The sequence below is a fragment of the Talpa europaea genome, assembly GCF_964194135.1.
Source record: "Talpa europaea genome assembly, chromosome: 1".
NCBI lineage: Eukaryota > Metazoa > Chordata > Mammalia > Eulipotyphla > Talpidae > Talpa > Talpa europaea.
Window position 1 is genome coordinate 121,116,413 of NC_140073.1, and position 72,089 is coordinate 121,188,501.

Here is a 72,089-nt window from a genome sequence, read left to right on the forward strand (position 1 = left end):
AAATCTAATGTGTAACAGAATTGACTGCATTTTTACAGGAGATTGAGGAGGGAAAGTAGTGTTTTCTCTTAGTTTCTACTTACCATGCATATATCTAAACTTGGAGAGTCAAAGAAAAGCAGAGGAAACTTACACAGCTTCTGTTCAGGAGGATGTGGGAGGAACATTTTAACAAGAGACTTCTTCATGAGAACCAGTGTCTCCAGAGAAAGAACTATTGCCCCACAAACTCTGATGATTAATACAATATTTAGTGATGCAGCATATTTATTGTTATATTAGTGCCAGGAAATAGAGAACTTTAAATGATCTCTAGAACAACAGTGTATCTAGTTTTACAAATGTAACCATGGAAAAAGCTTATAATTACTGGAGGAGTCCTACAGCAATTCCACTTAGCAAGTCGGAGATAAAGATTGTTAGTTACTTTCAGGAGTGGCCTATGCTTTACAGGGTATAATAATGGATGGGTAGAATTGTTAGATTAACACTAGTAAAGCTGTGTTTTTGTTTTTTTTTTTGGTTATTGCTAAGTATGAAGTTGTGACTGATTAAAACAGCAGGTAAATATGAGGCTTACTATGCATAATAAAAGCATGAAATAGATCTATGGAAAAAGAGAAAAAGAAAAGAAAGACACTTAACATGCACCTTTTGGTCTAATTTTCTTCCTACTGAGCTATGGGTGCATTGGTTTTGGGCATAGTTCCATAACATATATCTGAAGAGCTGTAAATCTAGACCTCAGAATCAACATAGAAGACAGGAAGGAAGGAAAGTCAGGAAGGAAAATATATACTTTTCATTTGGGGTTAGAGTAGTTTAGAGTAGAATTACATAGGAAAACATATAATTTATTATCCAAACCAAATATCTAGGTTTATCTGGGTTAGATATTCAAGGTTCTTCCCTAGTGTCTGTAGAGCCTGAGGCAAGAGTACAAACTAAAATCTGTATATGCCAAGCCCAAGTATTTGACATAGTTCAAGTATAAATAGAAGCCACAAAGCTAATAAATAACCTTCCATCTTTGCAAATAAATATTTTAAACACCCAAGAAAATTACTTTCAAAATTTGATTACTCAGAATTCTCATAATTCTTGGGGTTGTGTGCAGGATCATGCAGGTAGAGGGAGAGCAGGACCCTAATCCCCAGAAGGCCCTTTTCCACATGTCCCCAGCTTCTCTTTGTGCCAGGATGACTTCTCATGTGCATGTCAGTATCTTCTTCAGCCTGCATGTCTGAGTTCCCACCGCTTCTCAGTGTGCAGTCAGTGTATACAATAACCGCTTCTTAAGAATAGGGGAGGGGTATCAAAGATGCATGACATTTTATCATGGGACTCCTGGATATGAGCATAAACCATTTGTGCTGGTAACACTGGAACTCCAGGTTCACAGGATTTGGTTAGAAGGTGAGCATTAATTTCTAGGTGAACAGGTTTCCTTGACTCAGATAAATCACCAACTAGAAAAGAGGTCAAGCTAGAACAAGACCAGAGTTGAGGTCTAGATCGTGCAGGGATAAGAACATAGCCCCTTTCTCATATACTGACGCCAGTGTTACAAATGCTAAGTTGAAACTGATCCCAAGACACAAGACATGAGCCTATACTCTTGAGCAAACTGGGATGTATTGTTATCCTAAATTTGTGGAGCACTCATTGGGGTGTAAACTGCCATCTGAAAAGTGTTTTTGGTGTGTAGACCCAATTCAGGCAGATTTCTCAAAAAAGAGCTTTTTGTATATTCTTTATAAGAATAAGAGTTTCTATACAAACTTATATATGAATAGGATACAGTTAAAAAAAATAGAGCTGTGTGAGCTTCCTGAAGGACAGAGAATCATATTTTTCTCAAATAATGCCCTTTTTAAAACCTCCCTGTTTGATACCAATATCAGAACCTTTGTTTTTTCAGCAGTTTGGATTTGCCTGAAAACCTATTCTTAACCTTCCTTGTACTTTCAAAGGTTCTTAATCATGACTTTAGGTTTCTCTTTTGTCTATTTTAAAGAAATGGTGATTTTTTGTGTGTGTTCCAATTAGAAAATTTATTAATGTGTAAGTCCTGTGCTTATAGATACCAGATGCTTTGGAACCCACTCTAATCAGGACTTTGTCTTAACAACTCCATGGAAACTGCTTTGTCAATGACCCTCATGTGGCCAAAAACATTGGTGAAATTCTAAGTTTCACTTTGGCAGAAGTCTCAGCAATATGTGACAAGCCTGTATTTTTTGAAACAGTTTCTTTAATTGGTTTCTGGGATAACATTCTCATTTGGTGCCTGCGCTACCACACTGGATATTACGTCTTTGCCTCCTTTTGACTAGCCTTCCATATCCATTCTACTTCATATTAGGGAAAGAACCCCAGGGTTTCAGGTCTGGGAGTTTTTCTTTTAGGTTTACTTTTGTTTTCTGAGTAAATTCATCCAATTTCAACATTTCTAGCGCTTTCAATGTTTTGACAATTCCCATGCTGATACTGCAAGCCCATATCTTTCTCTTGTTTTTCATATTCATGGCTGAGCAGCCTGGGATACCTGATAGAATTCCATGGCCAACACCGAACTCTTGATTTCCCCAACCAACATTACCCCTTTTCATTGCTTCTCTTTTAGTAAATATGAATGGGACTCCATTTTCCTCAGTGCTCAAGGAAAACAAAACAACAAAAAATCAAATAAAAAATAAAAAAAAATTGAAACCATTCTTTTCATCTATATCCAATCAGTGAGCATATCCTGTTGACTCCAGTTCCCTATATATCCAGAATCCTATGATTTCTTTTGGCCTCTGTTACTAGCATGGTATTTTAAGCCATCGACATAATCTCTTGCCCAGAAAATTGCAGTAGCTTCCTAATCAGTCTCTGATTCTACCCTGCTTCCAACCTCACCAGTTTATTTTCCACTTATCAGTAAGAAAGAACATTTAAAAATACATGTCAGATGTCCAGTTGTTTCATTCCTCTTTCTCAAACCCTGTGGTTCTTCTAATTAATAAAAGTAAAAATCAACACCAGGGCTTTCAAGGTCCAAGATGGTAGGATTACTAACGACTCTTTGGTCTCCTTCCACCCTCTCTCTGCCTCCATTACATCATCTTCTTGAGATTCCTCAAAGTCTTAAACACAATCCTGCTATAGAACTTGTACTTTCATAGCACTTACTGCTACTAGTGACAGTAAGATCTTCCATTTCCAACAACAGCATACATCATTCATGTCTCTTCTCAAACTTCACCTCACTAGGGAACACTTCCTGATCACCTGATTGAAAATAATACTTCTAGACAGTAAAAGCTTGCTGAATGACAGGTGAAATCCTGGGTATCTCTGGGATTCAGGCAAGATTTCCACTATAGTTTTCAAAACAAAAGTAAAAATGAAAGAAAAAAGGTAAAGATAATACCCTGGTGTTTGAGTTGAAATATGTTGCTTTGCTGGGTGTATCCAGCTTTTGTGTAGCATGGATTGCCAGCCAGAAATACAGTCTGTGACTCTGTGAAGTGGGCAGCACTGTAGCTCCACTGTGAATGCTGTAGTTCTGGCCACACACATGCAAGTACAGTAATGCTCTTAAGGGGATGAAGCAAGATAGAGTTGGCTTTCTGTAATCCTATCTATTCTATTTGCATCCTTTTTTTTTCTTTGTACACTTTAAGCTGTGGTAAATATTTTGAATTACTTAGTGTAATATTTATAGCATTTTTGAAATATAGCAAAAGTTATTTTGAGCCAAGGGAGGAATTGTATCTGAGTCAAAGCTTGGGACCTTTTGGTGTAGCCTCCAATTTCATGTTGCACTTGGCAGCAAGGCTACCAGATTTAATTCAACTTTTACATTCTACATCTGCTTCTGTGAGCAATATAATAAAATTATTTGCCTAGTTTGAACTGTTTCAAGGAGAGATGCATAATACAAATGACTGAGTTCAAAGTGTCTTAGAAAATTAGCTAAAATCTATAAATCATAATATATCATTTGCTTTGCAAAATCTCTGTGACTTCACTATATACTGCAAAGTTCCTAGTCTATGCTTTTTAAAAAGTAGGTGTTGGATAATCTTGTCACCTTTATTTATTTAATAATCTTTTTAAAGTCATTAGCTGTACATCATGATCTCAACGACATTCATTAATAAGTGTCACGCTTAACTGATATTTTGTCAAATATCATACCTTCAGAGATGATCATCAGTGAATATGGACCAGGTAGCATATGCTCTAATGTTTCAAACTATAAAAGTAAAGAAGATATCAAAGGAATATATTTCTCTTATTCTAAAAATGCTGTATTGGAATTACTTAACCTTAAGACATAAGACATTTCTATTTATACATCATCAATAATTACCTAAAAGTCAACAGGCAAAATAGTGCAAATAGAGAAATAAAACTGCAAATGAAAAGATAGGTTACTCATTGCGTCACAACTTTCATATCCTCACATGGTTCCTCTTTCTCTCTGCTTGTATTTCTATCAGTAAAAATGATAAAGTCTTTAAAATGGCCACACATTTGAAAAATTGAAAGTATCTCTTGTGGTGCAACTTTGTAGGTTACCTCTGTTTTGTTTTGAGGTCTTATAGCTATATAAGTTGTAAAGACAAATAATAATGCAATTATATCTGTAGTAATGGAAATCTGTTATGTCCAGTGGTATGCAATGATTATCACCTATAGAAAGAGTTCTTTTCCATCTGTTTGTGAATTCATTTCAGCATTATTTATCTGCTTGCATGGGTATGGCATTTTGAGTTCTCCTTTGAACAACTGTATCATCTTCCTGGTTCCCTCATTAACTACTGAGTTAAACAAAAGTTATATTTGTATGAGAGTCATACTGATAAATATAATTTTTAAAAGGTGAAACTTCTTTTCCTTCATTTATTCCTCCTATTTGTAACTGAAGTATGCAGTGAAGATGAAAGAAATCCTATATATTTTCCTGTTTCTGCATTTCTTCCTCTTCTTTTGGCACAAAAAAGGAATTTGCATGCATTGTAGTTTATTTAGATTTTAATAATCTTTGTAGGTTTTTCTAGAAAATGCCCAGAGAATCTACATATAAACTGCTTTGCTAGGTTAAGTGTACCTCATGAATAAACTAAAGCCATACAAGTGTAGGCATGTGTTTTTCTTGGCTTTCGGAGTGATTACTGAGGTGATTAAATTGCTTGCTCTGTTTCTCTCGTTTTGTGGTTGTGTGTGGTTTTGATATGCTTGCAAGTGATAAGTTATTTGGCAATGCAGCCAGCAATGATTGGAAATTTGATTTTGTTCTCTGACCATTGGGTGATCACTACAAATAAATTAATGGTTTATAGAGCTCTATCCTCTATTGGGGTAAGAAAGAAGGAGATTCTAGTTCACCAATCCTTTTTGCCTATTTATTTTAAGTTCAAACTAGTTAAGAATTCTATACCCCTCTGATAGAACAGTTCTTTGACATTTGGGCCAGTGTGTTTTTGTGTTTCCATGTCTCATATATTTTTGAAATGTGACTAAAATCTGTATATTATATATCTGTATGTTTCTGACTCTGTAAATGAGGATGGCTTTAGGTCTAGTTGTGTGTGTGTGTTGTTTACTTGTCTTTAGAAATATTAATGTAAAATATCTTAAATGGTTCTGTTTTAACTGGATTACAAAGATAAATGTGCTTAAATAAATTGAATAGCCACAAAATAAGGAAAATTGCTAGACAAGGATATTAAGTTTCTAATACTTTTAATCTGTTTCTCTGTCTCTATCTCTCTTTCTCTCAATACATGTAAGATATTTCAATATATTCTTAACGGAAACTAACTCAGAAACATACTTAGAATGTAATTGTGTATTATTGTGGTAAATCTCTGGCATATGTCACTAGTTTAATAATTTTGATTCAATAAACACCACTATCTAGCCTCTCATTTGTATTAATGATAACAGAAAGATGCATTATATAACTTGGGTTTGTTTTTTCATAAACTTATTCAAATTTGCCTATGCAGTAAGCTAGAATTTTCCTACAAAATTTTTGATTATGAAAAACATACACATGTATTCTACTAAATCAGATCATTTTACTTCACACTGTTTATTTCAACTAGTTTTATAGAATTTGGAGATACTTTATAAAACCTTTAAGTAATTTATAACCTTGATCTGATATTAAATTAACTAATGGATAACCATTAGATATATGGTTATTTTCATGTGAGAAACTATTACTGAGCATAATTTTAAGTTCTTTAATTCTTTTACATATTATAGATACACTATATAACTTGAATCAGGCTTATTTTTGTCATTTTATAAAGATGAAAAAGAGATGTGTATAGCTGTAGAAAGGTGTTTTTTATGTATTCACAGTCTTTGTTTATCTGTTGAAGTTTTTGGGTTTGCCAGAGTTCTCAATTACCTTCACTCAGTATTCTCTGCAGTAGAAGTTGGTTATTTCTGCTGCACGTTTTAACTAAGAAGAATGGTTGAAACTACAGATAGAAGCACCAGAGACTTATCCTTTTACTTTATATTTATTTCATGTCCAGATGAAGTCCTTTACACTTTGGGGATATATTAAGGACCCAAAGCACTATCTCTGTAGATTATACCTATTGGTACTTAACATTTTAGAAATCAAAGATGAGAATTTCTTTAATTTTATCACCTGAATATAGCAATGAGGACCACATTCCCTGTTGCTGGAAATAAGAATATTGATATAAAAATGATTCCTTTATTTATTTGTTTTGTTTATTTATGCATACAAGAACTGCGGTGTAGGCCAGAGGTGCAGTGGAAGGAGTGAGAGAATTCATCAGAGACAGAGTGGGAAGCAGAACAGCCAGATCTACTGAAATACACGCCTGAGGGGAGCAGTGAGCGAGACAGGGGAGGTCTGCTGTGCCATGTGGGTTAGCTCCATGGCCAGGAATAAAACTCGTGCTGCAGTGGCTATGGGGTAGCTTCATAGTGCTGCAACTTAACTCCTTTGCCACCAGGGAGGCCCCAATTCTTTCTTATTAATACCTTAAGCCTGTTTTAAAGTCCTGTTTGTACAAAATACAAAAGAACATAATAAAGGACAAAAACTTGTAAAGAAAAACTCATTTCTCTTAGTTTATAATACTTAACTCTGAAAAGAAACTATGAAATGTATTAAAAAACAGAATTTGCTTGATTTTGATTGACTTCAGTCTCTGTTCCTTGGTTTATTGATTAATACCCTCACCTATAATAAATTCTTCTACTTTCAGTGTAATCCTCCTAGACAGCAAAGATTTTTTTTTTCCAAATTAATTATGTGTTTTTTGTTGACTTTGCCTGTATCTTTGGGAAAACAAAACAAAACAAATTGACCACAGTTTCTTCACTTATAAATAACAAATATTCTCTAAAAGTGTGCTACTATTTTTGTATTTTTAAGTGTTTTCACTTTGATTAAATATATACTCAGATATATTTTTAGGATCCCATAACTCTATTTTATCAAATGTCCAAATTTCCTAAGATGTCTTTTTTTTTTTAATTTTTAAAAAAGATTTATTTATTTATTTATACAAGCACTGGGTACAGTCAGAAGTGCAGGAGGGTGAGAGAATTCACCAGAGCCAGAACAGGAAACAGAACAGGCAGACTGACAATACACTGCTGAGGGGAGCAGTGGGTGGCAGGAGAGGTCTGCGCGCCATGTGAGACCCTCAACTAGTAGCCCGGGGATAGAACCAGTGCTGCAGAGTCTCTGGGCAGCCTCACAACCCAGCGCTCAACCGCTGCACCACCAGGGAGGCCCAAGATGTCTTTTTTTTTTTTTAAAAAAAGAAATATTTTGACTTTCCAAAAATCATGTTCTCTAAAAAAAAAAGGGACATATTTTACACCTGAGATATTATCAAAATTTTTCAGATGGGCTCAAAAATCTCAAAGATTATTCTTTCACCTTACAGAAAAGCTGTTAAAAACTAGTCTTGTTTTTCAGTATTGTAACTGTTACGAGGAAACCGTTGTCAAATAAGAAAAGACAACTAGTCTTTCTTAGGTTACATTTCTACTGGCAAAATATGACTATAAACTGTTCAGAATTTGTATGCTTTATGGAAAGTCCCTGGAAGTTTGTCATTGTACTCAATTTCCAAATATATTTTAACCTTGAAGTAAATACTAATGAAAAATCTGCCAACTTGTTTTATAATTAATAGTGCTCTGACAGTGCTTTGCCTGAAATTAGACAACAGTGTCATCAGTCAAAATTTCAGCTATTCTTTAAACTATTGCTTAACCTAAGATGTCCTTCTTTGATATGAATTTATATTTTGTATACCAAGGGTTCTCAATTTAGGGTGTATACTAGACTTACCCATGAAGTTTTAGAAAATATACTACTAAGCCTTATCCCAAACTTACTGAATCTCTTTGCTTGATATTCTTGGTATAAAATGCATCTCAGAATTATGTTATAGCTCAAGATATATAACAATTTGTTTAATTATCTTTGGAATGACTTTATAACCTTTGTTTTTCTTGCCACAGACATAACATTTTCTTTCCAGTTGTATTATTCTTATGAATTTTCATTTTTGAAAGTTATCACTAATAAACTAACCACAGTAAATTTACATATTTGCCACACACAAATAATGGTCTCTTGAGGGAAGAGAGTTTGACTGTTCTTATGGTATAGGTCCACCCAAGCTTATGGATAGTAAAGAGAGCCAGTTCCTTACATGTCAGCAATCGCCTCAGATGTTAGGTAAATTGAAAAAAGAGTAATTCACCCAAATTTATAGACAGAGCTAGTGAAATCTGGCAGAGACCTTCTCTGGGATCTGATTTTTGTCTCAAGTTGGCAAAAAACACAGGCTTTTAAAAATGCAATTCTAGATTCCTATAAAATCTCCAGGCAAAAGTTAAGTGTATGACCTTAGTGATTATTCAGTACTGAATGGTTAACAAATTAGATAAAATGAACATGTTCCTGGGAAAATGCAAACTACTAAAACTGCTCAAAGCAAATAAATGTAGATAAGTACTAATTGAAGAAATTGAATCAGTAATAAAATTACTCATATCCGTCAGGTCCAGATGCTTTCACTGCTGAGTTTCACCGAACATTCAAAGAAGGAATATAAACAACTCAAACCATTTATCGCTCCCATTGTCATATAAAAATTAAATGTATTAGATCACACATATTTATGCATGTACACCTGTGTATACCATATATTTTTTCTCTTTTTATACATAAGACATACAAGTTATTACAGTGTCCTTTCTAGTGCACCCTTCTGGTTTTTAAACCTTTCCTTATTTTGAGATTTTTACAATTCTATAAACTGATAATTTTCCTTATTCTTGATTATTGAAATAAAAATTATTTAGTGGAATGCAACTGATTACTGCCCTAAAGATAGAGCTATTTTATATCTCTTTATAAGTTCATTTTGGCATTTCTTAAATTCATCCAAATTATATTTTGAATTCTCCTTTGAATGGTTGTGACATATTCTGGTTCTCTCACTAATGAATGAATTGAAAAAAATCTTTAACATGTTTTCATTTAATATTTGTGTGAGTCATAATTATGCCCTCTTTTAAAATTATCTTCAAATATTTCTTTTCTTTTTTTCTTTCTACTCTTCAATACAAATCACACAATAGGAGAAAGGAGACACATCCCCACACATTTTGCTGTTCTGTTTACCCTTCCCTTTCAGTTTAGGAAGAAGCTTATATTTGTAATTTTTTAGCTTAAAAAACAAATTCATAAATTTAAAATGTTGATTTGTGGAATGATTTAATAGTTTATTGAAGTCTTTAAAGAAGGTAATAAAGTCATTGATTCTGAGAATTGTTTTACTGACTGCTGTAAAGCACTATGCTTTTGTTACATTATTCAGAACTTTAGCAAATATGAGTGAAAAATCAAATTTAACTCATAACTTTAATGTTTTCATCCTGCCAAAAAATAGGGAAATACATGAACTAGGCATAACATGAGTTGTTTTAATGCTCAGAACATCTAATGTATGTTTTTCAGATAAAAGAAGTGGTGGCTTCTATGAGCAAATTAAAACAAGAGAAAATTAAAATAAGTTCACATTTTACAAAATTATTAAGCAATAAATACAGCACTATATCTGCCACAAAGTCTATGCACATTGAATTACATTTGAACAAAATCTAAATTCCTGATGGATATTTATTGCCTAAATACAATGGATAATAACATAGCAAATTCATATCTTTTAAAAATTAAAATGGAATTTTCACAAGTATTTGCAGAAAATTAGCAAAACTACATTTTAAAAGGTAGAGTTTTCTAAAATCAGGTTTTAGATACCAAAAAACTAACGCCGATTATGTATAGGGTAATACACCGAAGACTGTACAATAGATGATTTCTGGTCATAAAGAAAATCTGTTCAAAACTTAACAAAAGCACATAAAAATTCACCTGAAAATGAAAATATAATTTTAATCCCATGCTAGCTGTTATTCAACATTGTCTATGAAATATGTGGTTAAGACTTGACAGTTGCCTGGAAAATTCTGAAATATGTGAATGTCAGCAAAAGATTTGAATTTGTGTCTTTGAATAATAAATAAGTAAAAGGTGAGGTGAGTGTATTTGAAGGAATTTTTGTATAATTTAGATATTAGAAAGTCCAGAACAGCCTGTGTTCCTTGGTATCACCATTTGCTATGAAATCCATAAATTTTAAACCAACTTAAAAAAACTTTACAAGTAGATATATAAATTATAAAATATAAATGTATTGACCAAGCCATTTAATATGTTAATTCCTACTAACTTACATAATTTTCCTGGACAATTTCAAATGACTTAACTCATCCTCTTTGACTAGAAACAACCTATAATGACTAAGTCATTAGTTTAATCCATTATAAGTAGATTGACCTACTGTAAGAACACAAATACATAATTTGTCTCCCAAAATTTACTAATTAAAAACACTTTTATTTTTTCAAAAATTCCAGTAGAAACGATTATTAAGGAAATGTAATCCCATTTCAAAGTCAATTTATCTTCAGAATTTCTTCCATCTTAATTTATTTGATAACCATTTTGACATCCTTAATGATATATTCAAGTCTCTCTGATTTGTATTATCACATACAGTAGATTTATTAAAATATTAAAGCATTGTATATGATATATAGTATTCCTCTAATTTTTAAAAATAAGCTGGAACATTTCCAAAATCATGTATCTTCATATGTGTCGGAAAAGTAGTGTTTTTAATTAGGTAAAAGCTATGTGAGTAGTGTATTGGCATTTATTACAGTAGGAGTCATTTAAATTTTCTGAATTAGAATACAAGTTCATTGTCAAACCTACCTATTATTAAGGTATGAGTCACCTAAGCTAATATATTCAATAAAATAATGGCCTTGAGTTTTTAAATAAATATTTCATTTCTCATCATAGATATTTCTGTTCTCTTATTTCTCAAGTTTCTGATGCTGACATCTGGTTGTCTTTAAAATATTTACCAAATATAGAATTCCAGACTCTATTTCGTTATAAAATCTGCCCAGACACAGTATCAGATATTAACGTGCATACATCGTGACATTGTGTATTTGTTTTTTTTTTTTAAAAGCTTACCTAGATTGCATGGATTTGAGACTATAAAATAGAATAACATATTTACAAGCTCATTTTCACAACACTTTTTTACAAGCTTCCAAGAAAATAAGAAATCCTTCATTGATTTCCTTCATGTAAAATAATTGCTAATTTGTCTACACAGTAGAAATGGAAGGGACAAAGGTTCTATTTACAGATATAGGGAAACTGATTCCACCTATTTGTGTAGTAAGATGGAAAAATAGATGACAAGGTGTTTGGGGTATCAACCAAGATGTCTCCCTAATGATACTAAAGTAGAATTGCATATCATACAACTAGTCATCATCTCAAAAATGGATATAACACCAGATATAACTGTGATGTATCAGCGAATGAGTAGTTAATAGGCATTCTACTAAGTTTTTTTTTTTTTTTCCTGGGGAGAAGAGAATGAGCCAGCAAAACTAATTCTCTCTCTATCTCATCCATTTGAAAGGGTGAATACAAAAAGGACTAGGGTACTTTCTGAGGGGAAAAAGGTCAAGCTAATTTTCCCTCTGAGTCAGTAGGTCTAGCTAGGTCTCTTTGAGCAACTTTAGGAGTTGAATCCTGCCTAATATGTATATGAATCTTTAAAGTCTTATTTTGTGAATTCATGCTGTGGCTGCAAGTGGCTCAAACTGACCTATAGGTATTGATCGAGATCATCTTTTTTCAATTCCTCATTAGGTGATGTCAAGTTGGTAACTTGAAATCAGCCATGGTGGTAGTATTTATATCAGAGAAACTGGTAAACATTACAAATGGATATTTTCCCCTGTAGAGTTGTCTGTTAAACATTTGTCAATACTATATGAGTTTGTCTGAGAGTTTTCCTTGTATCATTCAAGAAATGCATTTAATACTGAAGTCTTCTGGCTGTAAAGTCATGGATTCAAGCCTTTGAGTTAGGAGTGGCAAACAGTTAATCAATGTGCCCACTTTTATCAATCATATAACTTTTCTAGCTTTAAGACTACATTTTCAACATCATGGATGCTTTTTCCATTTAAGTGTTCACTAGGACAGTCATGACTATAACCTGTACCATCACTGATTGTTGACACTGTGTAAGATGCACTGCGAAGAGCATCTGAGTGGGAAAAGCTGTTTCCAAATTGGATTCTGTATTGATTCCAGTTTCTTCTCAGGATTGCTTGAACCTATCAATTGAAAAGAAAAAAAGGACAAAATCAGTCCATTAATTGAGATGAAAATATTATGTTTAATAGTACCATAAAAAATAAGCTATGTATAGAAGATTTTTTAAAGAATTGTTAAGTAATGCATAATGCTTTGTTTAGATAGTGTAAACTAACTTTACCTCATAAAGATCACTTAATTCTTCTTTACTTTTGGAATCCATTAATATTTTACTTTCCATGTCTTAGGTTTTTTTTTTTAATTTTTATTTATTTTTGTAAGAGCTAGGATGCAGGCCAGAGATGCGGGGTGTTAGAGGATTCACCAGAGACAGGGTGGGGAGCAGAACAGGTAAATTAGATGAGACAGGAGAGGTCTGCTACTCCATATGTGGGTTAGCTCCCTGGCTGGGAATTGAACTTCCGGCCTTTTTGGTGTAACCCTTAGGCTACCAGAGAGGCCCTCCATGCCTTAGTTTTGAAGCTTTAAAAATGTGTGTGAATATCTAATTGTCAAATACTTAATCCAGATCCCCCACCTACAAAATTTATTTAGATATACATTAATATCTTTATTAAAGAAACAAGATAATTAATGAAAGTTTACAGAAAGAGAGAAAAGAAAAAGAAGTTAAGGATAAAGGAAGTGTAAATAATCACCATCATCATAGCAGTAGCAGCAACAACTTTTTGCTGAGTGGTTACTAAAAGCCCAGATTGTGCTATATTCTGGGAAATAAAAGAGCATGACTTTTGTTTGCATGAACTTACTACCCAGATTAAACAAATGGAAAACTTAATATGAAAAATAATGTCAGAAATTTCACCACTACACATTTTTTTTTTTCTTGGACCTCCTCTGCTTAATGAATTTGAAGTTTATCACTTCCTTTCTCTCTGAGAATAGAGACCCAGGTTAGGTTGCCTATATGTAGTTCATGATTTTCATTGCTATAAAACTCAAAGGTGATTTTCTTCACATTGAATTAGTAAATGCAAATAAGAAATTCAAAAACATCTCTAACTTGACCACATCACATTTCTTAGTGTCTAATGAGTAAAAAGACTGGTTTGGGGCAATCTGCTTCTAGGTTATAAATGTATTAACTACATCCCTATCCCTGATCTATATCTTTATAAAGCATGTATAGTTTTGAACTGTCTTCTACACTCTACTGCTCTTTGACCCTTTAGTTTTTTTCCAAAGGAAGGATAAACATCTGAAAGCAATTTTTCAGTAATTCATGTATTATAACATATTCATGCAATACTTAACTTTCTGCTATTGATTATACAGAATTCTTCAGTTTTTTGCTCAGTGCAATCATGTATAGAAATTATTATTAAATGATCATGTATAGAAATCATATTAAACTTGATTCAGTCACCATGGAAAGGGAAGCCAGCCAGGTGTTATTAAAACTATGACAATGTCTTTCATTGTTTTACATGACTGTTACATAAATAGGCCAACTGTTTAGAATATTTTCAATAACATTACAACCTTGGTTTGATAAGGAACCAATGCTAGACTTCTCTGCCTAAATCAATTAAAAGATACATAGTAGAGCTACATATAAACCAATTACCTAGTTCTCATTGTAGAATGTGAGTTCAGTTATTTACAACAATTTTTTTCACTGTATAATAATTTCTACTCTGAGTTGTTAATTATATCCATGTGACTAGGGAGGTCCCCTTCTGATGAGTAAAGTTTCCAGCTTATGTTAACAGTGAATATTTCTGTCTGCGTGGATAGGATGAAAATGACCTGAGCACTTGTCAAGCCACAGTTATTTAACTAGTGAGAAATGCAAATAGAAAGAGTTTGGCTTAAAATTAAAATAAATAAAATGTGAGATTAAATAAATAGAAATATTAAGCTAAAGGCAAGATGTTTGATGTAATGCAGAAAGCAAGAAAGAAACATAGTCTGAGCAAACGATTTTTAAGAAGTACATGACATAGTTGGAAACACAGAAAATTAATTTGGCAACTGTCTTCATCTTATGAGAGTGGGAAAAACTAAGAGCCAAAGAGACAAAAAGGAGGGATCATCGTATTTCTTAACATGAGAAGTGAATCATACAAAAACAAGGATTCTATCTTGAGAGATTAAAAAATAGGGGTGAGTACTGGAGATGTGAAGAGATGAAGGATTTGGCAATGACTTGGCTCAAAAATTTTGTATTATTGTAATATCCATCTGCCAAAATTTTCTCAATTTTAGGACATGGCAGAAGATCAAAGTCTGTGTCTCTTTTTCTTATAAGATAAAGAAAAGTGCTAAACTTTAGCTTAGATAATCCTTGGGCACTCTTTCTAAGGAGAGGGCCAATTTGCGATCTTAGTCCAACATGATTAGTGTTTCCACTTGCACATGTATTTTTTTGAAGAGTCATTTGACAAATGGAATCGAAATCTATAATATACTGAGTGTCTATCAAGGAATGCAAAATCTTTACGTTTCATGTTTACATTAATCCTTGTGAGTCTTGCATAAGGAACTTGCTTTTATTTCCTTTTAATACAAGTAGACACCGAGATTCTGGGAGTTCCATAGCATTTTCCAGGAATATTATAGCCAGGGGCAAAGTAGCATCTTTGGAATTTAAATGTATTGCCATGTCAATGCCTTAATTCAACACTGTCTCTTATCACAAAATATTTTGCTAGTGCTGAAAGTTTGTACACTTAAAAACTGCCTTTATAAAAATCCAGTCTGCTCTGAGATGCCCAACTGCACTATTCATGTTGACCCTTGTTCATAGGCACGTTGTCTCATCAATATTTAATGACAAAATCCTATGTAGACTGTATTTAGGATTGTCTAATTCAATTATGACAATAATAAATCCTTGGTGGTACATACTAACTGCTATTGAGTGTGATTATCAAAACAAGTGATTTATCAATTATTCCTAATTATGATCTGCCTATACTTCTCATTGATGTCTGGGAGATGGCCTCTCTTGTCCTCCTTCCAACAGAAAAATCATAAAATACCAATTAAAATAGGAAAAACATTCTGCTGATACGTGACAGTGCTATGTCCCATTACAAATAAATATGTCCATATTTAAAGCTAAATATATTTATATTTTAATTAAAAATTAAACATGAAATTTTAATATGTTATGAGAAAAAAGCAAAATATTATTCAAATATGGGAAAGCAACATTTTATAATTTTTCATGGCATGTATATGATTTTCAAATTGACTTGTTTATTGGAATGGTTCTTATAAAGTTATACCAACTGTTTCCAGATGTTTCCCATATGAGAATCTGTGATATGCTTTGCTGTTACCAAGTGTCCCAGTCCATTCAGTTTCTGTCAGGATTTCTAAACTTTGTTGCATTTTGCTAAAAGCCTCAGGTTAAAATTTATCAAGTAGATTAAAAGCACAAAGCTAAAATCGGTGTAGCTCAAACTACTGAACTATATAGCACTGTTGATATGTAGAAGCAATTAGATACTGGTTTATGAAATGCCTGAAACTTTCCAATTAGGAAAGTCTTGGATAAAAATCTTGAAATAGTTAAGAACACATTGTCATGTTATGAGCTAGAACATTCTATTTTCCTAAGTTTCCTAAATGACTCTATATACACCCTGTAAAACAGATAATTTACTCCACTTATATCCTTTACTATCCACCAAGAAGCTGTTTTTAAAGACCACATTATAGGCCAGCATCCCTCACCCCTGGGACCAAAAAAAAAAATTTGGAGAGGATGAAAACAGGCCAACTATATTTTGTAATAGAGTGTATGTTCTATGAGGTAAAGGATGCCTGACATTGTACCTAGGACAAAGCCCAGAATTAAAGGGATTATTCAAAAGTTAGATCAAAAGATTGGTTGAATAAAAGTCACTAATGGAATATTCTGAAGAGCGACTGATGTGCTCTATCCTTGAACTGCAATATGACCTGGGCTTTTGGTTGGAGAGTTGGATCTATAAAAGAGATTCTATGTATCTTCTTTCTGATAGAAATGAATTTTGAAATAGTTATTTCAAGGTATATATATATATATATTTCTGTCTCATTTCTTAAAGGAAAATCCATTTAGTAAATATAAAATGGTAAAAGGAATAAAATGAAGCACCATACCTCTCCATTAAAGAAGCAGAAAATTGTAGAAACCAAAAGACCCTGTAAAAGAAAAATAGATTTATCTCATTCCAAATGGAAAGACCCATTATTTATAACCAACTTGCTACATATATAGTCAAAAGTAAAACCATAGCTGTATATAACTTTAATGCCAAAAGCACCATACCTGATAGTGCATAAGGATGTGCATGATGTAGTCATATACCTCCTCTGCAATCCTTCCTTCAGGTCGCCAAGGAATAAGCACAAATTCAATGCCCAATAATGGCACCAGGATAAGTGTAGCCCTTACAGCTTTCATGTAGAGATTGGATTCTGCTTGGTGAGTAACTTTTAATTTGGTGATGAGAACACGTACAATATTTAGCAGGAAGAAAAGATTCACCTATAAGAAAGAAAGGGCTTATGAAAATGAGTTCATATTGAAGTAAAGAAGCATTATTGAAAAATATTTAATTAAAAAAATCTGAAGATTTTCTCATATGCATGGATATTTTAAATGAATATTTATGTAAGATATTAATTTATATTTCTGGAATTATGATTGAGTAATTTGATAAATACATCCATTTTAATGGATTTAAGATTAGAAAAATAAAGTGGTGGTAGAGTTACTGTGGAACATTTTCAACTGAGTGTTAATTTCAGCTTCTTATCATTCATTTTTCATGGTCTCTAAACTAAAGTCTTGGATATTTTCAAACTCAAAGAAGGAAAGAATTGTTTATAACAAGTGTTAACAGTTGGAAGTGTCTCCTCTGTATATCCACGTAACATACTTGTAAACATTTATAATGTAATAATAACCATTTTCTCCCATTTTGTATATCCTTCCTGTGTTTCTTTTTATAGGAATATTCCTCACAATTTCCCAAGATAATACTGTAATCCTCTTTATCCTTATGAGTGACTGAGTCACATATTTGAACCAATTGATATTCAATTCAGGTCATCCAGAGATGAAACAATTTTGGTGCTTCACAGGGTCTTCTGTTAAATGCTTTCTCTAATTACACATTGACTGTGTGATAACAGCTTTCCCAAATGGAAAACATTCTCTGAATGGAAGACACAAAACTTCAAAATTGAAGTGTAGATATAACTAAGTGCCTCAGGAAACAGTTCTGCTGAAATATTCATTTCTTTCTTACTGCCACTGTTTACTACTTTCTCTCTTTCTTATCTTCACCCAAGTCATTATCTTTCACAGTTGTCATTTTCTCTATATCCATTCTTTATACCGTCCAGAGCATTATGGTCATTAACAGATGAACCCTTTAGCGGCTAAATGGTACTTTTTTCCTTGTTTTCCTACCCTAACTTCCAGCATGTGTGCTTTGTTTAATAATCAAAAAATTTTAACTGTAAGTTAATATATAATTTATATTCACACACCTTAATAAATTATGCAAATGATGGTATTATTTCATTTTAATACAGAAAAAATTCACAAATATACACTTGCTGATTTAAGGCATTTGTTATAAAAAGAAAGGCATAAATACTCTGCTACTATTCATAGAGGATTCAGTGCAGTATATGCTTCAGAAATATACAGGTTATTATTATCCTGATAGAAATACATCTATGTAAAGTAACATATTATAGACACAGGGATGTCTGTGCTGGACAAAAACAGAATAAGCTATTTCAACAGGTGTAACAATGAAGTGTGACAAATCAACATATCAGCTGTTATTCCACCACCCATCCGACCATATTCCCTTCCTCAGCATTCATGATTGTTTGCTATTTTAGTTTGCATTCAATGGAAACTACACAGTCTATAGAAGAAAAGATAATGCCCTTTTATCTGTTTGTACATTTGAAACATAGAGTATAGTATAATCCTAGTGTGAAAAAAACATAAAAAATAGAAATGTAATTTAGATCACCATTATATGAAAATAATTAAATGCAAAGCTGTCTTCAAATGGCAAGACCGATTTAAAACATCAAGCTAGAAACTCACACCTACTTATTTGCAAATACTTAATTTTAAATAAAAATAGAATAAAAATTTTAATCTGATGACTCTATCTGAATCTCATCCATCTTAGTGCACTAGTTAGAAATGAAAAAATTTATTTCTTCTCTAAGAGCTATAAAGTTCACAAATCTGATAAGCACAACAATACATTTTCATATCAAACACTCCCATAGGATCATGAAAGAAGCAATGTGAACCAGAACAAGGGCAGTAGAAACCCTCCACACACCAGAACAGCCAGCACTCACTTTGCACTGAAGTGACTGAAACATGTCTCATTAAGCTCAAATAAAATATACCTCTTCTTAATTTCCCCTTTGCAGGACCTCAAAAATACTCTAGTCACTTCAATACTAGCCTGCACAAGGGGAAATGTGACAGAGGAAGTCTGAGTGGAAAGAAGCTGATTGCTGTTGAAATATTTATAAAATTTGTGCAAAATCATGTGACGATGTAAACGATTGCTAGATCCCTTCCCAAAATGGTGGAATTGGCCAAGACCAGTGAGGAACCCTAGAGCTTAAATAAGAGCAGTACAATATATCCTTGTAATCCTGGTATTTTTTCAGGTCATCATATGGAAAAAGTTTTATGCAAATAGTATGGATTTCCGCTTCTTTCTCCCTGAGCAGTGTGAATGGACTATATTCCTATTTTATATTTTACCCTAACTGTATCATTTATTCTTCCCTGCCAGAGTAGATGTGAACAGGCTTTTCCAAGGATTGAATTAGTTGCTGTTACATTTTTTCCATTTGTAAGGTGCTTTTGCCCATTTCTTGAACCACTCTGCCAATGGTGTTTGAATCAAATGCCCTTCTGCAGAGTCATATCTCTTGTGATAAAATTTTGCCTTGTATTTTTTCTGTACGCTTCTTGGTGGCTCAAAGAACGTATCTTAATTTCTTTGCACTCTTCTCAGAACAGAGTCATGATATCATGTAGAAATTACAAGTGAAGAAACTTTTCAAAGCATTTTTTCAAGACTATTATATTCTAGCCGCTATTTTAATTGAATAACAGGATATATCTCATTTAATGCTCATAGTGTACCATGAGATTCTTATTCTTACTATTCCATAGTCACAAATGAGAAAAAAAAATGTGCAGAAAGTTTTAAAGCAAAACAAAACAGATCTTGCCCTAAGATACACAGCCAGCAGTGGTGGAGCTAGATTTAATGCTGGCACTTAGAGGACAAGCCAGAGTAAGATAGACCACCTTCAGATTAAACAATGTGTCACACATTTCCCTACTATCCTGGAAGCAAGAGGAAGAAATGCTCCTGCCTCTGAAATTTGCACTAGCATCTACGTGAAGATATATTAAAATTTCCATAGAACATCTATTAAATTCCATGTGTTGCTATTTTTAACTTGCTGTCTCAAATTTGTGGCCAGGCACAAATCAGAAATTTGATACTTGCTGTGTGCTTTACACACACCAGGCTAAGTATTTTTTATGTTTTAACTCATTTAATTCCTTGGTTAAAAAAAATTAAAAATCCCCTTTTTTACACCCTGTATTTTATAAATGAGTAACCCGAAGCACTAGAATTACACAACAAATGAGAAGTGAAAGAAGAGTTCAGACTCAGGAAGTCACCTTCAGAATTTATTCTCTTCAGTATAACACTTTTGAGAATGACTTCATAATATACCTAAGCATGGATTGAACAGTGTTCTAACATAAGTATATAGTAAATCAAAGCTAACAGTAAAATAATAGAATATTTGTCAAAAAGATGAGTAAAAATAAGGCTCAGGTAACTTTGAATTTTGGCTGAGAAGCATCCCACCTTCATGTTTTCATATTTATAATTTAATATCAGCTATAATCACAATCTTAGAGACTTGAATTGAATTCTGACCTCTAATGTTCCATGAGAGAAAATATGTTAATTTGACTTAATTCATTTCCCCATTCAAATGATTAAATAAAAGTATTGAATGTGACTGTTCTTGCCATGCAGTTACACTTAAAATTGTCCAATTGGTGCACTTGTATTAAGTGGTGACCATTATAATAATAAGCACTGGTTTAAGAAGATACTATTTTTTTAAATTATTGGAACATTACTTTATTGCCAACATGAGCGGGTAGATTTTTTTGTGTTTCGCATGCCACCCATACTCTTGTTTGCTCTCTGCCCCAGGAGGCTGAACTCCCAGACATTCTTGCCTCTAACATTTGCTGTGTATGGCCAATGGGAAAAACCAAAGACATCAGAACATGGGAAGGATGAGAAGTTTTCTTTCCCCTTATTTTCCCCTGCTAGTCTGTGGTTTGGGCAGTGGCTTTGGTCCTTGACTTCGGGTTCCTGTTGGGTGACCCTTCTAGTTGCTCACTCAGTTCCAGCAACACTGTCCTGTTCCCACTTTGGATCCAGCCATGGTCATGCCTTGCCACTGCTGGTCCCTGGTGCCTTGCCATACTGTATGAATTAATTCCTTTATCTCAAATATAACTGGCATTAAACCCTTTTCAATTAAATACTGAGTACATCATCATTTGTGTTCACCAGTGATTCCCCCATGGGGATCCTAAAGGATAACACAAGCCACATGATTCATGAACTAAAAATGAAATGTAAACAACTAATGAATGAGAAATACATACCAATAGAGCTGCACAAATTGGGCCATGGATAATGTAGAGGAGGTGGGTATCAGAACTGATCCAGCAGCTAGGGGGAGAAAAAACAAGGAAATTAGATTAAAGAGTTTTGTTTTACATGATTCAAATCAAAATCTTCAAGAGAGGTTATCTTACTTGTCATTGTAGTACAAACATCTAGCAATAGCATGTATGCAAGCAGGAATCAGTGGAAATCCTGTAAATATCAAAGACAAAGAAAATAAATAGATGACCTTTTCTATAAATGTAAAATATGTCATGAAATATGAAATCACAGATACTCTAGGAGCAAAAATAACTGGTCATTATGTTTAGTAAATGAATACTAACTGTGTAGTCAAACTGAATAGGTAGATTGTTGAGTATTTATATTTTCAGGTTTGTGTTGTATGTGTGTATATGTTTTCTTCTAGTATAAGTCATTTTGATTCAGTTACTACAGGGCCTAAGTCATGAATGGGCTAGCTAACCCCTATGGCTTAGATAAAAAAAAACAGGAATTATACATTGTGAAGTAGGATTGGCCAATATTTTGTAGATAATCACAAATGGGATGAAGTTGAAACAGACTATATGAAAAAGTGAAGAGAGTATTTTATGGATCAGAAATATTGCATGGTTTGAGCATTCTAAATCAGATCTTTCAAACAGGAAATGAAGAAAAAAATTTATAAAGCTAACCCAAATGTATAAAAGAATATATGTGTATATACATACCTCTATCAAGCTTTGTCTATTATCTGAATGAATACATAGACAAGTATAACTTTAGTTCCATTTCTGGAAACTAGTTATATTGAACTCATTTTTAGCATTTAATATTTTGCATTATTCCAGTTATGTTTTTAAATGTGGTAGAAGCACATCAATGCATGCTTTGTGGAAAGAAATAGGTCTTTTGCATGCCTTCATTCAATTACTGATCTCTACAAGCTTATGATAAAATAACAACATCTTACAATACTTTTTAGAATGAAACTTCACAGCTGGTTAAGCCAATACTCTTATTTTTCACATGAGGAAAAAGAAGATTCTGAATAGTGCAGACTATACCCCTAATTCATGATTCTGATTCTACTGCTGTAGTCATTACATATTCAGCCAAAACATACATTGGAAAATTTAAGTAGAAAGATTGTATTATTAATTGACCCATGATTACTGAGAACAATATGTCATTGATACTTTGTTTCAACTTACAGCACTAAGGAATGATTAATCACCTGATATTATTTTAAAATGATTAATAAGTATATTTTATTACAAAGCAACTCTGTGTCCTCCAAAAGCTTTCTTACTAAGATGAATCAGTAGACATGAGTAATGAATGGCACTTACCCCATCCAAGAAAGTAATACCACTTCAGGTGTTGCTTCTCTGCAAACACAGCCACCACAATGAGTGTGTGCAGGTAAATGCCTTCACAAAGCATCCAAAAGTAGTTACAGCCCATCAGGTAAAGATGAATGAACTGTGATACTTTACAACTAACCTGTGAGAAAAAGAGGAAATAATCATAGTTAGTCATGAATAAATTCACACATAAAATAATAGTCTAGTTTAGATCAGAAATATATATCTGATACACACACACACACACACACACACACCTGGAATTTTTTCTCTTCAAAAAATTTGTATACACTTACAATTCAGACTCATGAAATACCATAAAAGAACACATTCATTCTCATCTAATGTTGCCTCAGAAGATTTCAGCCATGGACTCCAAAGATTTATAAAGGTAACCCTTCTGGGAAATGTGTAAATTCATTTTATACTGGATTTAGTGGTTGTGTATTTTCCTTTAACATCTATTTATTTATGCATATAAGAACTGGGGTGTAGACCAGAGGTGTGGGGAGTGAGAGGATTCACCAGAGACAGAGTGGGGAGCAGAACAGGCAGATCTACTGAAATTCACTGCTGAAGGGAGCAGCGGGCTAGACAGGAATGGTCTCCTGTGCCATGTGGATTAACTCTCTGGCCGCGGGGCGGGGAACCTAACTGGAGCTGCAGTGGCTGGTGATAGCTTGATAATGCTGTGTCTTTAACCCCTGCACTACACTACTAGGGAGGCCCTGTATATTTTGTTAATGTGTTCTAGTTATCATGAAAGTATAATTTAAAAGAATCACATGTGAATGACTTTACAATGATTGTTATCTATTTTAAATATGTCATCTTGAACTTGATTGTTGTGTTCTGTTGGAAAAATATAATTATTTTAATAATTTTAAAAATCACAAAAAATCAGATGTTTGGTAAGTCTTGCCTTTATGTGCTACCAGTCCAAATGCTTATTAAATAATACTCTAAAGAACCCACCCATTATTTTATTCAAATACAGGATTTGAAGGTTTGATGTAGGTAAAAAAGAAAAATGTTACGGTTTTCCTTTCTGTTTTCCAGAGTTATCTACTTCTCTTCTCTATTTTCAAAGGGACAGGAAAAAGGAGGTTCAAATATAGGGTAAAGAAAACACAAAGTAGTAAGAAATACACTGCACTTTCTTAAAAAGAAGAAGAAATTCAAAACTGAATTACATGGCTAATTATACTTGCCAATTCTAATTTCTAGTCTGGAACTTGGTAAATATTTCTGGCAGTTATCATTATATATTTTTCAGCTAAAAAATATTGGAAATGAAGTGAACTGGAAGATAAAAATAAGGTTATCACAGAATAGGAATAATAAAATTTTCATGAACTAGTTTAAATATTTTTAAGTTTTTTTAAAAAAAATTAAAATAATTCTGAGAAATGTGCTATCACTAGTCATATGTTCTTTAGCTAAAAAGCTGAGTACTGGAGAAGTTTTATTAAAACAACAATTTTATTAAAACAACAATCAAAACAACACCCAGACTACAAGTCTTCCAAAGCCATTCTGTTTTCACTACCATGAACTGACTCAAAGGTATTTATAGAACCTATTCTTTCAGTTGCAGAATGCATGGCATTACATTTTAAATAGCATACCTTGCTATCAAACACATACTAACATAGTCCTGTCAAAGGTAAAAATGAGCTATTTTTCTATATTATATAAAAATGACAGAGCAGCTTCAAAAAGGATATATATAGTATTAGAAATTCATATCTGATTGGATTTCTAATGACTGGTTTTATTAATCTGTAAACTATTATGATAAAAAAGAACTTAAACCATGCTTCAAAATATTTTAAAGCAGAGCAATGGTGATTAAATAGGCACTCAAACTACTGGGAATAAAATAACTATTACAGTTTATGATTCGTGTATTAAACATGAAATATTTGCACATAAATGTAAGATTTAAACTCTCTTGCTCAGCCACTTCATGACAAAACTCTAAATATCCCTGTTCCAGAGAAATTCACTCTAAACTGGCAGGACATTAGCCGGATTTTTATACTGCTAATTATACCTCGGTGTATTTCCTCACCAATGACTTTAGAGTGGAACATATACAAGATTGAGCAATCCGGATGCACATGTGCAAACAATGCAGGGAATTTTAGAATTTTGGAAATTACCCTAAAAACACCCATAAAGCACACAAGTGTATTGTTTATTGACCTACTGAAAATTCTTTCCCTTCCCTGACTTTAGTAACAATTTAAATTGTTTTACAAATCCACTTTAGATCTATACATAAACATTTCTCTTCACAAATCCATATCCAAAGCTGTAGTATAGATACTACAAAAACTATGAAAGCAAATGATTTTAAAAATTTGAAAATATATTTGTGGTTTATGCAGATTTTTTAAGAAAGTTTACTTTTGTCTATAGCTTATAATAAAATATGTGCACTTGTATAAATACAATTTAGGATATGTTTTAAAAATAGAACTTTCTATGGCTATGCTATGGCTATGCTAGACAGCTATGCTATGGCTGTCTCCACTTATTTTTGTGCTTCCAAAAGAATTGCAAGGAAGTAATTTACAAATGTTTACTGAGACAATGAGGACTTGATAAGCTCCTATATTAATTAAGTTTAACAATGTATAGGGGATGTACAACTCATTTTTTCTCTGGTTTTATTAGATTTCTTAAGTCAATTCCAAAAATTTTCCATTTGTATGTACTGTGTTTCCTAACTACACAGATTTGGTTGCTTTGATTGATTCTTTAATTCAGTCGAGTGTTAGTCATTAACACTTATGTGCCACCAATAGCAGGATTCTAGCTATAAAATCAGGCAAAATTATGTGTAAATATAAATAATTGAAACAAGAGTTGACTTCCTACTTTGTATATTTAATCTTTATAAGTTGGAAATGTTGAGAAATATTTACCTGTACATATTGGAATGCAGCTACCCATCCCTGCCCCCCGCCCCCCTACCACATACACACAGTCTTCTATTTCTGGCCCACCAACTCCTTGACCCTAAGGACATAACCACCTTTTACTTACGGGATTAGTAGCCACTAAAGCCTGGTTGTTGGCCACTGCAGTGAGATGAATGATTGTCACAATAGAATTACAAACAAAAGAGAAGAACAGGTTTTTGTGCAAGGTAATCCTTTGACAACTTAGGCTCCTAAAAGGCAAGAAAAGCCAAAGCATGTTGACATAAAATTTTCCATATTAATTATTATTAATACTAATTCATTGTAATTGCTCTAAATTTGGAAGATTTTTTTATTCTCCCCAAGATTAACTGTTTAAAACTTGTTTAAATCTTGAATAGGTAAAGCCGATAATTCCTTAAAACAGAGTCAAATTAGTTGCTTCTGTATAGGTAGGCATATTTTGGGATAGGAAATACATCTTTTAAAGGCCTTTACATACAGCTCTTCAGTTTATCTCTCAATATTATTAATAATTTAAAAAATTCAGAAACAGATAAGTAATTAAAAAGCTCATGTTAAAATTAAAATCTGTTAAATGTTAAAGCTAAAATCTGTAAGATTTTCACATAGACAATCTTCCTTCATTATGCCATATAGATTGTTCTGTTTATATAATCTGTGTATGGCGGTGATGCACTTTTTTAGCATGAGAATTTAAATGACTCCCCCACCATCATGGGAAAAAGGAAAAAAATTAACATTTATATCCAGGACCATTGATTAGGAAATAGGAATAAAAAACAAAACTTCATGATTTTCAAATTATGTCTAAAAGACTAGGAGGGTTTGCTTAGACTGCAAATCAGAAATACTTGCGAAGAATTTACTGGAATAAAGAAAAACATTAAAGAAAGCTTTCAAAATAGCAACATATGACAGAGGAGCTAAAGAAAGGTTAGTATTTATAATACACATGAAAAAATCAGGATTAAGTAAAATAAAATGCTAACTGTAGTAAGGTGGAAACAGTTAATTTTTCTATGTACACTTAGGTTTCCTCCGCTATGATGATCTTTATTTCTGTTCTGAATTCCCTTTTCTAATGACGCTGCTCCCATATTGATCTGGCTTGAAAGTTAAGGTGTTACAAATGAGCTACTGGTACTTATTTTCTCCTGTATGTGATTATTTGAGTAGAGTCCTGAAAAATGTTTTCTCATTTTCTTCTTAAGAGATAAAACAATATACTGTATTTCACTCTATTAGATGCCAACAATGCCAATTATGGGCAAAATTTTTAAATGATAGAGTGAAATCCTATTACAAATAAAATATTTCACCTCAAACTCAAACAAGTATTTAAGAGGACACATTAAATCACTTTAATACAAAAATATCAAGTTTATTTTGAGTGTTTTACAAAATTATTCAAATAATATGGTCAACACAGATAAAATAAAAACTCATATAATGCAAACCAAGTACTTCTGCTTTGGAAATCCTGATATCCAGTTGAGCTGTCAAATTGTAGTGAACTGGATCACAGCCAAGTCATTTCACTTTGTGTTGTGTAAATATGTCCTACTATCTGCAATATTGGCTACTGCTATTGTTTTCGGTTCTTCCTTTTTTGCCTCTTGGTTCTGTGCAACTTAAATGCAGACAGATGTTATCTGACATATGCTTTCTATCAATGTCTAGTGGTAAAAAAAGTTTAGATTTTTCTAGTGATGCATATTGCTTTTTTCTAAATGTATTCATTAACCCAAATATAAGTACGTAAGTACAAATAAAATCAAATTGTAAATGAAAACCAAAACATGCACTTGGTAAACACACAGGTTTGTTTAAATGAAATCCTAAAAATATTTGGATTTTTTTTCAAATGTTAACCTGCAATCAATTTTACCTATTATAAATCTTAAATGTGCTTACTTTACTTTAAATATTTAAACAATTGTTTTATAGGGATAGAGGATGTTTTACAAAAAAACCTCTTTGCTTTCTTTAAATGCTATAATATTCCATTCTATTCTAGCATAACCACAGAATAGAAAATGTGGTTTGTGGGTCTGGATTCTTTCCATTTCATGTTCTCTTCATGTAATTATTTTAGAATGCAATTTCCATATGTAATTCAGACAAGCAAAGTTATAAAGGCAGTCACTGCAAGTGTGTCAGCAAAACCATTACACTCATGTGTAATTTACCAATGCCTTTCAATTTTCTTTTGAAACAAGAGAAGCAGGTAGCATCAAGTAAATACATATCTGAAATCTGATTTGAGAGTGAGTCTAAAGTGTAATAGTGAATCTGTGCCACTACTGATAGAATGACTTTTGCAAGTTATTTAAAAAATAATCCTCAGTTTCTTCATCTGTAATACAGGGTTAACAATAGTACTTTATGAGATTGGCTTGAAGGTTAAATGAGATGAATCAATTCTAGTGCTTAGCATAATACCTAAATTGTGGTCAACATTTATTAAGATACACACACACATACATGTAATTATATGGCTGATTTTAATCAAACTCCTTAATAGTTTCTTGTCACAAATAATAAAATAGCACTAAGAATCAATTGAATAATATGAAACTGCCCACATATTAAAACCAGTATGTTTCAAGTAATACATCAAAGCAGTAAACTGTCAACATTCTTGTTACAAAACACAGAATTTAGCATTTGAAAGATAATTTCTATATAATCAAGGACTATAGGTCTAGCAATCTAAGTTTCTGTCTCAAGGAATTTCATCCTTCCCATAATTATCACAAATTACCACTTCATTATCACGCTGACTCCATATTCAAAGTAAACAATAAGAAAATGCATAAATAAAGGAAAAATACTAGTCTTGGTTTTCCATTTAGTTTTGACACAAGGTAGAAATTTCTAAACTTCTTTCTTCAAAACTAAACCTGAGCAAAACTAATCATGAAGGAAATAATACAAGAATAGCCCAGACTGTGAAGTACTTCTTCAGTCTACTTTGTCTAATTTAATTTCAAGAGGCTCAGATCTTTTCCTAAAAACCACAAACCATGTATTTCCTAGGAGGAAAGCTCATGTTGATCTGAACACTGCCAAAAACAACAGGCAGAAAGCAATAAATGTGTTAACAGTACAAGCAGTATGGTTAGCTTTTGTGTCCTGAATGGTGCCTTGTGGTCATGGAATCACCTGGGTAAGTGTGACAGAGTGCACACAGCCTCTAGCAATAGCTCACTTCTACAGATTGGGCTGCCAGTGATTCACTTAACCAGATTAGAAAAAACACAAGAGTATTTCAACCAAGTTGCTCAGTGTAAGTCCTTCTGGAAGAGAAAAGCTTGCACTTGCTCTATTGTATTCCCTCCTCCCTGCCCTCTATTTAGAGTTGCTCATTTAATATAACATATGAGTACAGGTCGCAAAAGGCATAGACATGTTCATTTTTTGTGACCACCAGGTTTCCTCTGATAATGTGAGCCACCTCAGTGCTTTTTCTTGGCCCCTAATGGCAGGAAACTAAGGGAAGAAACTACCAGGCTTTCTAAAATGTCTGATTCTTAAACAAACAAACAAACAAACAAACAATCCCTTGCTGGTGAAATTCACAATAAGAGTAGTTTTAAATATCCCAGGCACAGAGATAAGATCTTTACATCTGTTATCTCATTGAACAAGTCCAGAAATTTCATTATCATTCAATACAATTGATGTAAGATGCTCAAGGTCACAATCTTAGTAAGTCATCTGTTGAATTTGAATGTTGATGTTTTTCAGGAAGCAATAGGGCTCATCTCTTTTAATAGTTATTTATTTAGTTATTTATAATTTTCTGATTTAATAATGTATTGTGTATTTTTTCTGGATGAAGAATTGTGGGTAATACAGAGTAAGACCCTGATCTTATGTCACTCAAGTGATAGTGAAGTATACAGAAATACATAAATTGTATAATGTAATTCCAGAGAGTGTCACAAGCCTTTTGTAAATTAACATAGGATTAAGAGTTAGATAGAGTGTGGCCAGAATGAGAGGACTATTCAAGATAGAACAGAAGGTATAGACAAGAAAAATATGGATGAGTCAGTCACCCTGACACATAGTTCTAAGGTTAAAATTTTTGAGGAGCAAAAAGGAAAATGTGAACAGAAGACAAAGCAAAAGTTGACACTTTTTTTTATTTTAAGATTAGGAAAATTAAATTTAAAAAGCATAATTTACTGAATGACTTTTGATTCTGAAAATCGCAGTCTTGTGCTATATCTTAATATTTCAACTGTAAATGCTAGCAGCTCAATATCCAGTCATTGTTGTTTTTTGTTTTTCCTAACTACTAAAAGGACACTGTAATTTGGAGGATTTACTTTACTTTTTCATCACATATAGTCAGTTATATTTGTGGGTTTAGTTAGAAATATAAATAAACTGTGCCTGTGAGAATGAAAAGCCAATTTGAAAATTTTAATACAACTTTTGGAAGAAAAATGTTATATTATTTCTCATCTCTATTTAAAATTGAAAAGCTTTAACCATTCAAATTACTCTGTAGTTTTCACACCAAGCAATATATGATTGCCTTTCTTTTTTTGAATGATTTTTCATTCTATTCCCATGAAAATTTTGTTGTGCTTAATTAGCACTACATTTCAATTTCTCTAAGAAAAATAGATAAAATACACTTATAAAGAAGTTACATTTTTCCAAATACATCGTAAGAGATATTTGAACTTTATATTCAGTTGTAGCATTAATAATAAATTTACTGTTTAAAATGAGTCTGAATTATTTAATTCAGTTATTTGTTTTATATTTCCATACCTGGAACTCTTCCATAAAGTTATAGCATTACATTATAGTGGAACTGGTTTTTGTTAGAAAAATTCATCACTCCTTGTACCACTCTGTCCTTATTCAAATCTGATATTTCAATTTGGAAATGCAATGATTTTATTATATAACTATAATGGACATATTTTAAAAGGTTTCCAACTAACTTAGATTACTTATTAGGAAGTCTTTCAGCTCTCACTATGCACATCTTGAGAGGGGTAGACTCTTCAGCACTTCAACTGAAATTCAATAATTTGGAAATAGACTCAGCAAGTATGGTCTAATAAAATATTTAAACTATTTCCTTTTTTTAAAAAAAAAAGATTTATTCATTTATGCATACAAGAGTGGGGCACAGGCCAGAGATGCGGGGGGTGAGAGGATTCACCAGAGACAGAGTGGGGAACAGAACAGGCAGACTGACTGAAATACACTGCTGAGGGGAGAAGCGGGCGAGACAGGAGAGGTCTGCTGTGCCATGTGGGTTGCTCCCTGGAAAGCTGGGGATCGAATTCGTGCTGCAGAGGCTTCGGATTGCTTCATAGTGTGGTGCTTAAACTCTTGCACCACCAGGGAAGCCCAATTTAAACTATTTCTAATGTTAAGCTGAAGGAAGCCTGGGATACATACAGCAGAACACCATATTATACAGAACAGTTCAATGAATGAAGTATATATGAGTTGAGAAAGCAAAGATGGTCCTGGGTAGGCACTGAGATGATGTTCTGCAAGGACAAGGAGATAGCTATTTCTGCACTCATACATTAGTGAAGTTTTAAATCAAGATATTTAAGTGAAAATTCTAATCTAACTAAAACAAGGATGTCAAGGTATGCTTCGTTGAATAAAATTTTGTTCTTTATGTTTCATTATAAGATTTAATAAATAGCTTTGCTCGAAGTTGATTTACAATTGAAACATAAAAAAGAGTTTTTAGAAGAAAAATTACACCTGGAAGAAGAAAATTATACTTGTTCTAATTCAAGAGCTATATGAAGAAACTGGAGAAATAAAATTTCCTAACATTGATTGAATGTATTTAGATATAATCTAAGGGAAAAGGTGAGAGTTTGTCTCTCTTGTTCTGAAAAGCAGAAATAACAGAGTTAAAAGATTTTTATTAATTAAGTTGAAAAATTTTGGTCTAGCAACTGGAAATTTTTTTTTTCTTGGTAAATTTTGAGACTTAACAACCTAGAACAATGTCATTGTCTTCACAGTTGTAAATGTGCAGTTTGACTTTAAAATTGTTCGGAATCTGTGTGAAATATCAGCCAAATTAACAGAAAAAGCCACGACTCTCCCCTTTCCTTACACACACAACTCAGATGTTATATGAGTGTTTATGTGTGAAAAACACGGAACTCTTTGTGTTGCAAAGAAGGACAGGATGCAGGATTTGCTATGCTCACAGATTTTAAATAGTAATTAAAATGTAATTTATACCTAATTCTGGTAAAGTTTATTTATTTATTTTATCTGAAGGGTTCTGTTTTGTTTTTCAAGGCTCATTATGAGTAAGAGTCATTGCCTCTCAGGGCTTGGCAAATTCCAAAGTTCTGTCTCTTTCTCTTTCTGTTCCCTTTCTTTTATCTCCCCCTCTGGCTCCTTCCTTTAATTGATCTTAATATAAAACTGAAGTATATCTGGTAAATAATGTTTCATGTTCTCTGTTTCTAATTTAAAGCATGGATGAGTGGTAGACTTTTCTCTCTCTAAGTAAAAAATAAACAGTACACTAAATCTACTTGCTGCATGGTTCTTGGTTTTTATTAGGATGGATCAGTGACCCTCAATTAACAAAGAGAAAATGTTCCTGCACCAAAGACTAAGCAAGAATGACCGAAAAGTCTGAGGAAATGAAGAGCAGGAAGGAACAGGGAGCAGGAAGATTTTGATACATTTTTGTTTAAATCACAATGATCTTATGTGAAACATCGCTCCTCTAGGAATCTAGGTTATTTGAAAGAAAAATAAAACTTCTGTTTCTGCTGGCTCAGTGTGAACATGCTTCATTAACCATTCAAATCAGCATTTTGTGAGGTGGTGCTGGTCTTCCTTCAGTCTAGGTGCAGTTTCTACTACATTGCTTTACACAGATGCTTCTGCTGATAAAAATTATAAGGAGAGCCTCCCTTGGTGGCGCAGCGGTTGAGCGCTGGGCTGCAAAGCTGCCCACAGCCTCTGCAGCGCCGGTTCGATCCCCGGCCACTAGCGAGGGCCCCACATGGTGTGCAGACCTCTCCTGTCTCTCCCGCTGCTCCCCTCAGCAGTGTACTTCATCAGTCAGTCTGCCTGTTCTGTTCCCCACTCTGTCTCTGGTTAATTCTCTCACCCTCCTGCGCTTCTGACTTTACCCAGTGCTTGTATAAATAAATAAATCTTAAAAAAAAAATTAGAAGGAGTCTTAGTCTAATGCCTTTCTTTGTTGATAGAAACAACTGATTCAAGGCAAACTCAAGGGACTCCATGGTCACAGATACATTGTGGGAAAATCAGGCCTAAAAATGAGCTTCCAAGTCAGTTCATATCTTCATTAAAAAATATATTTAGTGCCTGCTACTATGCAAGTATGCTACTATATTTAGTGCCTGCTACTATGCAAGGTTTTGGGTTAAGTTCTGGGATTTTTAATGAAACGAAACAAACATGATTCTTGCTCTCATAGAACTAACTTTGTGATATTTGTCTAATTACTTCCTGTTCTAGTATATAGTTCTTTTTTTTTTTTTTTTTTGGTGGCTAGTTGATTTTCCTGTTTTAGTAGATAATTCTGGGGAGTATAGTAGATGTGTTTAAATCAAAGACTATAGGTTCTTTAATATGAATTCAAGTACCAAGAAAGTTACATGGCATGTTGTAGGCATAAAAATGTTTTATATTTTTACTAATTAAGTTTCTCACATAGTTATAGACAAATTTGGTTTTAAACATCTTTCATTCAAGGTCTGATTTTTTTTCTACATGGACATTTTAACTATTTATTTATAAATGTTATGTATATACAGCTAGATATCATGTTCTTTAATTGTTTTAAAAGAATCTAGTGCTATTACATGCCTATCCAGGCTAATTATTTATATAAAATATTTTAGTGAACTATTAAGAGTAGTAACAATGCCAATAATAGAGAATATTTTCTGAAGAAGATATTTTGCTTAGCACCACATTAGACTCTCAAACTTTATGTCAGATTTCTAGGGTTTGTTAGTGGGTTTCAAAATAAATTGCATTCTCATAGCAAACAATGAACTAGAAGAGAAAAAAAAATTTAGAAAACAATCCCATTTACATCTCAAAGAAAAAAATGTACGTACCTAAGGAAAAAACCTAAAAAAGGTGACAGACCTGTATGATGAAAACTATGAGTATTAAAAGAAATAGAAGACACAAAGAAATAGAAAGCCATGCCTTGTTCGTGGGTTAGAAGAATTAACATTGTTAAAATGGCCATTTTACTCAGAGTAATAGACAGATTCAATGCAATCCCTATCTAAGTTTCAATGTCATTCTTCAAATAAATAGAACAAACTAACTGAAATTCATATGGAACCACAAAATACCGTGAGTAGCCAAGCAATACTGACAAAAGAGAGGAAGAGTGGAGGTATCACACTCTTAGATTTCAACTCTATAACAAAGCTATAGTAATCAAAATAGTATGGTATTAGGGAAAAAACAGACACACAGATTAATGGCATATAATTAAGAGCACAGAAATAAACCCATGAATTTATATGGACAATTAATCTATGATAAAGGAACCAGGAGTATATACTGGAGAAAGGAAAGCCTCTGAAAAGTCCATTAGTGTTTATTTTATTTTTGGATTTTGCTTCCAAAATAGTGGATGCAATAGCAGTATCTATAATTGGCAGAGTGATTTGATCAACTTTTCTCAATACAATGAACTGTATTGAGAAAATACAATGTAAACAATACCCCAGCTATTGTATAAATAAAAATAAATTTTAGTAACATTTATTACAAGCTGTTATAAATATAGTTAATTTGTATGTCACAATTAATACTGTATAAAATAAATGAATATTAAACAAAACTGAGAAAATACAACAAATTGTTTTATGATGTTTCAACATTAGAATTAAGTGTGTATATATCTTTATTAAAGTGTGTATATATTTCTTTATTAAAAATGAGTAACATACCTTATTTGTATTTTTACTTTAAAAAATAAATTGGAAGTAATTTCTCAAGATTATAGCTGTTTTGTTTTTAGTTTAAGGGTTACATTCTTTTTCTTAAGGTTATAAATATTCAAAACTTACAACATTTTTTGCAAGGATTTATAAGACAGTCTTAAATAACTCTTAGGATTTCTATTTTATGCCTTTAAGTAGAGGCCAATCTACTTTATTCTCAATCTTGTACATTAAAAGATTTTATCCATGGGGCCTCCCCTTTGGCACAGAAGGTTAAGCACAGCACTGTGAAACTGTCCGCAGCCTCTGCAGCTCAGGTTTGATTCCCAGCTGGCCAGGGAGATTCCCAAATTGCATGGCAGACCTCTCCTGTCATGCCCACTGCTCCCCTCAGCAGTGCTTTCTGCCTGTCTGCTTGTTCTGCTTCCCGCTCTGTTCCTGGTGAATCCTTTCACCCTCCTGTGCCTCTGGCCTGTACCCCAGCTATTGTATAAGTAAAAAATAAATCTTTAAAAAAAAGATTTTTTCTTAAAAAAGAATCTTAGCTAATTTTATAGTTCTGCTAGTTTTCTCTGTGTGGTTATTTATACGTTTTTTGTGAACTAAAACTTTTGCATGCTAAAAATTTGAGTTTTAGAGTGTTACATAGATTTTCAGGTAATTTGCATCATTTTGATGTTTCATATTTTCAAACCTAAATCCCTTGTATTTAAAAATTATAAAGATTTTGCTTTGAGGAATAGGAAAAGAACTCTTTTTAAACAGTTTGGTTATCTTTATTATGCCAAGTGAAAATTAAAAATTTCAATTTCATTTTGTATCTCTCAGTTCCTGAAATTTATTGTTATACCAATAAGTTTGTTAGCATTCTTGGTTCACTTGGTTGGTTAGGATCAATAATATATCACTGTGGACCTAAGCACTTTATTTAAAAATATCACTTTGTAAGACAGTTTATTTTCCTTTTTTCCTACTCCAAAGATTGTATTCTTTTAAAAAAACATTCTATAAGACATATTCAGGAGTAAAGACATGACTTTTTAATAAACTGCATATAAGCAACTAACAAGACATTAATTTTAAGGGTAGAGACAGAGCTGACAGTTTGAATAATGAAACTTTGGTAACTTGCTACAAAGAGTATTATGGTAAATTTAATGCTTTAAGAAATGTTTCTATCTTTTCAACTAAATGTTTCCATCTTTTCAACACAGTTAACTAAAGAAAAATACATCACATTTTAAAATGTTTAATTTGGTACATTTGTGGTGCTTATAATTAACTTTATTCAGTGTGGAGTTTTTTTTAAGTCAGTTTCTATCAATACCTAGATAATATTATAAACCAAAAGTACCAGTAAAGGCTATCACATGGATTCCCAAAAATAAATGATGTTGAGTATCTTAAGAATGTGCTAGTTGACTAAACCCCCACTCCAAAAAATACTACAAGGAGTCCTAAAGCCAGAACCTCAGAGCGACGAATAACAATGAAAGAAGACCAAAAAAAAAAAAAAAGTTATTAAAAGAATAAATAAATAAAATCAAAGGAAAGACAAACACAATGGCAAATACAGATGTTAACATATCAATATTAACTCTAAATGTAAATGGACTAAACTCTTCAATAAAAAGACACAGAGTTGCAGCCTGGATTAAGAAACAAAACCCAACCTTTTGCTGTCTCCAGGAAACACATTTAGCTACAAAAGATAAAAATAGGCTCAAAGTTAAAGGATGGAAAACAATCCTACAAGCAAATGGACCAAAAAAGAAAGCAGGAACAGCTATACTTATATCAGATAAAACAGATTTCAAACTCAAAAAGATAAAAAGAGACCCCAATGGTCACTACATTATGATCAAGGGGACAATACTTCAAGAAGAAATAACACTCATTAACATATACTCACCAAACGAAGGAGCACCAAAATATATCAGACAACTGTTGTCCTCTCTGAAAACAGACATCAGAGAAAACACATACGTAGTGGGAGACTTCAACACACCACTATCAACAATGGATAGATCAACAAGACAAAAAATAAGTAAAGAAACCAAAGCTCTAAATAAAGACCTAGAGCAATTGGGCTTAACAGACATCTATAGAACACTAAACCCCAAAAAAACGGAGTACACATTTTTCTCAAGCGCACACGGATCATTCTCCAGGATCGATCACATACTGGGGCACAAGACAAACATCAACAGATACACCAAGATTGAAATCATATCAACCATCTTTTCTGACCATGAAGGCATCAAACTAGAAATAAACCATAAAAAGAAGGCAAGGAACTTTCCTACCTCATGGAGATTAAAAACCACACTACTGGAAGACCATTGGACTAATGAGGAGATCAAAGAAGAAATTAAAAAATTTTTTGAATTGAACGACAAGGAGGACACCAATATCCTAAATGTATGGGATGCAGCAAAAGCAGTAATAAGAGGAAAATATATAGCAATAGAAGCTCACATCAAGAAACAAGAAAGAACGCAAAGAAACAACCTAATCTCGAAGCTCAAAGATCTAGAAAAAGAACAACAAAAAAACCCCAAAACCAGTAGAAGAAAAGAAATAATAAAAACCAAAGCAGAAATAAATGAAATTGAAACTAAAAAAACAATCCAAAAGATCAATGAAACCAAGAGCTGGTTCTTTGAAAAAATCAATAAAATAGACAAACCCCTAGCCAGGCTCACAAAGGAAAAAAGGGAGAAAGCACAAATAAACAGGATCATCAATGAAAGAGGAGAAATCACAACGGACACAGCAGAAATCAAAAGAATAATCAGTAACTACTATGAACAGTTATATGGAAACAAGTTTAACAATCTAGAGGAGATGGACAAATTCCTACAACTCTACAATCACCCAAAGCTAGATAAAGAAGAAATAGAACACCTAAACAGACCAATTACAATTAGCGAAATTGAAATGGTAATCAAAAACCTCCCCAAAAACAAAAGCCCAGGACCTGATGGATTTACAAATGAATTCTACCAAACATTCAGAGACGAATTAGTGCCTATCCTTCAAAAACTCTTCCAAAAAATTGAGAAGGAAGGGACAATACCAAACACGTTCTATGAAGCCAACATTACACTAATACCAAAACCGAACAAGGACAACACAAAAAAGGAAAACTACAGGCCAATCTCCCTAATGAACACTGATGCAAAAATCCTCAATAAAATTTTAGCTATCAGAATCCAACAATGTATCCATAAGATAATTCACCACGACCAAGTTGGATTCATTCCAGGGGCACAAGGATGGTTTAACATCCGAAAATCAATCAACGTTATCCAACACATCAACAAAAAGAAATATAAAAACCATATGATAATATCAATAGATGCTGAGAAAGCTTTCGACAAAGTGCAACACCCATTCATGATAAAAGCCCTTGAAATTCTTGGGATACAAGGAACATACCTCAACATCATAAAGGCCATCTATGACAAGCCAACAGCCAGTATCATTGTCAATGGTGAAAAGCTGAAAGCAATTCCATTAAGATCTGGAACAAGACAAGGATGTCCACTCTCACCATTGCTTTTCAATATAATACTGGAAGTCCTAGCCAGGGCAATAAGACAAGAGAAAGACATCCAAGGAATCCAAATAGGAAAAGAAGAAGTCAAACTATCACTATTTGCAGACGATATGATATTATACATAGAGAACCCCAAAAACTCCACAGAAAAGCTAATTCAACTCATCAATCAGTTCAGTAAAGTGGCAGGATACAAAATCAACACGCAAAAGTCAGTAGCCTTCCTATACACAAACAATAAATCTGAAGAAGAAGAAATCAAAAAGACCATCCCTTTTGTTATTGAAACAAAAAAAATCAAATATTTGGGAATAAATCTAACAAAAGAGGTAAAGGACCTATACAAAGAAAACTATAAAACACTGTTAAAAGAAATAGAAGAAGACACAAAGAAATGGAGAGACATCCCCTGCTCATGGATTGGAAGAATAAACATTATTAAAATGGCCATCCTTCCAAAAGCAATATACAGATTCAATGCTATTCCAATCAAAATTTCAATGTCATTCTTCAAAGAAATAGAACAATTATTGATGAAATTCATATGGAATCACAAAAAACCCCGAATAGCCAAAGCTCTCCTGAAAAAAAAAGAAGGGAATGGAGGCATCAGACTCCCAGACTTCAAACTATACTACAAAGCCATAATCATCAAAACCGCATGGTATTGGAACAAGAACAGACATACAGACCAATGGAATCGAATAGAAAATCCAGAAATAAACCCACAGGTTTATGGTCAACTAATCTTTGACAAAGGAGCAAAGACTATGCATTGGAGCAAAGAAAGTTTGTTCAATAAATGGTGCTGGGAAAACTGGGTCGCTACATGCAAAAGAATGAAGCTTGACCACCACCTCACACCATACACAAAAATCAACTCAAAATGGATTAAAGAACTAGACATAAGACCTGAAACCATAAAATATATAGAAGGAAATATAGGCGAAACACTACGTGATTTGCACATCAAAGACATCTTTACAGACACATCACCCAAAGCAGTGATAGTGAAGGCAAAGATAAACAGCTGGGACTATATCAAATTAAAGAGCTTTTGCACAGCAAAAGAGACAATAACAAAAACAAAGAGAAACCCCACCAACTGGGAGAACATTTTTGCACCCAACACTAATGATAAAGGACTGATCACAAAAATCTGCAAAGAGCTGATGAGTCTCAACAACAACAAAGAAAATAATCCAGTCAAAAAATGGGCAGAAGAGCTTAAAAGAAACTTCTCTGAAGAGGAAATGCAAATGGCCAACAGGCATATGAAAAAATGTTCAACATCACTTGTCATCAGGGAAATGCAAATCAAAACTACCATGAGATACCATCTTACACCAGTGAGAATGGCACATATTAAAAAAACTAGCAACAACAAATGTTGGCGAGGGTGTGGAGAAAAAGGAACTCTTCTGCACTGTTGGTGGGAGTGCAAACTGGTCCAACCACTGTGGAAAGCTGTGTGGAGATTTCTGGACCTACTAAACATAGAGCTTCCATATGACCCAGCAATTCCACTCCTAGGTATTTACCCAAAGGACACAGAAACATCAATTCCAAAGAACACCTGCACCCCTATGTTTATAGCAGCACTGTTTACAATAGCTAAGCTTTGGAAACAACCCAAATGCCCAAAAATAGATGACTGGATCAAGAAGATGTGGTACATATATACCATGGAATATTACTCAGCATTCAAAAAAGATAAACACATGCAATTTGCTGCAACATGGATGGCGCTGGAAGGGATCATGCTCAGTGAAATAAGCCAAAAAGAAAAAGAAAAATACCGGATGGTCTCACTCATAGCAGGAATCTAGAAAACTTAAATAAGGGACCAGGAAAATGAATAACTATAAGAAAGTGAAAATCAAAATCAACAAAAAACTATGAACCAGAGACACTTTTAGGGGGGTGGGGGCGGGAGGGGAGGGATTGGGGTCAGAATGGGGGGCTGCAATTGTATGGGGAATATAACAATAAAATTTATAAAAAATAAAAAAAAAAAAAAAAAGAATGTGCTAGTTGAATTCTGAGTATTTGATAAACAATGGGATAAGAGCTAGTGTTCCACTTACGTACCTAACAATCCAATGATTTCATAATTTTTGGATTTCATTAATTTTCATGTGCTATTTCTATAGCTGGTTCTGAAGTTAATAGTGGTTCAAAAAGATTATTGAAGAATAAGAAAGAAGAGAAGGAAGAGGTGGCGAATGGGAAGGGGAGGAGCTGGGGGGGAAGAGAATGAGGAAGATAACAATAGTGATGAAGATACAATGAAACATAGCTAACTATTCTTGTCACATTGCATTCTCTACTTATTGGTAATCAAAATAATGGAAACCATTTTCATGACTAAACACTAGTGCATGTTTTGGTATTTACTTTCCTAGTCCTTAAAAAAATCACTTGTTGATTTGATGGATAAAGAAATTGGAGCTGACTCTCTTTTCCAAAAAAGTAAGTTTCAAGGAAAATTAAACATATAATTTAACAATTTTAATGATGACCCTTTAAACCAGGAAAAGTGAACTAACTGTAATATGTTTAGATTATTATTTTCAATTATACATATGAAATGCCATTGCTATTATTTATACAGAATTATGGTTCCCATGATGAACTGTGAAATTGACCAAGAAGTTGAAAATTTAACTAAGAAGGCTTATTCAGTTTGACAGTTCCCAAATGAAATGCAGTTATGTTTATATATTCATTTTGGCTCCTTCCATGTTACATGACTTTATTCTTACGTATATCAAGTTTGTGAAGTTAGGTTTAAAATATTCGATCAGTTTCCTCCCTCTGTATTTGCAAAATCAAGATAAGTCAGTATTTCAACTTATTTTAAATAGCCAGTTTATTTTAAATATTTTAAATCACCTATTTTTTGTATATTTTATCAACACATGACGTAACACTGCATTCGCCAAAGACAATTGTCAAATATGAAAATTACTTTATATGCACTTACTTGAAGTAAAAGAATATGCCAAGTGAGATAAGCAGTGATGCAATAGATAATCCATGTCCAATTATAGTCAGGTAAAACAAGTTCAATGCCGTCTGTAATTCGTATGAATAAAAAAAGTTTTTAAAACTCATGTCAATATCAATATAATTCTACATGTGTAGAAACGCAAAAAAAGAAAATAAATTTTATTTTTTAAAACTTAGGTTCCCAGGGGCCTCCTGGGTGGCACAGGAGTTAAAAAGACAGCACTATCAAGCTATTGCCAGCCACTGTAGCATGAGTTAGATCCCCAGCTGGCTAGGGAGCAACCCACATAGTGCAGCAGACCTCTCCTGCCTAGCCTGCTGCTCCCTTCAGCAGTGTATTTCAGTAGATCCTCCTGTCCTGCTCCCCATTCTCTCTGGTGAATCCTCTCACCGCCCACCCCCGCACCTCTGACTTACACCCCAGTTCTTGTATGCATAAAAAAACAAAATTTAGGCTCCCATAACTTTACTATTTGGCTTGCAAATCAATAAATACCTCAATATATCTGGAATGAAGTACATCTTTGCAAATTTATCAAGTTACATCAAAACTTATAACTGTATGCCCTTTTTATTTAGAGAATTAGATAAGTTATATATTAAATCTGCAAAGGAATAATTCTTTTGATCTAGGCTGCATAATAGTAAAGCCAACGCTTTATGTTTTGGAGGACACTGACAAATTTCATTCTACCATTTAGTACACCTTAAGTGAACTATTATTTGATGATATATATATATATATTTTTTTTTGTTTAGACTTAAATGACCAATAAAGATTTCTTTCCCAACTGTGTTTCTCTTTTTCCTTTGACAAATATAAGATATGTTTGTCAGACACGAATCTTAATAATAACTGACAGGAGTCTATAATGTGTACATATGCAGTCTACCTTTCTCCTAATTTTCTCTTTGATTTTTGACTATTCTCCATATTTGTAACTTTTTATTTTGCATTTTTAAAAATTCTATTCAGATCCTTCTCTGAATAAGCCAAAAATAGTTTCATAAATTGCGTCTTAACCCCTTGCACCACCAGGGAGGCCCTGACAGTTCAGTTTTCAAGTGTTTACTGTATGTTCCTTAGTTTTCTAAGCATTTTCCTTCTATTTAATCAGTACTTTCGAAACCTAAGGATGGGTTTATTATCATCCCCACTTCATATGCCTGAGGTGAACTTGCCTCTATATTCATGCACTTGCAAATATATGCAGGCATTTTCTATCAAACGTTTATTGTTGTGGAAAAATATGAATAACCTTGATTTTAATACATGGTGTTTAAAATGGGAGTGTGAGTTAGAGTGACCTAGCAGCCAAGTCAGGATTGTTTAAATCCTGCCAAGTTATCTTGTTTACTTGAACACAATTATTGAAGATAACTCAAGACACTCCTCCACAAATAAAAATCCCTTTTCCTTATACTTTATGTTTTCTTTGAAAAATATGAACTCCAATACTAAAACATTGACTTGTAAATACACTATTACTTAGTTGGATTGCTTCTTCACTTTAATGACAAAATCAAATAGTTCTTTCGACAAAGATATTTTTCTGTATTGCTCTTCTCACAGCATGTTATGAAAAGGTTTTACGTGGAATGGAACACAAACTAAATTTTCACAGGGCTGTAGTAGGTAACTTTTTTGATAGTGTAAATTACACTTGAATTTATAATTATGCATACCTTCACTTTCTCATGTATGTTAACATTACACAGGGTATAATTTGTCCACGTTCTGTTGCTTTCTGGGTGTCTAAACCAGTTTCCATCTTGGTCACAGATTTTTGTGACTTTTTCTATAAAATTGAAAAAGAAGAGTGAAATTAGTGATTTAGTTAACTGACTTTTGTAAAGAGAACTGTATATAAGTTTCGGCTTTTCACCTGAAGGATCAAAGTCCTGGAAGTAATCAGGGCAGTGCTGCATTGACTCAGTCCCTGCAGCTACATCATTCCAGCACAGCCATCCATCCCAGGTTCTGTTGCAGTAAATTCCTTCAAGGGAGAGAAAAATTAGGAATTATAGCTCCCTCTTCCTACACATGAAGACATAAAGTCTTAATGAGTTCACACTAACATGCAAAAAAAGACTGAAAATGAAGACATATAAAATCTGTAGCAATTAAATGAATTTTCATGAGGCAATTATTAGAATACTACAGTAACACATTAAGCATTATGTGCATGTTTTTGTTAGAACTTTTCAATGATGCAAGATAAATTATGTCCCTTGTATTCTTCATAAAGAAATAATTAAAATGCACATATACAAAAAGATCAGCAAGTATTCCATAATTATATAATGGGATAGTTTTCTTTTAAAGATACATCAATTGCCTTTAAAATTCAACAGTCGTGATTACCTTCTATTTGTTGAATGGGATCTTGCATGATTTTTTGATAGCATTCATACTGAGCCGTCATGATTTTATTTCTAGTGACTGTCAATTGATTTATTTTATCAGGGTTTTCTTCTGATTTTGCTATGACAAAATTCTAAAGGATTAAAAAAATAAAACTTCAGAATGGTGAAAATGTCTGTTGCAGACAGTGAGTTACAGTGAAAATCACTAAGGGCACTGATGTTACATGGTTAACTGGCTTTGGGAGGAAATCCCTGATTTGTAGTGTTTGCCAATTCCATGGCATGGTACAAATATCCCCACAATATCCAGTTTCAAGATAGTAACAAAGTTATCAATGGCAGGGTTGGGAAGCTCAACTTCCAGATATGTTCTGGGACACAGGCAGAACTGTATTCAAAATCAGCCTCTACTTTTTTACCTACTCTGTGAAAGTAGGCAAGATACTTAATCCCCTAAGCCTCTGCTTTCTAAGTGTAAAATGTAATAAAAGTGTCAAGAACAGAGAGGAATCATCTATCACATGGTAAAGTTGTTACCATTTTTATCATTTTGATAATCAAAGTTCATTATTATGTTCATAAATGGATTTTATATTGTATGCACAGCAATGAGGGTTTTGGACAAAGTATATAGTTATGTTCTTCCAATGTAGTAGCACTGTTTTATGCTTCACTTTTACTTTGATTATTACATGTTTCCCTATTTTGCAATATGAAGAGGCTATAAACTTCTTTTCAACCTTATTTCTTTTTCATTTTTGCCTAAGCTCTGTGAACTATTTTTCTATAAGCACTCATGTCTCTGCTGTTATTTTGTCCCTTTATTCTTGATTTCTATTGAATTTATTAAAGTTTATGTATTAATATTCCCTCAGTCTGTGAAACCACTCAAGTTTCATCATCACCTGAGTGTCACTTAGCTTTAACTTTTATTCTTTAACTGGTTTTAATTTCCTAATAAAGACTTATGTAGCAGTTGTGCTGCAAGTAATAAATAGAAATTTATGTCAAGATTAGTTTTATAGAATTGCACAAATTCAATTCATTTTGATTTTTTGAAGACTCAGATGTACACGATGTCCGAATAAATTTAAGAGAAATGGTCATAATTTCTCAAATTACTATAATCAGATTGGTAATCTTACAGAAATACCAGGCGGGAAACTGTTGGTGTGTGCTGCTCATTGGCACACTCAGTAGAGGGTGTGAACTCAAGATACAGGAATCCTGCTTCTTGAGTTCTCTTCTGTTTACCCAAGATAACATCTCAGAAGTGCAGATTTGGGATTGCTCCTAGACTTAAGAATGTTTTTAAATACAAATGTTAACAGGGATGTAGTGTTTCTTCTTTTTTTTCCTTTAAGCTTTTTATAATTTCTCTTGATTTTCTTTATGTGAGTCTTTGGGCGGAGGGGTTTCTTGGAAAGGCTGCAGGGAAATTATTTGCTGGCACAGAATTAGATGAGCTTGTGTCTCTCAGTTTAGATGAGATTGTGTCTCTCAATTTCTTGTAGACATGAGATCAGATAATAGTGCAGTCAGTTTTAATGTGAGGCAGAAAAAATATGAAAATGATATTTCTGTAAATAAAAATACAATTAAATGCATGAGGCCTGTGACTCTTCAGTAAATCAATTGCTTTTTAGTCAACTTTAGTTTACCTCCCACACCCTGCCCCCTGTACCCAATGTATATGTGCAGAAACATGTCTGATTCCACACACTCATGTACATAACTGTCCTGAACTTTACATTGACTAGCAAAGAAACACACAAGTTATTTCTATGAATGAGTGAGGAACTCAATTTTAAAAAGCAGGGCATGATTCTGAGTTGCTATTAATGCACTGTAAGTCAGTCCATTGGCAGAATGGGAAAAAAATAGGTTGGAATCTGCTTTTTAAATAGATCTAATTCAGACAATAGGTCTGGTTGCAACTTTATCTACTATGTACAGCTATACTATGTGTTTTTTTTTTCCCCAACTCTTATAATTATTTACCTATGTTCTTTACACACTTGCATCCATTGACCAGCCTCACTTTGACCACTGCCTCCCCACACTGACCCACCATCCCATAGAACTTGTTTAAGGATTGAAAACCTAAAAGTGTCTGTTGAAAGGAAATAAATTATTGCTGTATTGATAAAAAATCATTCATCTATGTATTAAAAACTGCATATTATTTATCTTTATCAATTGTAGATATATTGGAAAGCAAAAAAAAATCAGGGATGGAAGATTTATTAGAGGAATTTATGCTTACCATAAAACAAAGCAAGAAAAACAGAAAATACAGGATACACTTTTTCTCCATCATTAAAGCCAAAATGAATACAATATAAATCAAACTGCAATAGAAAATGAGAATTATAATCTATCAATATCTATGAGATCACTACCCTATAAAGAAAATTTCTTTTAAAATTATATTTAAATTATATTAAAATTATATTTAAAATTATATATTTAAATATATTTAAAATATATTTCTTTTAAAAGTATATTTAAAATTATATTATAAAATTATATAAAATTATATTTAATATTTTTCTTTAATTATTAAAACATACTTCTTTCTTTGCCTTTACCAAATTGGGTTAAAGTCATTAAAATATCACCATGAAGACTTTCAAAAAACATAAAAGCTTACAATTTGATAGCATATTTTACTATAAAACTTATTTATGCTTCATTAGTATTAATCTCATTTTTAATTTTATACCATTTAAATAATTTAAGAGAGAAATTTCCTTGGACCAGTTTCTTGAGAATCAACATTCATGTCACACAAATGTCCTTATAATTTAATAGAAATGATTATTCACTGTAAGATTCAGTTACTTTTCTAATCAGGAAATTAAAGATTCATCTACATTAAAGAATAAAGGTAGAGGAGATGAACAATATCAAATAAAAGTTTTTTTAAGAATATTTCTGTAGAGGAGATAATGAAAAAAATGGTCTCTAAAACACCACCCACTAGCTTTTGAATACTAAGAGATAGATATTGCTGAGATAAAGTATACACTACTTATTCAATATAAGATCCATGAACAACTTACTCTGATAGTATTTTTATGAGATACAAATTATCATGTTATAGATATAAACTATAGTCATTTAATATGTAAAAAATATTTCCGATGGATGTAAAAATGAACTATGAACTTAGATTTAATTTGTGTTAGGAAACATGTTACACTTTTATAATAAAGCAAATCTTAGAATTTGAAATATAAAAATTTTTTCCATATGATGTTTATTACTTTTATTATTACAAGCAAAAAGACATAACATTACCTAGTACACAGAATCTATGCCACTCCCTTCCCTCACCAAGGACTCACCTAGAAGCAGTTTTTCTTTTTAATTGTAGCAATCCTCTGATTAATGTTTTCTCTTCTATCAGCTATAGTGAGTTTTTATTATAGTTGATCTTGAGAAAAATATAACCCAAAAATCAGGAAATATATTAATTATGGAATTAAAAAGATTGTAATAGTCAGAAAACAATGAATCAAAGTTTTTTGCAATTTACTAATTAATGAGTTGACATTTTAGTTTTTATTACATTTTCCATAAGAAAATCTAATTTCCAAATACTTACATGCACAATTGTCTCCAGACTCAAATCACATTTTCTCTTGGATCATATCTGACAATGTCTTGAAGAATTTCATAAATCCAAGGGTCATGACCTGAAATATTGATTGATGTAATAATTGAATTTAAGTAATTTAATATTTTAACAAGCTAAGATAATTTCCATGATAGATTGAAATTTTCAAAGAAATACGATTAAAATGGTATTTTCATTAGGCTAGTCCAACTTTTAAAAACATCTTTTGCTAACAATATATTTGAGTTTTGTCACAAATATGCATTGTTTTCCATTAACTGTAAAACCACGTCAACTTTTACTTATCTAAGATGCTTAGAACACAGAGCAATTAACTGTTTTATTTAAGTAAATTTCAAAGGTCTAGAATATAATGAAAGTCTTTTAAATTAAAATATAGTTTAATCATCCTTTAAATTATTTTTTTCTTTAATAATTTATTGGAATGTATTATTATTATTAGTTTTATATATCTATTTGCCTTGATGCTATAAGTTCTCAAAGCCAGAAACAATATCTAATTACTTTTCATAACTGACAATTTATTTTTGCTATAAGAATGAATGAAAAAAATGAAACAATAAAATACTTTAGAATCTGACACAATGAAGAACATTAATCACAGCTATTGATTAACTGTGATTTCTTCTATTAGAAGGTTATAGACAGTGTTTGGATTTGTATTTACAAATAAAATTGGGAAAAATAGTTCTTATATAGGCAGATTTACTTTCTTATCAAAAAATGTCCTGAAAATGACTCAGTTTTTGAGTTCGTGGTTGCTTAGACCACGAACTGACCACTTTATGACTTTGGAAGTCATAAAGTCAAATTAAAAACAATTTTAGTTCATATTTAAAACAGTGGTAGTTCACATTTTTGTATTGCTATATATTATATATGTAAATGTAAAGAAATATTAGTCTATTTGGAAGCAGGTAGGCTTTTATAAAACAATACTTAGGGCCTCCCCTGGTGGTGCAGCGGTTGAGCGCTGGGCTGTGAGGCTGCCCGCAGCCTCCGCAGCGCCGGTTCGTTCCCCGGCCAATGGTGAGGGTCCCGCAAAAACAAACAAACAAACAAAAAAACCACAATACTTAGACACGTAGGTGACCTCAAAAATGGAAGGGGATAGTACTTCCAATAACATGTTTGGTGTTTTCCCAAACCCAAAATATCTGAAAAAACATTTCACCCAACACTAGTAGTTATTTTTGTTGCTTATCTAATAGGCTTCAAAAATCAAAGTTCCAAAATGTACCTTAGTGAAATATCTCTTAGTATTCAGTAGCTCATCCTAGCATTAATACTTTAAACAGCTTCTCAACTCACAAAATATTTATCAATACAAATAATTCCACTTTTATGACTTTCCTTCTTCATCTTAATTCTCTAGTGATCTGGAAAATTTACTACTGGGAACAAGGTTGGATTTTGAACTTTGTAAACTTGTAGCACCCCTCATCAATGGGGCAGCTGTTCTCCTGGTTTTATCAAGGATAGAGCAGATGGCATTCCTGTAAACACATTTGACACTTACACCAGCCGTGACATCATGTAATGTCCAACTTACATGGAGTTTCCTGCACTTGAGTTACCTACTCTACAAAGAACTTACCAAAATGTCCTGGCTGATAGACACATGTGATAATTGGTAATCATGGAGGAAACACCTTTCACCGAGAATTCTCTAAGTCAAACATGGAGGTATCATGACCAGGCATGTAGATAAGATGACTGTGGACCCATTTGAAGGCCAATGTAGATCGAGTCTTACATGATGTAATGTCAAGATTATTCTCAATTGTTTAATTGTATTTCTTCATTAGCTCATTTGTTCTTTGCATGCTGCCTCTAACATGGTTCTCTCCTCTGTGTTTTCTTATTCCAAATTTATCTTTACTAAAATACATTTGTTATGAACTGACCAAATCTGTCATGAAAATATTTGTAAATCACTTTCGGATTTTGTGAAATTATTTACCAAGTTGTATGCTATGTAAAATATAGTAGCTCTTATTCTATTATGGGAAGATAGCAAGTACATAATGTAGGAGGTCAAGTTAAGTGTCTACATCTGCGAGTGCATTTTTTCAACTGTGCTTAGGCTTGTTCAGAGGAATAGTGTTTCAAAATTGAGAAAGCTCTGATTAAAAAAAATTGTAATCACTATGGTGCAAGTCACTAGCATTACTTACTAGCATTTTCTCTTTCTAACAGCTAGCCTCATGGATCCTATACTTTCACATTCAGTTCTCAAAATTACACAAAGTGAAATGTTTGGTTCTACTACTACAAGTGAAAAAATTTTCTTTACTGTACGAAGGAAATAAAAAAAATAGCTTATTTCTAGTCTTCATTTTTTTGGCCCCCAAATTGCCAACATAACATAAAAACAATTTATTTCACCACAGAAAGAACTCTGAGAAATGAACACTGTCTTAACTTCAAGTAGTTTTTGGACTATAGCTTTTTAGTCATTCAGAGCTTTATATAACATCAACCTTGTATCATTTCTTATAATCACCATAGATCTTTGCAAGATAATTTTTCATGGATCTACATTTCCAAGTCCATAAATTCAAGGAGGCAATCTTCTTGACATTTCAGTGTAAAACCACATTTTATTCTACATAGAAATTATAAATCAGTGTGACTTTATCAATACTAATATATCAGAACAAAAAACACAAAGCCTGTAAGTGCATGCCAATGTCTTTTTACTTTCTTCAATTTTTATTATTCCTATTCACACCTTCCATTAATTTTTTCTCTATAATAATTTTTATTTTTGTTGAGTCATGCAAGCCTAATATTAACAGTGTATGTTCATGCCAAGAGTAAGGGAAAAAAAAATCTTTTATCATGCACTCCTTTCATTTTCAAAATATCTTGGACTTTTAAAGGCATTAAGCCATGTTCTTTTCTCTACTTATTTATCCAGTCACTGTAAAGTTGATTAATAGATACATTTCCCAGACACATCGAATTTGCCATTAAGTATCCTAAACATTTTATGAGCAAAACTAGGCTATTTCCTGTCTCTTACACACCTTCCCTTATGGCATATTGAACAAGTTACATTTCTCTTAATACAAACAAACAATAAGCACTCTCCTCTGATCCCAATAGTACATACTTATATAACAAATGGAAACTTCTTCCTCTCCTTCTACATTATGTAGAATAGATTGTGCCACTGAGAAAAAAATATAAAAATCATCAGCGTGGATACCTTGTATTGGTTCCTCATTGTCTGGTTTTTAATAACTTTATCTTTGTTTTTAAATTATTAGCACAAACTACTATCTTCTTTATTTCTTTAAAAATGAAATGCTACTTAAAGTTTTAATTCCCTACTCCATCCTGACCTGGAATGTTCCTGAACACTTGGAATACTTGAAGAGGTTGGAAAATTCAGATATAAAGGATTGGTCTTCCCTAAAGATTTAGGGAAATTGTGAATCCTTTTGTATGATATAGTTTGGGACTTGCAATGTATTTTAGCCTATTGAATAAAGAGCTATTATGTCACTGATATAGCATGAACCGAAGTTCCTCAAAGTGTAAGTTCAGAGCTCTACCTGGATCAGAGTCAACAACAGAAATTGCTGAATATGTTAGAATGTCCAGGCGCCTGCAGTGTCTTAAGGAGAAGATGATGGGAATCTGTATTTTTAGTAGACATCCAAGAAATTCTTCGCCTGTTAAATCTTGGGAAGCACAATACAGATACATCATCTTCACTGAGCCATGCTGGAAACTGGACACACTTATGCTTCTCTGTCTCCAGTACTGGCCAGACTATTTTTAAAAAGACTATCAAGTTTAAGTCAGGCAAAATATTCTGCAGTGTTTCCAGGCACAATTAATGCCTTAGACTTCCAGAACCAGTTGGTCAAATATCTATCTAAAACTTATCATGTAACTTTGTAATTATTTTTTTGTGTATTTATGCCACTAGATTGTAAATACAGTAAAAATAGGACTTACACTATATACATCTCTGTGACTCCCCTAGCAGAATTGGGGATATAAAGAGGGTATGCAGAAAGTGTAGTTTTGAGTGGATTACTTATAAAATGAATTTAATTAAATTGAGGAAACCTGGTGTTGTGGATGTTCTTAATCCTCTCAAGCATACTATAATTTTCTGAGACCTGAATAAAAGAGAATCATTGTCTGGCTTTTACTCCATGAAATTCAGACTTAGTTCATATTGATTGAGGCCCAGGGATAATAATTTTTTCAAGCCTCTCAAATGATTTTAATACAATAATGGTTGAGAATGAGTAGTATAGACAGAATAATCCTATGCTAGGCAGAATAATGAATCCCTAAATATTTCCATGCCGTAATCCATAGAATCTGTGATTTTGAAATTTATGGACCTCAAACTAGCAAAATCATACCAGATTATTCTGAAATATGTGGGTAGGCCCAAACCAATCACTTAAACCCTTCAAAGTAGAAGAGGAATATTGAAGATTCAGTCAGAGAGATGCAGCAGAAGAAAAGGCACAGTAAGAGGTATGGTAACAGCAGAAGTTGAACTATTGCTGGATCTGCTGTGTGGGAACCCATGGACAAGGCCAGAAAGAAACTTCTGTGAGAGGAAAACAACTCTCAAGAGGACAGACAACAAGAATTCAGGACCTCAGCTCTACAACGTCAAGGCACTGAATTCTGCCAACAGCTTGAATGGGTCTGGAAGCATAGTTCTGCCAACACCTTATTTTGGTCTTGTGAGACTTGAAATCAAGAAACTAGTTAAATCCATAGGGCTTCTGACCCATAAAATCGTGATATAATTAATATGTGTTGTTTTAAGCTACTAAATTTGTGGCAATTTGTTATAGCTGTAATGGAAAACCAGTACAAATCCTCACTGATCAAAAATTACATTTTCCCATTGAACGTTAGTTGTAACTTTCCACTTCAAAACTGAATGTCATTATCTCTAACCTTCACTTATTACTGTGCCAAGCAGTCATATTGACTAACGAATTTCTTTCCAGCTTCCCCTAAATTGTGTGAATTTAAGAAAATCAGTTCAATGCTTTCTTGCTTGGTTTATCCCAGTAGTAAATGAGTATCAAATCTGATTAGTTCCCTGTTTTCTATTGCATAATTATTACAAGAGGGATGCTGGAATTAGAGAAACATAGCTTCAAATTCCAATTCCTTTAATACAAACTCATTAAAAATATTCCCTGACCTGAAAATGGGTTTCCAAGTAGTGGTTCAATCAATGTTGCCTATAATTTTTATCATTTATCATCTTGTCAAGTGAAGTCTTACATTAAATGATAGTTATAATGAACTTGTCTCGTAATAAATGCCCATTAAATACCAACTATTGGTCTTATCCTTTTACTCCATAATTCTAATTAGCTGTGGCAATCAGAGCATCAACTGAGAAAGTCAGTAAGGCCTAGGATACATATTTAGTGATTTGGTCAAAGTCACACAGATGCTTAGGGCTAACCTAAGCTAAGAAGTCAGATTTTCTGACCCTAAATTTGGTGTTTATTGCCCTAAAACATACTCAGGGAGAATCAAGTCATTTGTTTGGAAAATTAAGACTTAAACATGCAGGATACATTCCCATTTTTCTCATTCAGTTATTTTATCTACACATTGATTTTTAAATTTCATTTCACTTTTATCCATCAAACACATTTAAATTTTTTCTCACATAATTTCTTCATTTGATTTCTTAGTTATGTGGTGCTCTATGATTAAGGAAAAAAACTTCTAATAAATGGCTTGACAGTTTAGACTTGCCTCTGGTAAGGTACCAAAATTAAAATCACATGTATTATTTCACTTTTGAACACTTTAAAATGAATTTATAATTACAAATTACTTCTAAAAATCCATTTAGTCATCATATCTATTACACATCTATTTCCCCATAGTTGTATAGAGCTATAGAAATGAATGTAAGTTAAAGTTTTGCCCTCAATGAAAATATTTATAAAACTGAAAAAAAAGTAATCTTACAGAGATTTTAGAGGCACAGTTCATTACTTTTAAAAAGTCTATAGGATTCGTTCATTCTACAGAGGGATGATTTACACTAACATTATTAGCAAGTTATTTTTCATTCTCTTTCAGTACCCTGCCACTCAATGAACTTGAGCAAGTTACTTGCATTTTTAGGTGTACAAATGAAAGAGTAGAATAAAGATATATAAAAATAAAAAATGTAGTTAGCATACAGGAACAGTTTTGTTCAAAATAACCCCAAATCAAAATACCCTTGAAATGAAATCATTTCTGACACTGTTTGTATTGGTTCAGGAAGACTTTACCTGGGTCTCTCACTACCCATAGATCAAAGGAGTTTTAATTTGAATCTAAGATAATGGAAGGAAGGCCACTAATGATTGGATAATTTTCTTTTTGTTACACGGGAATTCAGGGAAAAAGCCTTAGACCCCCCATAAAACACATCTGTGTCTTACCTCTTCATAAACTACCTCTTTTTATAGTAATTCTTATTTGTAAAAGGCCATGTGAGCAAAGTCTACTTCTCTCTTCTCTACTGCAGAAAATAGAAATTAGGAAAGCAAATACACTTCCTCCTAGCCCTTTCCACACTTAGAATCGAATCTGTTCAGTTCTTCTATACATGCTAAACATATTGCCAAATATACTGGTGTAGACTTAATGCTCCTGGGGCTGAAAGCCAAACTTTTCTGAATTTTGATCACAGTGGATTTTTATCTCTTTTGCATTTAACAGGAAATGCCCTAGGTAAAATTTTAAAAATCATGGAGTGCAAAGAGATAACAATACATATTAAGAAATGATGTGCATATGCTCAACAACATTATGAAATAGTAAGGAAAAATTTATCAGAATCCTAAGAATCACTTCATATATAAAACCAATCTAATAGGCATTTTTAAAGTCAATAAAAACTCTCCAGAAAGTACTTTTTTGAAGACACCTGAGTTTAATTATAACTATTAAATCTCACATGCTAAGAAAACATATATTGCAAATATTGTCCCATTGAGTAATGATATAGTTTTCCCTTTCCAAAGAGATATTGCAATAAAGTAATAATTAAGTAATAATTAACTGATATTTAGTAGTTAGTATATTGTATGGACAATAAATGATACCAGTTACATAAGAGTAAGACTTCCTAATTTTAAAACCACACTCAATCTTGCACTTGCAAGCTAAACAACTTCTGTAAAAATAGTTTTCTCATTTGTAAAATAAATGAAAAGATTGATGTGAAAATAAAATAAGATAAATGTATGCAAACTTTCTGGAATTCAGTAAATGTTAGTGATTAATATTATATCACATTCAAATTTTAGAACTATAAGTAAGTGTATACATTTTCAGTTATATGCCACAGTTTCAATAGCGTAAGTGAAAATTAATCCTGTATTTCAAGTTCCTGGTCAGATGCATCTTGTCTTTTCTATCTTCCATAGAAATAATGTAGTTGTTTTCTTACCTTCTCATTTAAGCCAGTTATGAAAATATCAAAGCGGATGATAGCAAGTGTATTCCTAAATATGATGTCAATCTACTTAACTATATGTTTCCTAATACTGAATGTATGTAAACTAAAGCTCTAGCAAATTGTTTGTATATTTTGCAAATAAATAGCTGTATCCTAAAGAATATAACAGGCCAAGCAAAAAAAAAAAATAATAAAAAAAAACCCAAAATATAAAACCTTTCACACTTGACTTTAGTTTTAGGTTGACTTTACCAACAGTGCATTGGAACCAAAAAAAAAAAAAAAATTGACTCTATGCCTACTTGCTTATCTAATGAACATTCCATGTTGAATAGTTGAATAACTATTAGAGAGAGATAATATTGTGATGAAAATTGGGATTTCATTTTACAATCTAAAGTACTTACTCACGGGAATAATTTTCCCATTGTGGGCATAATTAGCTGCTTTCCGGTGCTTTCAGTTACCCTCTTTTTATTTGAAAGAGGCAAATGGCCAAATCTCAGTCCAATTAGTAAAAGGTGGGAGGGAACCTGAAAAAAAAATGCTTTGTACTGGATGGAACGCTTTTCCTCCAGGAGATCTAATATGGAAAGAATTGCTTGCTCAAATTACATAGAAACAAAATACATCTTTCCAACTCTTTGGAGTAGGAGTTTTACATCTCTTTCCCTTCCACAAAGGCAGGAATAAAATTCTACATAAAAACATGTTTTTCCTCCAGAGACAATAAAATCAGAAAATACATAATAGTGCTAGGATTTTTTAAGCTACATTGTAATCCACAATTAAAGTAGTGGGATTTTGGTTTTTTTTTTTTTTTTGAGTTTTCAAACTTTTTCTAAAATAGAATTTATGTAACACCTACTAGTATATCCTAGCATTTGGAAACATGGGATTCCTGCTCACACTAATGATTTAGCATGTCTTTCCCAACCCCCTGATTTTAGGAGAACCTCTCTTTCTGACAGAATCTATTCTCTCTGCTGCCCTCCCGCTCACTGAGGTAGGAAGTAACTCAAATCTGTTCAAACTAGCACAATCCTCTGATTTAAGTTCAGTTAGATAAGGACATATAATCTTAGCTACACTACCACAATTCACCTATGGCATTTCTACTAGAGTTATCAGAAAAAATTTGCTCTTTCAGCTTAGGTTGCAAAGAAAGTAGGATGTGATTGTTAGACTATTCTCATGCATCTTTCCTACCACATGGAGAAAACCTATTTTTAAAAAAATGAAGCCAAGCTGAGACAACCATCGAGAGATGACATTATTAGAGCCTTTGAATCTGACCACATCTGAAGTCAGCTACAATTCTAAACATACTCATAAGTGTAACCATTGTTATCTTATAGCTAAATTGTTTAATTTGGGGTTTTGTTTCTTACAACGAAAACATTTATGACTATCATTTAGAGAAAGGCTGGTAGTGTGGAAAGATCATTCACTGCGGAATAAGAAGAACCCATATTTTCATCGTAATGATTGAATTGCCTGAATATTCTGTTAGTCACTTTGACAGGTCCCAGTTTCCTGACCAATAAGAAAAAATGAATACAAGCTTATAAACTAAATATATACAGATAATTTTCTTTTTCACTAAAAAAAGGGCATTATTCATCCCCAAAGCATGTGCTAAACCTCATCATTGGGATTTCAGAAACTAACTTTTCCCCTTTTGCCACATCCACATATACACCCAAGAAAAATGAAGACATGTATCTAAACGAACACTTGTACATGAAAGTGCAAGCACCATTATATTTAATAGCCAAAAGTAGAAGCAATTCAAATGCTATTTGACTAATGAATAGATAAACAAAATGTGATAAATGTATAATGGAATATCATTTGGTAATAAAAAGAAATGAGTAACTAATCCATGCTACAATATAGGTAAACCTGTAAAATATTATGCTAAGAAAAGGAAGTCAGTCACAAATGACACATATTAACTAATTCCATATGTATGAATGTCCAGAATAGGCAATTCTAGATAGAAACCATATTAGTAGTTCCTTAGGGCTGGTGAAGGGTGGCAAGGGGTAGAGATTTGCTAGCAGGAGGTGTAGGGATCCTCTTCAGGGTGATAAAAATGTTCTAAAACTACATTGTGTTGATAATTGCACCACCCTGTAAAACCATTGAATTGTGGACTTTAAATGGTGATTTACTATGTGATATATAGTTTATACCCTAGTAAAGCAGTTTTGTAAAAAGTAAATGCAAAAAAATCTGTGTATCTAAAGGAGGATTTATGCTGAGTATAAAACCTTGCTTCTTCTCTCTCCTTTGTTAAAAGAAAAATTAATGTTCACATTGTAAAAAAAAAACACGTTCACCAAAAACCTGTCAGGTTTACTAAGTACACCACACATGTAAGTTCTGGATTATTCTTTTAATTTGATGCATTATCTCATGTTCAACATTAATATCTAATTTGTTTTTCAAGTTTAGGACTGTTTTGATTTTTAAGGGAAAGAATGATTTCCTTGAAATTTACTTTCAGAAATTTCTTTTCAACACATGAACAAAAGTATTATATTTTCTTTGAGAAAACAAATTATAAAAATAATCATTCTGCATAGTTGAAGCAAAAAGTATTATGGTATACTTGAAAATTCCCCTTGGGTTTAAAAATGCACTATGTAATTACTTATTCTGTAATTGTTCTTCTCTTTTATTTTCTTTTTTTTAACATCTCTAGTCTTTTATTTCATTTTATTCCATTTGTGACATGTTTTAGCTGTATTATTATAAATAGTAAAAGCAAAGAAATAGCATATAGAAATAGAAGAAATAAAGAGAAGCACAATTATGGACCTTTAGATCATTCTTAAAAAGTAACCTAGGTTAATTTTTTGCACTGGAAATAACCCTACTATTTCCCTACTATATTAGTCTATGTGAGTTATTACTAGGTATAAGTAAAGGAAAAATAGGGAAAAAAAGAAAGGAGGAAGAAATGGAGGTGGGAAGGAGGGAGGAAGGGAAGGAAGAAGGAGAAAGAAAAAGGGAAAAAATCAATGTGTGTCTCTCCGGTATATGCACTTTATTTAAAATTGACTTTGTTCTCCATTATCTTTATAAAGAAGCAAAAAGAATGTTGCTCATCCTAGAATCTGCTTCTTTATAGTTTCTATTTCTTAAAATCATTACACATTCTTTCATCTTACTATTTTAATATATCTACTCATTTATTCATTCTAATAAATTAATTTAGAAAATTAATTTAGAAACTGATATCTTCTAAAAGGTATGCTTGATATTATTCCAAAGTAATACTGACTATTCAGAAATAATCAAAACCTTATGGGAATAAAAACACATATTATTATGGCTGGTAAGGTGATATGGGTAATAGTCACATTCTAGGAATACAGCAGGGAAAAAAAGCATGGTAGGAGAATATCTAAGTACAGATCAAACCTTTTGAAGAAGTGGCTCTGGGAATCCTTGTCTGCATAATGATGGGAATCAGTGAGGGAGGGTGTGGACACAGAAAGTTCACACCTAATTTCATGAAATAGTTTAATGATGACATCTGTTTAGAAAGACTGACTATGATGCTGAGAAAGGAGAAGGCATGCTCTCTGAGAGCCCTGTATGTGAATTATGCACATTTCAAAACATTGGTGTTTAAGTAATTGAAAGTAAGTGTGAATGTGTGTTGATAGAGGACAAAGGTAGCGCTTTCTAGGGAACAAGGAAATGGAAATAGAAAGGCAAGAGTACAGAAATAAGCAAGGCTCATGTGAGGGAAGGTAAAGTCCAGGCCGGCAAGAGACTTGAAATTCTTTGGGGAATTAATGAGTTGGAAACCTGGCTATGTGACTTGAGACGTTTGCTAGGCACGGTCCTATGATCCATGCTACAAACTGCTATAATTGTGAACATACCAAAACACAGCTTTTTTTTTTTTTTTTAATTATTTACTCCTGTGACTAAGTCTGGGTTGTAATTTAAAAATAGATTTTCCAGTGCAAAAGAAGTTGCACAGGAAGAAGATCCTTGCTGAATTAAGCTGTGCTTAAGTGAGAACTGCTGCTTAAGGACAACACGTTCCTTGTGAAAAAAGATGGGAAATCCATTTCAGTGAGTCTAACCTTTGCAGAGTGCTATTATCAACTCAATTGTATGTTTTTTCCTGTTTCACAAACATGTTCCCAATAGACTTTTAAAATAGCTTTCTTTCCTGCTAAATTGTTGTGCCAAGCACTTTTCTGAATCTCAGTCTTAACTGGACCAGGATGTGTTAAAGGAAAAAAAAAAAAATTGCCCTGTCACGCTTGACATGGTGTAAAAGGCCTTAACAACAACAGCAAAACATTTTCCTAACCTGACAGTCCCCTCTCTCACTGACTCTTTAAGACAGTGTATTTCCATGAAAATGCAAATATCTGAAAGATAAAAGAAAGGATACTTTCCTTTTTAAAAAAAGATCAATTTTTTATGCATACAAGAACTGGGGTACAGGCCAGAAGTGTGGGGGGTGAGAGGATTCACCAGAGACAGGGAAACAGAACAGGCATATTGACTGAAATAAACCGCTGAGGGAAGCAGCGGACAAAATAGGAGAGGTCTGCTGCACCATATGGGTTAGCTCCCTGGGCAGGGATCAGGGATCAAACTCATGCTACAGTGGCTGCTGATAGCTTCATAATGCTGAAACTTAACCCCTTACACCACCACGGAGGCCCAAAAAAACATACTTTCCCTCCAAAAGTCACCATTTAAAATTAAGTGAAAAATCTTTCCTGTAAAGTAGGTATTTTTCCTAACAAAGAACAAAATCACTAGAGAAAACAAATGCTTTGTCTAAAAGTTAACCAAAAATAAAATAAAAATAAATTAATATTATGGAATGGTTCAAAAGTAGCTAATAAATCAGTGTTTTTGTTTGTTTGTTTGTTTGTTTAAGGAAAATAATAGAACTCCAATGAACATCCAAGATCTGATTTGGTCACTTCGAAACTAATTCCATGCATTGTTAGGGCATGTTTTTCAGACTGCAGTTCGGGTTGTGGTACTGCGCATAACTTTCTAGAGAGGAGAGAGGAGTGTTCCCTCACCAAGTCTTTCTGAGCAGCAATAACAAAAAACAGTCTTGCAAGAAGAGGAAAGCCTGGGAGAGTTGGGGAGGAATGGCAGGAATGGAGGGAATGGGGGCAGGAATGGAGGAAGAAAGTAAAAGAAACATAGCCCGAGAGACACTTTGGTCAAGGTTATGGTGATAAAACTCACATGCGATTTTCTGGGACAGGAGGCAGTACCTCTATTTGAACTATAAGCTGCTTTGGGCAGCAGATAATTTAAAAAAATGATAGTCGGGGATTTGTATTGGAAGTATTCTATTGGAAGGGCAGGAAAAACAGTATAAAGCAAGATGCAGGGCAGAGAGAGCACCCAGGCTCCGCTTGGAATCCTAGCTATGGTGCTTACTAACTGTGAAGGTCAAACCTAGCCTAAACTTCAACCTGGCTTCCCGCAGTTCTCAGATGGACATAATACATATATCTTAAATATATTGTATGGGCTAAATGTAATAACCCCCACAACCAGATATCACAATGTCTGGGAATTGGTAACTACTCAAGAGTGTTGGCTCTTTCTCCTCTAGCAGAAAAGAAATGACTCGGTTTGCTTTAATTAGTCCCAGTGGCAAGACATGAAATTTTCAGTAAAATTACATGTGAATATTTAGCAGTGCCAACTCTGTATCTTTCTGTGTAGGAGGATTTTGTAATCGCCAAAGGCAGTGGATTTAATATAATCCAGCAGAAAGTGCATGGGCCCCTCCTCCAGAATCACTTGTCTTATCAAAACTCTTTTGCTCTGTACCTAATACTGCGAAAACTTGCTCTCTTAGAAGGTGCATTTCACATACGTGAAATATGTGTATCTATACATATATATGAATATATATAGTATATATTTAATAGTATTAGGCTTTTACTGTAGAGTGTAATACACACCAGTGCTCTACTCTCCCTCATCTCTCCTGTAGGTCCCAAAGACAGAATTCTTAAGGATGTGAATTATTTTCTGTTTTTTTAACATATAATCTAAGAAGATTTCTGTACTTTTGTTGGTTTTCTTTTTCATCAGTTATTGGATAAAGAAAATTAGTGAAACTGAAGGGATCAGATACATTACCTGGAAATATTAGAGAGTAAAATGATGCAAAGATATTAGTCAAGCTTCCTTGTCATCCATAATAATTAAAATATAATACTAATAATCAAAACAAAATAATTAAAATCAGTTGAATAAAGTTGTTTTTTTATGTTTTAAAACAATGTGGAGCCTCCCTCCACATTGTGTGGCTCAAGGAGTTAAATCTCAGAAGCTATGGGCAGCCACTGCAGCAGGAGTTTGATGCCAGGCCAGGGAGCTAATCTATATGGCACAGCAGACCTCTCTTGACTCGCCTGCTGCTCCCCTCAGCAGTGTATTTCAGTAGATCTGCCTGCTCTGCTCTCCCCTCTGTCTCTGATGAATCCTCTCACATGTCCCCCCACCCACCTCTGGCCTATACTCCAGCTCTTGTATGCACAAATAAAATAAATCTTTAAAAATAAATATAAATCTTTAAAAATAAATAAATAAAACATAATGTGGCATTTTAATACAAACTCACATGCCAATGGGGTTGTGAGCAGCTGAGCTTTATCACTTCATTCATATCGTTAAAATTTGATTCTGGATCAATCAGCCACCAACTCCAGGGGCGTGGGGGGAAAAGGAAGCTGATATATTTTGATCTTGTAAAGAAACAATAAAAATTATGATTTATCATCTAAAGTGATTTTAAGTTCAAACAAAAATTACTCTTCTGTAAAATTGTATTTATGTTGATGGCTATTGCTATTTTATGAAAATTATTTGTAAGAAGACATGTACATTTAAAAACTGGAGATAAATTATTTCACTGGTAATATTCAAAGCACAAGTCAAATTTTCTACTAAAAATATTTCTGAAGAAAATCTGAAGAGTTTAGCTCTGCATGATAAGGTACCAATTGGTGAAAAAAAAGGAAAGGAAGCAAAAAAGGGAAAGAATAGGAAACCTAACATTATTTGTTTATATATTTGTTTACTTTAAGATCTTTTAAACTAATTTCTGCTTATAATAGTTTTATACTCTAAAAGGCTTTGAAGTATGCAAATTTAAAAAGAGAAGAATGAGATGACATCTTTGAGCATAAGTTGAGGACTGATATATAGTGAGATATAAATATATACTGTTTGATATTAAAGCTTTCTTTAGCAACAAGCAAATAGGTAAATTTTTGCATTTTAAAAATTCAAATAGCATCTATTGTATATGAATAAACTCAAGGTTCTAATTTTAGCCAAACCTAAGGATCACAGAAGAAAAACAGCTGAGGCACGTTCTGGCAACAGCAGATATGCTCTTCATTCTTCTTGTGCATAATGCATTAAAGTTACCAAGAGTCCCATTCTACATGTCATCTTGGTTTCTATCATTAAATACATTCTATGCAATTTTAGCAAAACCATTTGTTGGTGGTGGTCTCAGTTTTTTATTTATTTCTTAATTTGTAAAATAAGGGTATTGCATTAGATTCTTAAGGTCATTGTTTCTCTTCTTTTACTTCAATTGTTCTGAGGAAAAACTATCATTGGTATTATGTTCAAGACATGTATTAATGCAAATACGTTAAGTATTGAAACTCACAGTAAACAAGGGACCATTTTTCTGCATTAATTTGTTACAGATATACATGCAACAAAAATTGCAGTGTGCAAAATAATGCTATTTTGATGTTTTTATATATATTTATTTAGATTTCATTTTTTAGGTATAGTTTTCCTTTCTCCACCCAATACTTTAATTAATACGTGAATAAGACAACACTCCTAAGAAGCATAACAATGTGTTTTGAAATTTACAAAAACATTATTAAGTACAGAAACTGGAAATAAAACTCAAAGATATAAAATGTTATTAATAAAATTATATTATGTACCATGTTTCTTTCATTTAAGAAGTTAGGATGATACAAAAACGCCAGACAGTAGATGTAAAATAAGTGAATTCACCATATCCCAGCTCTAGAGTCTTCTATTGTGACAAAATTAAAAACTATTCTGCAGCTCAATTTGCTTTTGCTCTAGATATCATCTAGAAGGGCTTTGTGTTTTCTAATAATTCATATACAAAATCCTCCCATCTCAGAAAAGCTACCAATACAATCTTAATAAAAGCAATTAAAATAATTTAATCACTGCATAGTCGTGTAAAATCAGTTTATGATTATACTCTAGTGTTACCTAAGAATACGCCAAGCCAAGAATAAGATTTAAATATGCATTTTTTCCTTAACATTTTTATTCTCTCTTCTTTCATACTGTATACTGTTAGTAATTAAAATAACTTTTCATGGAAATACAGATTTTGCTTTTTCCTAAAACTTAAATCGCAATTACATTTTAAAGAGAGCACAAATCAATTAATTCAGAGCACATAGAATGTTTACAATTATTCTTGGTTAAAGGTCTAAAGTCTTTCCTTCCTCTCTTTTTAGATTCTACCCTTCCCCAGCCTTCCCACCCCCCCAAGACTAACAGTCACTGTGAGTTCTTTGTAAAGAAATGTTTTACATGTGAATGCTTTTAATTGACTCTGTTTACCAAATAATGATGGATAATAGCTCTGAAATCCCTGGGAAAGTGTTTACAACTATAAAGTTTTCTTTCCATTGGATCAGCGCTTCAAGCTTTGTTGTTTTGATTTAGGAAAGAGTCCTAGTAGAATGTCAGGATTTTTTCTGGACCAGTAAAGGAGATGTTATCTAAGCATTGTCAGAAAATAAACATTTTCTTTTAAAATACTTGTCTCAAATAACTTTAAACAAGAGATTGAGTAGTAAATATTTGACTTCATAGCAATATAATTTGCATGCAGTGATAACATACACCTTAAAAAACAGCAATTGCCCAAAACATATTCTAGAGTCAAATTATTGAGAGGTTGTGTATTCTAACTTTTATTCATTCTATCAACAAGTGTTTATTGAGTCACTAGCATGTGCCTGACACTTGACTATGTGCTCAAAAAAAAAAAAATGAATAAAGGAGATTAGATGTAGACGCTTACAAAATTATAGTAAGGGAGAAAGTTTGTCAAATATTCACACAAATTTAAAACTAAAAAAGTAACACAAGTCTATGCCAGAAGGAAATCCTGTCTTTGACAGCAAAGGTACCTGAAACAGACTGCCCTATATCTTCAGAATTAGTTTCCTCAAGATGCCCTACTCTGGTATGGAGTAGTTTTGAGCTAGGAGCAATGAAATCCAGAGTCTGAAGAGAACTCTTTTGTCTGTTCCCTGAATCCTTCACCATTCATTAATATAAGATTTCCTCACTGTTTGCCCTTTCCTAAAAGAAGACACAATCACCACTCTCCTTTATAGAAATTAGAAGAATGTAGTTTGGGGATTTCATCTAGGTGTAGCTTGATCTCTAAGCATGTCCTATCTGTCTGAAAAGCTCATCTTTAATAGTGAAGAGGAAATAAATCATCCTGCCTTGTCATGTATGAGGATGAAGTCATCCCATCTGTCTGTGCCATTTGAAATTTCCCCTTCCCTCTGTTAGGTTCCTCAGAGTCCTCAATACTGAATTTTAAGGCTTTGTCCCTAACCCATGGTAGGATGTGCATAATCATTGTATGCCAAAAGTAATTTACTGATTTGATTGTTTTCCTTTGCTGATCACTTTGATGCTATTTGATTGATGTCCAGCCCAAAAGAAGCCAGTGATATTTTCCCTCATGCTCCAATAACAGTAAATTACAGAGAGGATTTGAAGAATAAGGATGATTTCTGAAAAGACGTGGTATTTTACTTCATACCTTAAGTTTGGTTTAACTAAGCAAAGAGAAGGAAAGTGGAGGCATGACAAGGAAAACAATACACAAATATCTCCTGTCAGAAAGGAGTGGAGGACCGAGGGTAAGGGACAGAGTGGTCAAAGGTGAAGCTATAGATTTAGAGGACACACTAAACCAGGAGTTAGATAACTTGCTAAAGACTTTGGCCTTTATCCTCAAACGTAGGTTAAATTTAGTTTGCAGTAATTGACTAAGAAGAAAAGATTTGGTTTACTGATGTGGAACAAAAGGCAGATGAAATTGGCTGAGCATTAAGGGAATAAAATAATCAGAATAAAGAATTTATTTGAGAAGTCTGACTTTGTAAATGGATCTAGGAGAATCTATAGAGAAGAGTTTCTGATAAGAGTGACTTGAACAGTAAAATACTCTGGGAGAATTCATTTGAGTGGAAGCACTTGACTATATAAAAGGTAAGATACAAATATTCCTGAAACACTGGAGGGAACAAGATGAAAGACAGCATTGACAAACTGCCTTAGAAAATAGAAGAGATACCTGCTTTACTAAAAGTTATGAAAGGATTAAAAAACAACAACTGGGGGGCTTCCCCAGTGGCACAGCAGGTTGAGTGCAGCGTTGTGAAGCTGTTCACAGCCTCTGCAATGTGAATTCGATTCCCGGCCAGCCAGGGAGATACCCACATGGCACGGCAGACCTCTCCTGCCCCGCCCACTGCTCCCCTCAGCAGTGTATTTCAGTCAGTCTGCCTGTTCTGCTTCCCACTCTGTCTCTGGTGAATCCTCTCACCCTCCCATGCCTCTGGCCTGTACCCCAGCTCTTGTATAAATAAATCTTTAAAAACAACATTAACAACAATCATCACTTCTTGTGGTAATGTGAAGGCAGGAGAGTTTTATTCTGCTTTCCTTATAAAACTCGGTTCTTAAGGGAGAAAGGAGAATGGGGGAGGGGAGACGGTCGTGGATTACACAGATTTGCAACAAACTATAGAAATGATTCCTGAAAGTATAGTCTTAGGATCACACAGATTTGTAAAGGCTATTTTAGAGAGCAGAAGGAAGTATTGATTAAATAAAATATGATTTCTGTGTAAGAAAAAGTTTGGTTTGAGCTAAGGTCAAAAAAAGTTTGATTTCTGTGTAAGAAAAAATTTGGTTTGATTTCTGTGTAAGAAAAAGTTTGGTTTGCTGATTGTGGATAAAACAGTTTCCAGAGCCATAGGAAAAGGATTTAAGGGGTGTAAAGGAGTTGTGGATAGGTGAGGGGGCCAAGAGACTGGGGCAGAGGTATAAGAAGTGGGCACTACTTCTCTGGACCTTTGCATTTTGTGTTAAGAGCATGATAGATGTAGTCTCAAGGGTGTGTGTGTGTATGTGTGTAGAGTTGTGAGGGACCAGGTGGCTATTAGATAAAATCTTACCATTCTTCCATGACATCATGGAAGAAAATGGAAGGAATTATGCTATGTGAAGGAGAAAGACTAGTAACAGATGAATTCGGGCCTCCCGGTGGCGCAGCAGGTTGAGCACAGCTCTGTGAAGCTGTCCTCAGCCTCTGCAGTGCGGGTTCGATTCCCAGCCGGCCAGGGAGATACCCATATGGAGCAGCAGATCTCTTCTGGCTCGCCTGCTGCTCCCCTCATCAGTGCTTTCGATCATCTGCCTGTTCTATCCCTGCTCTGTCTCTGGTGAATCTTCTCACCCTCCCGCACTTCTGGCCTGTGCCCCAGGTATTGTATAAATAAAAAAATGAATCAGTTGATTTACTGATACTTGCATTCACAAAAAAATACCAGATGATTTCACTCATATGTGGAATATACATTAACAAAACAAAGGAACTGACAATACTGAATCAAAACAAATCCTAGAAATATAATTCCAAAATTTAGATACGGACACAGGGTGAGACTGGAAACAGAGGGGAACAAGCCCAGTGGTCTACAAGGGACTGTGGGTGCTTTCATAGCAGGTGTGGTGTGGTGACGTATAATCTCCTAAATCATATACAGTGCTGTAAATTAATGTATCTCAAGAAAAAGAAAACAATAAAAATCACATGAGATAAGTATATGCAAACGATTTATAAACTGTAAAGTACTATAACAGTAAGTGCTCATTCAGGGTATGTATACACGCATTTAGATAGAAACAATGCCTTCAGTGTCCTAACATTCTCTCTTAATATTCTTTATTATAAAATAAAGAACAGATTGAAAAAAACCTCCCCCAAAACAAAATATAAAAAAGAGGAGCGTTGGGAGCCTGCTGCCTTCAAGGGAGCTGGAGTTTTTGAATACCTGTTTACTCTGCATTCAGAGTTCCTGGACGTTAGAAGCAGAACTTCTTCCCAGAATTGACCCCTGTTCTCTGAGGATATACTGGCTTCTGCACATGTTCCCCACTAACCAGGAATACTTGTTTTCAGCAGTAACTTACTAATCTGTATAAGCAAAAACACACTTGTGTGCTATTTCCTTGTTCCTTTGTTCATAGCTTGGGGTGGGAGAGTGAAAGGCAGAGTTGCTCTCGATGGCACTCTCCCCAGCCTCCCCACCATGGCAAATTCATTAAGACTCTGAGTCTTTATTAATGGCAGAGAACCATCAGCTGTCCTGTCTGCAGCAGAGGAGCTTCTGTCTTTTATATCAAAAATCATTTTGATGAAAATAATCATCTCATAAACTAGTTTTGAAACAGATGAGAATTTTTTCATGAGATTATGACAAACTTTATAATTCACATTTTGGAGAAATCTTATTTATTGGACCATAGTGTTTTCAGTTTAAGAGATTCTACTTCTTACTACATCATACTGAACATACCACAAATGCATTCTGATGAGCTCAGTGTTTTCAATTGTGGGGGCATCTGACCTCTGCTGTGTTCTGTGTAGAATTGGTAGAAATGGATTTCAACTTTACCCTGTGCTGCATTGCCACCTAGGTCCTAAGACAGCATAATTCTTGTCCAGAGTTTTACTAACAATCTCATAAAAAATGTCTCCTTTATCTTTCACCCCATAGAAACTCCAAACCAGTCCAAATGTTCAGTAAAGCACAGGCATTGTGCTACCTTCTGAGTCTCCATGTCCTCATCATCATAGGTTAGGTCCCATGAGACAAAACAAGCAAACAAATAAAAAAGAACCTCCTCTTTCCTTCTTCGGCAACATAAAGTTCCTTTGCATGTTATTTCAAGTATATAGATACTTGTGGGAAAAAGTGGGGAAAAGGAGAAGTATTTGGATAATTATCCCAGCCTGGTTGTAGAGCAGAAATGGTCAGGGATTCAGTGAGGTCGCATTTAGAAATCTAGCATGAAAAGAACAAATACTAATAGCAGGAAACAAATTATTGTAAACCAAAATCTCATTTGGTATTATTTATAACAATTGAAATCAGAATTATAAGTTGATTATTTTATAGTAATAGCTACCATTTTTTAAGTGGTTACTGTGCACTAAGCACTGTCCTATGCAGTATAAGATTGCTACCACATCCAGTTGTAAGAGCAACAAATTACTGCATTCTCCTTATGTTTTTCCAGATGAGGAAATTAAAGTTCAAAGTCATCTCACCAATGAAAAGAACAAGCCAGGATTGCAGCCTAAGACTCTGACTTCTAAACATACACTCTAAACCAGAACTACCTCTGAATTCTGATGTTTCTCACTCCCCCTATAGTCACTGGATAGACAGATATTTATCAATACCTGTTTCTTAAAGTTTAGTTGGAGTATATGCCCCGAGTCCCCCATAAAGCAAAACTGTCACTGAAAAATCAATATTTTGGAGCATGAACTTACTATGTGTCCACCGCCATGCTAGAGCATGGAGGGTAGGAATTAATATTCTTTTATATTCAACTTGATTTCTTTTATTTTACCAAGAAAATTGACATATACTTCAGAACAAAAAATAGACCATGTTAAATAACATTCAACTTCTGCCTTGATATTTTCTATTTTATAAGCAATCACACAAGATTTGAGGGCTTGCTGACTCTAGAAATTTCTCTTTTTCAGAATTATGAAAAACAACATGTAACATGACTTTTTGGAGGGTTATGCAGTGAGCTATCCATTGGCTAAGTTATGCATGTGTGAATAGTTGACAGCTTAGGAGAATAGATTATAGAAATTACTTTTAACACATTTTATTTTGAAATTAGTTAAATATACCATAATTACCCATAATTTTGCAGAATAAACATAATTCCAGAATGAACACACACCATGTGAAATGATTCAAAACAGAAAATCAGGAGTGAAGGCTTGACTTACTACCATTTATAGTATTTGAAGTCAGAAGAACTTAATGGCTTGATTAATAATACTAACAAGTTCTTATTTTATGGGAACCAATACAGCAGTATGAACAAACATACTTTTTTCCTCTTTATTTTTATTGCATTGATTATTTTCTCAGGATGAATTTGAATTTCAACTAATGTACTTCAAATTCACATTTATTTATATATGTATATTTGTATGTACCATCCATATTTGTGTGTATTCATATATGATTTCCCCAAATATTCTATCAAATGTCATGCAGAATTTGAGATGTTATAGAAACATACAGTATCATTTTTTCCTTGTAAAGAAAGTACAAAACCTATCTTAATAAGTTGTTGTATATTTTTATGAGTGAGCTATCAGAGTAAATGCTAAGGTTTGCTATGATTTAGAAAATTTGCACTGAGGATAGGAAAATTGATTCTAAAGTGTTCTGTGTTTTTAAGTGTGTTTATTAGTGTTTCCAGTGATATGACAGTCTCTGTTTCATAACACTGGTTTCTGGGTCCTTTATTGACTATCCAAAGGTTTTGGAAACAATTAATGGTAAATAGAGAATAATTAAATTTTTCTGGAAATAAATAAGGTTCCTATACTCAATAAAATTGAATTTCAAATGGTTTGAATTTAGAGTCTGTAATATTTAAAGAGCAAGTGTAAAAAAATAAATGTACTCAGATAAAAAATAATAGATTCAACATGACCATAACTTTTCTCTATAGATAGGGACACTCTTGCTTAAAAACTGTTCAATAATAACCAAATTTGATTGCTAAAATGTGAATATTCCCATAGGAATGGTTTATGCTATTGGCTACTCAGATTTCTCTTGCTGAAGGTTTTGTAGCTCTTGGTGTCATGTAGAGAATCCATTTGACAGAAGTTTAGAAGTTTTATTTGGAGGTTTTGGTGTCATTTAAACAATATAAAACAATAAGACTAGTTCTAAAAGTTTGCTTGAGTTAACTAATTGTTGCCAGGTGTATTTGCCAACTTTATTGAATCATATCTTTAGTTTTCTTTAATCCAGAGTCTGCTTCTCATTGGCAGGTATGTTTTAGATTCAGCATATTAAAAGCTAAAAGTATGTGTACTGGTTCTTCCTATGTCATATCTACAGCAGCCAGAGAGAACAAAGAACTTTTAGCTACAACAGGAATTTCCTATAAAAATACAGTAAATGACTGTGCTTTCCTCATAAATCATATCCTTTTTTTCCTCCTAGGACTTAGGCAATTCTTTACTATGTTAGGTAAAAGTTTGCTTATTTTAACAGGAACCAATAAATGCAAATGGATTTCCACTTGTTTTTCATAACTAATAGACACATAAATATTATTGAATTTACTAGCAAAACTGCATTAATGAAACAAACCACAAAGTGGAATGACTTGTCCATTTAGCCATTTGTAATTATACTATAACTAGTAGAGAAACAGACACATAATTAGATAATACTGGAAAGGTTTTAATATGGTGAGTTTAAGCAGAGCTGGAAGCTAAAAACTAGCAGATTTATAGTCCTAATAGGCAAAAATGAATTGTGACATAGCCTGATTAATAATTTCACTTTGCTTATGCTGGCAAAAGTCTGAATATTTTGGGACAGAGAAGATTTTGTCAAAATAGACTTATTTCATTGAGAAGATACCTAATTTGCTTTGAAAGGAAATTTATGAAAGGCTTGGGAGAAGGGATGGAAAATAAATGAAAGAACAGTAAAATATCTAAAGGAAACAAGCTAACAAAACCTAATACTTATCTCTCATGTTACAGACCAGTGTCCCCTTGCTCCTTGCGTACCCTCACCCTCTTATAATTAATAGATGAGAAGTGTTACCAACTTGGGAGTTATAGTGTAGTCTTGGATTAGAAAGAATTAGCACAGGCCGAAGAAACACCCATTAAATCATAGATAAACTATTAAGTACAGGACTTCAGAAAGGTCTTACTCAAACAAAAGTTATAGAGCTTAATCTTTATTAGTTTAGTGAAGAAATTACCTTTTTTAAATATTTACCTCAACTTACTTCCTACTGTTCTAACAAACCAATCTAACCCAGTTCTCTGAACTATTTAAATTTGCTGAGAAAATTTACATCCTTCCCCATTTTGAAAGTCTTAACCCAATCTGAAAGTCAGAGATATTCTGAAGAAAATAGGTAGGTTTCTTATGGACATAAAATAATTTCTAATAAAGAGACAAATGCATTATTAGATGTAAAATTAAAATTTATAAACATCTCTGATTGTCTCCCAAATAATCTATAAATGTAAAGCAGTTAAGGTAATAAATAATTCTGAAGTATAACTGAACAAGTATCAAATAAGACAAATGGATCCTAGAATCAAAAATAGTTTTGTTAATATAATTCAGTAAGGATAATAAATTTCACATCAATAATAGGATGAAAGATGAGAAGTGCAGATAATAGCTGTGTATCAACTTCAGAAAAACTATATGTGAGACACAATTTTAGTTAAGTTTCGATTTAAAAGTGAAAATGAATCTATTAGATTACTAGAAACTTTAATATTTTTATTAACTTGGCATCAGAAAGAACTTTTTAATAGTTTACTAAGCTTTGATGATAGCTAGAAATAGATCTAGCCAGAAATATTCCCCTTATTTTTCTTTCCCATTTCTTATCCATCTTTCAAATTTTATAGTCTACTGAATGATAATGTATATAGAGCAAGACAAAAATATTCAAAGTGAAGAGACTCTAAACTATTACAAATCACATTATATGTTGCAAGAAATTCAGACCAATATTTTATTTCCAGCTTTTATCTTTAATTCGAGTAGTTATAGTCAGAGGCTCCAGAATCTCAGAGTTGAAATGGAGCTGAAAATTTTCACAGTATAACCTGTAAAAGGTAGAAACTCAGAAGAGTTTAGTGATTTGCCTCATGTCCCACAACAGTTATTGATGAGCCAAAAATAGGAGTTCCCTTTCTTTGTCTCAGTTCTGTATTCCTTTTATTAGGTTAAGATTAAAGTAATACAACTGCAAACTGCAATCCTGGTTCTAAGTTATCCTTTTCAACTGGC

At 33.1% G+C, this 72,089-nt stretch overlaps 1 protein-coding gene across 1 annotated transcript; it reads right to left on the reverse strand.

Annotated features, from left to right (window-relative positions):
- Positions 1 to 12,576: 12,576 nt before the first annotated feature.
- Positions 12,577 to 46,052, reverse strand: CALCRL (calcitonin receptor like receptor; the record flags this gene model as incomplete). Its single annotated transcript, XM_084239652.1, has 12 exons — positions 12,577 to 12,792; positions 16,889 to 16,930; positions 17,058 to 17,276; positions 21,501 to 21,567; positions 21,654 to 21,714; positions 22,857 to 23,010; positions 25,926 to 26,052; positions 41,340 to 41,431; positions 43,052 to 43,164; positions 43,252 to 43,362; positions 43,731 to 43,863; positions 45,999 to 46,052. The coding sequence occupies 12 exons, from the start codon at positions 46,050 to 46,052 to the stop codon at positions 12,577 to 12,579; spliced, it is 1,389 nt and encodes a 462-aa protein (XP_084095778.1).
- Positions 46,053 to 72,089: the final 26,037 nt, after the last annotated feature.